At 38.6% G+C, this 72,089-nt stretch overlaps 1 protein-coding gene across 2 annotated transcripts; it reads left to right on the forward strand.

Annotated features, from left to right (window-relative positions):
- The first annotated feature begins 3,483 nt into the window (after positions 1-3,483).
- Positions 3,484-51,066, forward strand: ZDHHC21 (zDHHC palmitoyltransferase 21). 2 transcript variants are annotated; one of them, XM_082074977.1, is made up of 10 exons: positions 3,484-3,601; positions 6,604-6,700; positions 12,550-12,753; positions 13,592-13,690; positions 16,379-16,490; positions 18,068-18,206; positions 28,021-28,137; positions 40,360-40,412; positions 43,301-43,344; positions 43,882-44,021. In XM_082074977.1, exons 3-9 carry the CDS (start codon positions 12,600-12,602, stop codon positions 43,314-43,316), a joined length of 690 nt encoding a protein of 229 aa, XP_081931103.1. In that variant the 5' UTR covers positions 3,484-3,601; positions 6,604-6,700; positions 12,550-12,599; the 3' UTR covers positions 43,317-43,344; positions 43,882-44,021. The 2 variants fall into 2 exon arrangements, with proteins under 2 accessions (XP_081931103.1, XP_081931102.1); XM_082074976.1 differs by lacking the exon at positions 40,360-40,412 and having other exon boundaries at positions 43,882-51,066.
- The last annotated feature ends 21,023 nt before the right edge of the window (positions 51,067-72,089 follow it).

The following is a 72,089-nucleotide window of genomic DNA, read 5'->3' on the forward strand; positions in this document are numbered from 1 at the left end:
TAGGACATCTGCAGCTGGATATAATCTCAGCTGAGCTCCTCACACCACTGAAATGCCTTGGATGAAAATTAATTTTCTGATTTAAACTACGGCTTGGTCTAGCTTAGACCTCATGAAACCTATCTGGGCTGGATGATCAGTAGATTTCACCATACCTAATACTGAGGCAGACAGATCGGAAAGCACACCTTGCCTTTGATTTTTCTGGCAACTAGGTCAGAGAGAAAATGTTGCCTGAGAGACATTTTTCCTTTAATATCTATTGCCTTATGCTTAGAATGTGACATTGTGACTCACAAAACTACTGGGCCAGGACAGGATTTGTTTCAGCACAGCATGTCATTAACACCGACCTCTGTCTACATGAGATGGATCTTCAAGACACAAAGAATTTTGCTCCCATTCTAGAGTGCACAAGTGTCTCTTATGTACACCAGCAATGTTTACAAGGAAGTGAGCAATACGACAGTGCTGCAGAAAAGAAGTGGCAGTAAGAAACTGTGGAGTTTAGAAGGACCCAGGACGGTGGGTACTGCTGAAAAGGCTGATCTCTCAACCCAGGAGATATCTGTGCACAGACAGCACCCCTTCTGCACATCAATCAAGTGAAACAATTGGGCTCAAAATGAACCCTGGAAAACAGTCTCATGAAGTAAGGGGCTTGTAAACAGTAAAAATCAGGAGAGACACAGTGCATACCGCTCTTTTGCATGTGCTCTCCATAACAGAGCATCAGCTGTTACTGCACATGGCTTGATTTTAGCATGCTGATTTAATATTTACAGAGTGCCAATAAAATTTATATGATGACAGCTGGTGGCTCCTGTGGTAATTTATAAACACCACCAACAACACAACACAGGCATCAGAAACTCCAAGAGGAATTCTATGCTATTGCGCAATACTCAGCATCGAAGAATGTGGATATTCTAATTTTGCAGACTTTTAATAATCTTTGTGTAATACATCCATGCTGGACAATATGTAAAGTCTGTATTATGGAAAGTTAATATTTCCCCTAGCTATGTTTTTTTTTTTCCCTTCAGAATAGAGTTTACCACAAAGACTGGTTATCTAATTGGATTGATACTTTGGCAAAAGTGTCAGGTGATTTCTATAGTCTGAGCCTTTGTAAGTTCAGTTGGGAAGACCAGAACATGATTGCCTATTTTTCTTCCTGCACTGTGCTTCCCCAAAATAAATACTAACAAATGGAAACTGCTGTGCGATGATTGAGCTGGATAGACTACTGCCCTTGTTCCACAACCTGTGTTTACTCTGCACATCCATGAGTAGAAAAGAGTAAAATATAATCTGTCTGACAAGATTACAGATCTAATGACTGGCCATTATCAGGGCACCACTACAGAAATACAAATACCTGATATTTGACTGGAAGACATCATCACTGACTGATTCTTTTTCATTCTGCAAGAAACCTTCATCAATCATACTGTCCCTCTTTGTTTATATTTCCATTTTATTTCCCAAATCTTTGGTTTCCTTTCCACTCCTTGTTTGTTTGTTTGTTTTTCATTTACATTCCTTCTTCAAATCTGTGGAAAGTTTTCACAAACCGCTTATTATGTCTTTTACATATAGACATAAATTAAGATGTGAAACTTGACATGGAATAGAGACAGAGGCTGTTTTTTATTACAACAACCTTTCCAGTGATTCTTTTCCCCATGTTTTTAATAGTACAATTAATATGTGTATTATTTTCAGTGTTACCTGTTCCTAGGGACATACATAAGTTGCTCTCAAGGCAGTGCTGTTTTCTGGTTTACCTGGTTTACATGCTTCATTCTCTTTCCAGACAATGTCCAGTTCCTGCTAAGAACATGTATTTTTAGGTCAGAGCAACCTTATCTGGAAACATTAACAATTACCCAGCATAAAAGAAGACTGTGGACACTGAAAAATAAAATCAGGATAAGGTCCATAAGTTGCAACAAAAGCCTGAAATCCACCTAAACACTAAACAGACTTTTTGGATACTCTCCTTTCAAAATAATCATGTTATAATTAAGTTTTAAGAAGAATGTTATCAGTAATAAGGAAGAATTTTCTGTATTGGTGGTAATCACCATATTACCCTTCATCTAGTTCGTTCATCATTGTGTAGGAAAAATGCTTCAGAGCAGGAGCCCATCAATTTACAGTGGGAACCATGCCACTCAGACAGATGGAGGTACCTTTAGGTAGCCAAACGATCATGTATGTACATCAGCCATGGGTGCTCAAGGCATGATTCCCAGCTGGGAACACGAAAATGCTGTCCATTACAAGCTGTCTGTGGCTCTTAGCCACTGCTAATCCCCTACGGGTCAGAATTCTCTTTTAAAAACAAAGATCGAATTCTGTGGCCTTATGAGGCCCCTCCGTGGTGCACAGCAGGGGACCTGAGCATCATGAAAATTTTGCAGCTGGCCCATGCCAGACAGAGGAGAGGGTAGGATGCAAAGTATAGAATTACAAGAGTTATTGATACACATGAGGTGTCCCATTCCAACCAGGGCACACTGAATGCGATTTTACACATGGTTCTCAGACCTTTGAAGTGCTCAGATACAAGATGATTTGACTGCTCACTACTTAACACACACATATTACTGTTTTGAAAAGCAAGTATAATACTATGGTGCCACCATTCATCTGCTTTCTTGATCTAGGTGTCCCTGGGGTTGGTACTGCTACATTTACTCATCTATAATGCCAGATAATGGGAGGGTTTCGCAGAGTTGTTGGAGAGGCTGAGATGCTAGTGTTACCTTAGTAGCCTAGGAGTATCCCTTCTCCTTTGTGGATGACTTTAAGATTCCAAGAAACAGGACGGTTTCTTTAAGGTGGGGGCTGTCCTTGCAGTGAGCTGGGGCCCTTTAGTTATGCTGACTTAGCCATGATTATGCAGTATACAAAGTAAAACACACTCCTCTTATGAAATAGATGATTTCAGACTATTAAGATACTTTATACAATTTCATACTATAAAGACTAATTGGTACAACAGTTGGGGAATGAGATTCTTCTAACAGGGGCCCAGAGACCGAGGCAGAGAACCTGTCTACAGTGCTGGTCAGGAGCTGCCAAGGGATACTGGAGGGATGGAGAGGAGGCGAGGGCTCGTCTTGACTAACGCCCGGGCTCGGGAAGGGGCCTGCGCCAGCGACCTCCAACACCGGCGAACCGCGGCCGCAGGCTGAGCCAGCATGGGCAGCCGGACTGCGGCACCTCCGGCGGACAGGCGGGACCGCCCTGCAGCGTGGCTCCCGCCGCTGGCGCAGGGAGGGCGGGGTGCAGAAACCAGTCACACCGCTCCGGCCGGTGAGCCTCACGGTGCGGGGTAACACACCCGGCTGCCAGGCGGAGCCCCCGGTTCAGCCGCGACGACAACGCGCTGGAGAACCGGTCCCCCCGCTCGGGCCCGCCCGATCCGCCACCGCACCCCCTGCGCGCATGCGCGGTTCCCACAGCGGAAGCGGAAGGCGCAGGGTTTGGGCGCGAACGGCGGAGGCGGCCCCCGCGGTTGCCATGGAGAGCAGGGGACAGGGGGCGCGTGACCGCGGCCCCTCCCTTCTCCTCGCGGCCTCGCCTGACGGTTGGTTCCGCCTCGTGCCGCGGGGAAGGGGCGGCGGGGGGAGGGGCGGGGGGGTGTGCGGGAGGAGCCCATGGAGCGCCCTCCGCTCGGCGCTGCCGGAGGGGTGTCGCGGCGCCAGGCCGCCGAGCCGGGGCCTGGAGGGAGAGGCCACTCCCGCCGGTCCGTTGTGTGGCGGTGGTACGGAGGGCGCCGGCGGCCCCTCGGGCGCGGTTGTTGGTGGTCCTGAGAAGGCTGTTCGGTGGTGGGGTTTGGGTAGAGTGCGCTGGGGCCTCCGTGTAACCAGTCTTGGACATGAGCTTTGCCTGTATTAAATCCGTGTGACCAGTGCTGGGTGTCTGTGCTATCCGTGTCAGCTTCAGCTTCAGGATTGCAGTTTTCTGCGTGGAGTGTGGAGGGAGGAACATCATTAGCAAACTTCATGAGCATCCTCTTATCCATGAGATAAAGCAATGCTTAGTCGTTTTTATGAAGCTCCACAATGCTGCTCTTTTTTTGCTAAATGATGAGGAGGGCATTTTCTGCTCTTGAGGAAGTGCATGGGTTTTGTTGGTCTTGTGCTCTGGCAACACAGCATGAGGAAATACAATGCCCCTTAACCTTTCTTAGCTTCACACTTTTCATTTTCCAGCCCCAGTAGTTAGTAAAATGAAATTGTACATCTTTACACATTTCACACTGAGGATCCAAACAGTAATGTGCTAAAGCCATGTATGTTGTCTGTGTAAAGGTGGCTGTTTGGTCAGCAATAGATGATAGTTTTCATGGATTTGTGATCAATGGCCGTACAACATGCATGCATTGGTATCGAGCCATGTCCCAGTCCAAGCCCATGTGTCATCTTTCATGAGTGCAGTAGATATTTAGAGGCACGCCTTGCAAGATCCTATCTGTAAAACAGAATTGGGTGGGAACATCTTGCCTACCTTAACCTGTCAACAGCCACCTAACAGCTCTGTAGTGCCACAGTTTCTACTAACAATCGTCTATTGTATAAACATGTTTCATGCCAGGTACGCAGGATTTTGTCATGGCAAAAATATGCTCCTGCTTGTATTAAATGGTTATTCAGATACTAGTTTTGTTGAACAGAAGAGCTGTAAAAGGCATAATGGTAATTATATTCTGACCCTTGATTACATCACGTAAGTGACTTCTTTAAAATGCAGTCAAAAGTAATTTAGCTGTTTGGTTCAAGTCCGCTTTGTTTCTTGTTGAAGTATATTTTTAATTTTATATCAGTAGCTTTTGGCAGTAATTCTTAAGATGTCAGGAGCGTCACAGATCTAGGGACGCAGCTGTTGATTGTTATGGCCTTGCTTTGGCTATCACAAATATTATAGCAAGTGTAGCTCTCATGTTACTACTCTCTGTTCCACTTTCTTAACTGCTTAGAATACAACCTTCTTAGAAAGTGGTGTTTTTCTTGCTTTAGAAGTGTATTTTATAGAGCATAGTATTGTTCAGTTTGTTTAGGGTCTTAAAATTGTGTTTTACAGTGAACAATTCTGTGAATTATTGATCTGTGCCATTCTGGACTTGTTTAAGCCAAAGTGAGGCAGAATGCATAGGATCTTGGTTTCTAGTTATATATGAATGCAATAGCCATAAAAGTGCAAGAAACAGGATGTTGCCAGAGCTGTTTTTCTTGCTTCTTAGGACGAAAAACAGACTAGTGCTTGTATTGACTTTATTTATGAAACATAATTTTCTAAGTATGTTTTGGGCGGGTCTTGATGCAAAATTTTATACTTTTTTTTTTTTTTTTTAAAGTTGGCATTCAAATGAACGTATTAAAACAATCTTCATGTTAACGTTTCTGGTCAGTGCAGAGCTTTCTTTTTTCTCGGAAGTGACTTTCTGACTGCCTGACTCATTATGTGGTCTCATTATTCAGAATGTCGCATCAGGACATATTGAAGGTGATTGCAGTGAAGAAATCCAGTAGTAAAAATATTTTTTGGAAAGGCAAGAACAGTTCTTGATTTTCGTAAGAAAAGCTCTGTCATATTTTGGCATATCTGAAGCTTTCCCCAGCCAGAGCTAATGTTTACTTTTAAACGCTTTGCGTTTGAGATGTTTATTTAGGAAAAAATGCTATAAATTAGGGTAAGAGGGAAGAAAACCACAAAACTTCCAACATTAGTGTTGTGTGGTTTATGTTAAAGGATTTTGTTGTGAAATTTTAAGGCATTGCATGTACGAATACTGAATATAGAAGGATATAAATACTTAATTGTTTCTTTTCAACTGATTTATTGTAAACCTGCTCGTAGACTTTTTTCCTCTACATATTGTAGTTATTATTCTTATCAGAAATGATGCATCCCAAAGAACAGATTAATTTATCTTCCTTTATTTTGACATTATATTTGAAAGAGTTAATATAGATTTTTTTAAAGTATGTTTAAAAATAAAAGACTGTAAGTCCACCTTGCCCGTGAGTTAAATTGGAATCTAATACTTTCTACCTAATCATCAGAATATGCATTTGTTAGGTTTTCTTTATTCCCCACACTCTTACATATTTATATATGGTACATGCAACAAGAATGAGAAGGGGAAAAGCTCACTTTACTGGAGGAAGTTAGTATATTAACATTGCCTATACAGTATTGCTGATAACAGTGTAATGGAAAATATAAAGCTTCATTTATCATAAAGGCATGGTGAAGAAAGTGTATCACAATCTAAATTAACTGAAATACACTGACAGTAGTACAGTTTACTATAGACCTTTCTCTGAACAGTCCCATCCTTTTAAATCTATATTAAAATTGTGAAATGGCCTAGAACTGAAATTCAAAAAATGCTAGTTAGAATCAGCATGTCAGTTCAGACATGAGAGGCAAAGGGTCTGGATATCTGTGTAAATAGCTTGAGAGGAAGCTCTACTCAGTGAGGTGAGGTATGAAGAACATAATAGAAAGTACTCTATTACATGCTGCCTTTCAAGCCAGTGATGATGGTTGTTTGAGTATCACACTCTTTTTGTTCTCTTTCAGGAAAAATACAGAAGATGATCATGAAAATCCTCTCTTTCTTGAGAATGGGGCCTTTTTATATGTAGTTCCAACTTAATTGTGGAACTTGCCATCAGAGGTATGGTTTGGGGGCTGTATTTGTGTTTGGTTTAGTTCTTTAATGATATAAGTAAATAATGTAGGCAAAAGTTAGTTATTGAGTTATAAAAATTTTGGATATGTTTCCATTCTAGGCACTCTTATTGTTTTCTCCAGAATCTCTCTCACTGCTTATTGCTCATGCATTATACTTTGAGAAACATGCATTATACACTGAGAAACAAGCAGTTCAGTACTTAAATCTCTCTGTTTTGTTGGTTGAGCTATTCTTTCCCCTTCTGAGGAAGGACTGTGAAGTCATGAAATCTCTGCTGCTCTGGTAAGATGGAAAACAGATGGATTTCTCAGTGGGCAGCAGTGTTTCTAACTGCCTCTGTTGTATTTTACCTTTGCGTTTCTGCCAGTCTGCATGGTTTCTCTTTCGAAAATCCATGCTGACTGCTCCCAGTCGCCTTCTTGTATCACAGTATCACAGTATGTTTGGGATTGGAAGGGACCTCAAAAGATCATCTAGTCCAATCCCCCTGCTGGAGCAGGAACACCTAGGTGAGGTCGCACAGGAACATGTCCAGGCGGGTTTTGAATGTCTCCAGAGAAGGAGACTCCACAACCTCCCTGGGCAGCCTGTTCCAGTGCTCTGTCACCCTCACTGAGAAGAAGTTTCTTCTCAAATTTAAGTGGAACCTCTTGTGTTCCAGCTTGATCCCATTACCCCTTGTCCTCTCATTGTTTGCCACCGAGAAGAGCCTGGCTCCATCCCCATGGCACTCACCCTTTATATATTTATAAACATTAATAAGGTCCCCCCTTAGTCTCCTCTTCTCCAAACTAAAGAGACCCAGCTCCCTCAGCCTTTCTTCATAAGGGAGATGCTCCACTCCCTTAATCATCTTGGTTGCCCTACGCTGGACCCTCTCCAGCAGTTCCCTGTCCTTCTGGAACTGAGGGGCCCAGAACTGGACACAATATTCCAGGTGTGGTCTCACCAGGGTGGAGTAGAGGGGAAGGAGGACCTCTCTCGATCTACTAACCACCCCCCTTCTAATACACCCCAGGATGCCATTGGCCTTCCTGGCCACAAGGGCACAGTGCTGGCTCATGGTCATCCTGTTGTCCACCAGGACCCCCAGGTCCCTTTCCCCTACACTGCTCTCTAATATGTAATCTCCCAACCTATACTGGAACCTGGGGTTGTTCCTGCCCAGATGCAGGACTCTACACTTGCCCTTGTTAAATTTCATTAGATTATTCCCCGCCCAACTCTCCAGCCTGTCCAGGTCCCGCTGGATGGCAGCACAGCCCTCCGGTGTGTCAGCCACTCCTCCCAGCTTGGTGTCATCAGCAAACTTGCTGATAGTACACTCAATTCCCTCGTCCAAATCGTTAATGAATATATTGAATAATATTGGCCCCAGCACTGACCCCTGGGGCACTCCACTAGATACTGGCCTCCAACTAGACTCCGCACCATTGACTACCACTCTCTGGCTTCTCTCCCTAAGCCAGTTTGCAACCCACCTCACTACTCTATTGTCTAGACCACACCTCCTCAACTTAGCTGTGAGGATGCTGTGGGAGACTGTGTCAAAGGCTTTACTGAAGTCAAGGTAGACCACATCCACCGCTCTGCCATCATCCATCCACCTTGTTACATTCTCATAAAAGGCTATGAGGTTGGTCAAGCATGACCTACCCTTGGTAAAGCCATGCTGACTGCCCCTAATAACCCTCTTATCCTTGATATGTCTTGAGATGGCACCAAGGACAAGCTGTTCCATTACTTTCCCAGGGACAGAGGTGAGGCTGACCGGTCTATAATTACCCGGGTCCTCCTTCTTGCCCTTTTTGAAGACTGGAGTGACATTTGCTTTCCTCCAATCCTCGGGCACCTCTCCCGTTTCCCAAGACTTGGCAAAGATGATGGAGAGCGGTCCAGCAATGACTTCAGCCAGCTCCCTCAGCACCCGCGGATGCATCCCATCTGGACCCATGGATTTATGAATGTCCAGACTATTTAATTGCTCCCTAACCCAGTCCTCATTGACTAAAGCAAACTCCTCCATTGACCTGGCTTCATCCGGGGTCTCAGGGGTACGGGGCTCCCCAGGACAGCCTCCGGCAGAGTAGACAGAGACAAAGAAGGCATTCAGTAACTCTGCCTTCTCTGTATCTTGTGCCACCAGGGCACCCACCCCATTCATCAGTGGGCCTACATTGCCTCTGGTATTAGTTTTATCTGCTATGTATTTGAAAAAGTTCTTTTTGCTGTCCTTGACCCCTCTCGCCAGCTGTAATTCTAAGGAGGCCTTGGCTATCCTAGCTGCCTTCCTACATCCTCTAACAGCAGTCTTATATTCCTCCCAAGTGGCCAGCCCCTGCTTCCATGACCTGTAAACTCTCCTCTTCTGCTTGAGCATACCCAACAGATCCCTATTCAACCACCTAGGCCTCCTGGCTCCCTTCCTTGACTTCCTACGTGTGGGGATGCTCTGATCCTGAGCGTGGAAGAAGCAATCTCTGAATGCCACCCAGCTATCTTGGGCCCCTTTTCCTTCAAGCAGTCTTGCCCATGGGATTTCCCCCAGCAATTGCTTGAAAAGGCCAAAGTTAGCCCTGCTGAAGTCCAGGGTTGCAATTCTACTTGCTATTCTGTTCCTGCCACACGAGATGCTTGTGTTTGGAAACAGTTTCCAGGATTATTTGCTCCACCTTCCCAGCGATCAGGGTGAGCCTAACAGGCCTGTAGTTGCCTAGATTTTCCTTCTTGCCCTTGAAAACATGGTTAACACTTACTTTCTTGAGTCCTCTGAAACCTCACCCATCAGTTTAAGACGTCCAAATATAATTGAGACTGGCCTCACAATGACAGGACCAGCTCTCTCAGAGCTCAGTAGTGGCATCTCATCAAGTCCCATGGAAGTGTTATGCCCAGTTTATTTAAAGTTTTCTTAATCTGATCCTCCCTCACTCAGAGAAAATCTTTCTTGCTCCAGACTTTCCCACTGGTCTCAGGGGCCTGGGATTCCAGAAAGCAGGTCGTACCTGTAAAGAGCAAGGTGAAGAAGGCAATTTGACTTTTTTGCATCCTTTCACCAGGTAATGTGTCCCATTCTGCAGCACACCCACATTTCCTCTAGCCTTCCTTACACTGCTTATGTACCTGTACAAGAGTTTCTTTTGACCTTCGTATCCCTCACCAGATTCAACTCCAGGTGGACTTTGGCTTTCCTAACCACATCCCAGTACACCCAAGTGGTGTTTCTTTATCAGATGTGGGCACAAACTTGATATGGCCCCACTTTACCTCTGTTTAATTGATTACAGGATCTCTATTGTCCTTGGCTTGAAAACCCTGACAAGCACTTCCTCACTCTATTATAGGTCACCACCTACCTCTCTCATCGTTCCTAGTCTAAGCCTTCTCTTAGCAGATTAAGCAGCCTGTTGGCAAAGGTGCTTTTACCCCACATAGTGTCAGGTGGATCTGGCTGATCCTCCCCCATGGTTCCTGATCATCAGGGAAGGTCCTATTGATGTAAAAGCTGAGTCCCAGCTTTTCATGCAAGCTATACAACCACTTGTTGGTCCGCAGGATCTGTCTACTCCTACTCAAGTCCTTACCCTTCACCAGCAGGATGAAGGAGACATCCCCTGCTTCCTAGGTCCTGGTCTTCATACTCCAAGCCAAGCAGTCATGCATGATATTCACCTTGCTTCCCTTGGCCATATTGGTGCTGCCTAGATGGAAGAGCAACTTGTGCAACCTGCTCTAGGTGAACCTGCTCTAGCAAGGGGGTTGGACTAGGTGATTTCGAGAGGTGCCTTCCAACCCCAGCCATTCTGTGATTCTGTGAAGAGCAGCTCAGGGTCGTGGTCTGAGGGCCACACTACTACCAGTCTCAGTAATGGCTGATCCATGGTATCCAGGACCCAAGCCCCTGGCAAGCAGCAAACCTGGCCAGGTGACAGATTGGGCTGGCAGAGCTGCCTCTGTCCCTGCAACAGGGAGTTTCCCACTACTGTTCCTTGCCCTGTCCTGCCACAGGACTTGGGCACAGCCAGTTTGGAGGCTTCACTGGACAGAGCCCCCTGTCTTTACCTGCTGCCAGGGTTCACAACCTGCTCTGTAGATCAGAGCTGCAAGCACAGCAGGAACTATTCTCATGGTACCAGCGCTCACAAGCTCCCATGCTCATCAAGCTCAGCATCTCCATGCCCAGCCTGATAAGCTAAGGCTCTGCCTGCATCTCCGCAGTGCTGTGGTGGTTCCTGTAGCTGCCGCGGGGAATCTGGTCCATGTCCATTAAGTACTGGCAGGTTCAAGAGTATAATACTACATCATTTATATGTCTAGAGACTGTATGTACTTGTGTAGTGTATTAGTAAAATGTATACAACAGACTGTGGTGTGTGCATGCTACTTGTAGTAAAATTAGAAAATAATAGTAAATATAGGCCTAAATAGTTTTTATGATCATTTTGAATTTGAAAACAGTTCTAAGAGCACAGTAGGTGTATTCAATATGCAACATGAGTTTATGAAACAAGTGTTATCAAATTTGTTGCGTTTTTAGGATAAAAATAAGCACTTAATACTCTGCTATACTTGAATGTGAATACTTGCAAAAGAAGACAGCAAACAAAGGGATTTTCATAAATAGTGCATAGGAGAAGTCTGGAAAAATGTCAGATAGCTTATTTGGGCCTGATTTTGATTAGAGATCCAGAAAAAGATGAAAACAAGACATTAATGAAACTTGTGAATAATATTAAGCAGAGAAATTGTTAGTGCAAATGAGGATAGACAAACATGAAACAAACAAGCAAAACCCCTGGAAACAGAGATGTCTGCCTCATAAACAAGATGAAACTTTTATGCAACAATTAGAAGCTGAAAGGAAGGAAATCTGTCTAAATTGGACAAGTTCCCTGAAGCCCAGAAACTGGGGAAATAATGAGTAGGAGAGTAGCTTGGGGTTTCTGTTTGTGTTGCAATACTAAGATATATATATGAAGGCAACCTGACAAAAAAAGTAACAGTAGTAATCCTTCCCTTGAAGGTTCTGCTGAGTAGTGCTTACAACCGTGCTGTGTTTTTATCAAGATAGTTTATGAAGCTCTGAAGTTTATACCATAGGACTTGGTGGGGTTTCTTCCGTCTAAAACAAAAAAGAAACCAGCACACTGAACTAGCAGAATTGAAACCTTGATTTTTTAAGCATGATTAATAGTGAGAAAACTTGATATTGTATGATTGTGTCTTAATGATCTACATGAAAGGTGTTAGGGTAGTGTGGTTACTTTCTCTATTGGTTTGCTATAAATGCCATGAATGCCATGCTCTTTAAGAAGGGAAAAGTGACAAATTAATAGGGAAGCTTGTGACCATTTTAGCATATAAGCTTTTAAAAAATAAACTTGAAATATAGTTGTGAGACTACGATAGGTATGTGGGATGAATCCTTGCATAATATGAATCATTCCCTGTATTGTTTGCTTTGCAACCTTTTTATTTTGGTAGGAGACTTATTTTCTTTAATGTTTCTATCCTTTGTTGCTGCCAGCTGGCTGATAATTGCTTGCTGTAGCTATTATTTAATGGTTTTCCTAGGAACTTATTTTACTTGCATCTTGATGATAAATGTTACTTTTTAGTGAGATATGACTAATGGATGAAATAATAAAATTTTTGTTTTCCTGGTGCTTGAACAGTGTATATGAAATGTTTGTAAGTTTTCATTCAGTTCCTGAAATCAGTAGCTGACAGGTGTTTGTTGTTGTTTTTTAATCTATTTGAATGTGTCTGGAATCCTGTAGGTTGCATGATGCTAGTTAATTTATTTTTTTTTCTCCGATTTATGTCTCTAGGGTAATCTTTTCTTCCTGGGTCGTGACAGATTATTACCTGTTTGTATTCAATGGGACGACGAATTCACTTTGTGGTCGACCCTCAGGGTTGGTGCTGCATGGGCCTGATTATCTTTGTCTGGCTGTACAATACAATCTTCATTCCAAAAGTGATCCTTTTTCCTCACTATGAAGAGGGACATATTTCACTTGTGGCAATTTTGTGTAAGTCAATTTAACTTAGTCCTTTTTCTACTAGTAAAGATAGTATCTGTGGGCAGGAATTAGCATGAATGAGAAAGGCCAGAAAATTAAGAATAAAATGAAGGTTAAAGAGGAAGGATAAAGGTGATAAGAGATATAAAGGAGATATAAGGGAGATAAGGGATAGGAGTACTGGGATGTGGCCTACATTTTTGTGTTCTGAGAAGCTGACCATTCATTTCAAAGGTGTTGTGGTAAAACTTGTTTGTAGGGAAACTGGGGAAAAGCATTAATATATCTTTCAGTTCCTATAGCTAGAACCTGTCGACATAATTTCAGACCTACAACTCTTAATTCTTGTCAGAATTTGGGAGGAATAATACTGATGGTTGACAAACTGGGTGTTATTAGTTTCATCGTACATCTCTAGATAAGTCAGCTGATATGAGTTAGGCTAATAGGTTTTGCTGGGGAGAATACTTGATTTATAACTAGACCCAATTTTAAAGTGAAGGTGGACCATTTGGAATGTCCTTTTACATAGAGGCTTTGAAGTGTAGAATGACTAGTACTTGTTTGATAAGACAAGGGAGGAACTTCTTCAATACAGTAGTAAAGTCATAGTGGCATCCTGCTGGTGCTATCAAAACAATGTTCACTCCTACTTTTTCCTCTGTCATCTTCAGACTGGGGAGCACTTAGTATTGTAGACTGTATCGCACCAGAAATATATCTGGAATTGAATGAGTAGGCTGAGTAATTTCCAACTCCATGCTGAGGCATCTATATTTTTGATGCAGTGTATAACAGATATTTTGTACACCTGAAAAGGCTAAAAAATGTTTTTTTTTTTTTCCAGGTTATTACTTCTGCTCATTGTTTTGTATAGCTTCATTACTAAGAGCCTCAGTAGCTGATCCGGGAAAGCTACCGGAAAACCCAAAGATTCCTATTACAGGTACATTCATTTGTTTCTGTATAATTGAATAAAAGTTATTTTAATGCCCTCAAAATAACTAGGAATAAATTTTATTTTGTGAGATTTGATGGAAACTATGAACTGTCTCTGCTGGAGTCTGTATTGTTAAAGAAATTAAAATTGGTATGTCACTGTCTTTAACCTGTAAATTTCTAGCACTTTCCCTTGTGTAGACTCAAAATTTCCTTTTCAGAACTTGTATTCCTTCAGAAGTTTAGTTATGTAGGAACTTCTGCTATGAAATTTTTCCATGGGAAGATTTATTTTTTTTTTTTTTACATTTGAGTCTTTCAAACATACTGCATATACCTCTAAGTTGATAATATTTAATAGAAAGTATTTAGAGATGATTACTCGTTACAATTCTACAGCTTTTTTTAAACTAAATTTATGAGATGTTGAAAAGGGTGGTAAAAGATACTCTTATGCTGGATTTTACCTGTGCATTTTTTACACATTTTTTTCAGTGTGTTATGTTAGTATTGGCTGTTAACCAAACAAATGTGATACTAATTTCAGTGTGTTGCTGTGAAGTAGCAATTCCCATATGGTGTTCAATGCTCCAGAAACTAGAGGAAATTTGAGACCTTAATAATTCTCCACAGAAAAAAACAATGTTTTTTGAACCATTTGATGCTATTAAGGTGCTTGTCTTATGCATAGAGCTTTTACATAGCAGTTTAGAATGATATAGGGCTATTAAACAGCATCAGTGTTGTCACATTAACGGAAAATACTTTTTGAATGTAGAAAATGTATCAAATGTAGTGAGGGTTGAATATTTTAGTCTTGTCTTGCAATGTGCTAGATGCCAGGAATAACAGTTTGCTCTCTCTTCCTGATGTTAGTGAGAATCTAGGGTGACGTGTTTGGAAACAGCATCTGTTTAGCCTCAGCACTGAAGTAACTATGTGCGCAAACTGGGCAGCAGATAGTAGGAAGGGATGTATCTCTCTGCATTTCAGATGTGAAACACTGATCATGGAAAATCTCATGTCAGTGTTCTTTCTGTTCCTGGTAACTGAGTCTTTGATCCAGTAAAACTAAAGGTGGCTCAGACTTGGGTTCTGCAGTCAGAGTTCTTGCTGCAGGAAGAACATGGGTTCTGAAACCTGAGCTGGAGAATGAAGGCACCTAGTACAGTTAAAATTATGTTTATGACTGAATGTTCATGTTCACCTGCAAAATACCATGGACCAGTACAAGTTCCCTTTGTGCACAAATGCTTCTTTCTCTTTTAAGAGATCCCTTTAAATAGCTCTTGAACCTGTTCATTCTCCATTAATTTCATACAGCAATGATACTTTATATGTATGTTTGAAGATGGAACACTTAGGCTTGACTGTGACATTTATATTATGGTTTGGTGTGGGCTAGATCAGGTTTTTTGTACTTTCTAAAGTAGCACTTCAGTTCTCTGGTATTCTATAGGTTGACAGGAAGATACATTTTTTGCGTGGTATAAATTGTATTAAAAAATCAGGTTGGGGTGTTTGTGAACTCTGCTAGTAGCTACCCTATTAGGGAGTGACACCTCTGTGACACTGGATTTATGGGAACAGATTGTATATCAGTTTCCATCTGGCATTATTACTAGTTTAATGATCTCAGATATTGGGCTTTTTTACTTCCAGTGTCCAAATGTTGTTTTGCAGCAAGAAAGATAAGATGAGAACTGCCTGCAGGTGGCTCAGAAGTACCAATTTTAACTTTATTTTGTTTACAAAAGGACAGTGCTTTACTGTTTAAAATTGTAAAATTTCAGAATGCCCTTTTTTTTTTTTTTTTGGTCCCCTGGGATTTAAAAAAAAAATTCTGTGTCAAAGAAATGTCTATTTCAGTAGAAACAACCAAAGTATTTAAGATTCTCAGTAGAATACATATGCTTTTGTGAATGGAAGTATGACAGTGTTAGTGTGAGTTTTTTGCATGTGAAGATGAACTTTCTGAATATGTAATTTGAATTCTCATTTTCAAAGGCTTCCTCTAATTTGGGTGGTGCAATTTGAGATAAATAATAGCTAAACTGTGCAATAATAGTTCCTGGTAGTTTCAGCTACTCGATATCTCTGGAAATGAACTTAAGGAGTCTCACACTGAGCATCCAAAAATAGTGTATATTTTAAAATACAAGCCTGTCTTTTATCTGTTCTTTGGTTGCCTTATGTGTAAAACTCCATTTTGTGAGATGCATGCCTTAAGATGCTTTGCGGTGGAAGATGTTCCTGGAGTGTTCATTGAGTATTTTATTTTAGTTAGCTAGCTTTGACAAATCTGAGTAGCAGTATTTCTTCAGGAGGTTTTGGATTGGCAGGGAGATTGTACAATGGTTCTGTCTAGCAGATGTGTTTTTTCACAGAAGACATGTAAGAAGATAATTGAATTGTATTCCTTGTTTGAGTGGCAGCTTTTGTGCCGTAGTAGTCACTCCTTAGAGATATATATAGGAGGGGAGAGGATTTTCAAGAAGAAAACTGGCACAGAATGGCAAGAATATCTTCCAGTTTATTTAAGGTGACAGTGGGAAAAACGTTTTTTAAATGCTGCCTACCCTTGTCAGGTCATATTAAGATTTTCTTAATCTTTGAATCACTAGCATATAGATTTTTCATAAGCATGCTGGACTGTGTTTAAATCTTTTTAAGATGTCTTTACATTTTCTCTTAGAACGAGAATATTGGGAATTATGCAACAAGTGCAATATGATGAGACCAAAGCGTTCTCACCATTGCAGTCGTTGCGGACATTGTGTGAGGAGGATGGATCACCACTGTCCTTGGTAAGACCAGGACATATGTTCTAACAATTTACTGTTGTTTGAATGAATAATTTCAAAATTTATGGTCTTGAGTATTGCTCATTTGTCATATTTCTTTCCAAGTAGTGCTTAATCATTAGGCATTTAGAGCAGGGTAAGAGCAGCTTTGAGAGTTTCTTACCTCTACAAGTAAAACTGACAGTAAGAAGTATTGTAGTGTAACATTTTATCATTGTCAAATTGTTACCTGCCATATAGTTTTGAAAGATTGATGTATTTTGTTTAAAGAATTGGAATTTTTAATCCTAAAACTGATCTCAACATAATTAGCATGTTGAAGATTTATTTCATTTATTCCGGTTTAGTTTCTGATGCAGGAAAATATATTTTTTGTAGGAAATCAAACAATATTTTTGTTTCTTGGGTTAAATAAACCTTTAAATTTCAGCATACAAGGGCATGCTCTTTATAATAATAAAAATAGATCATGGTTTAAGACAGTTTCTATTTTTTTACTTTACGGATTGGCCGTTCTGAGTAGAAATATTATTGACTTATACCACGCTCCAATTGTCATAGCCTCTCTGATTTTGTAGTGAAATTGCTTATTTTGATGTTTTCTAACTAGTTTCAGTCAAAACAAACTAATCTGGCTAAAATTCTCTATGTAAACTGATTGTAGCTTAAAATAAAAATAAACATTTCTGTCAGTAGTTCTGAGGTATGGTATCCTGCAAGATGGCAATGATGGCAAAGGACATCAGGTGATGTCACCATCAGATTGTGGTGACATCAGGATCCTCTTGTTTTGATTTAGCCATTTTTTAAATCACCGTTTTTGTCAATTGCTACTTCAAAAAATGGTGCCAGTATAGTACTTTTGTCGTTATGGCTTAGCTTGTTGCTGATGTCTGTGCCAATGCTTGTGTGAAATTGCAACCTGACCATTTTTGCATCAGTGTAACTTCTGTGAAGCAGACTAGACCTAGATTTAAAAAAATTTTAATCTCGTACTTGATATTTCTAGAATCCTTGTGATTCTTTTACTAGTATATGTTGGAGTATGCAGAAGATTTCTGAATGGAGATGCCTGTTCTGTCTTCTGTGTCTTAGGCTCCTTCCTTAGTCATACTTGTTTGTCATTGGGGTACCCTGTAATCACATTTATTTCAAACCATTAATTTGCATTTCTGGTTTTTGGACTGTACATAGTTCACAACCGGTGAAATCTTTTGAGTAGCAGAAGATAGTTCATATTACTATGAAATTTTGCAGATTTTTAAAAAATAGTTTTGTTACTTGAGTAGTACTTAAAAGTCTAGTAGTATCTTCACTATATGAAGATATGGGGAAATATATCTCCTTTTCTAAGCAGTGATCTCAGTAATGCAACCTATACTTGAGTGTAAGGAAACCACTCCATGGTAACTGCCATCTCTAACGTACAGACCGTCACTTTGACTAAGAATGGAGTGATTAGTCAGTAGTTCTTACATTTACTCCTTAAATAATCATAACTTCTCTTATTCACAATATCATAACTGCAGTGTTAAAGTCTTGATGTTTCTGTCTTTATGTATACAATTTGTTTTCTGCAGGATTAATAATTGTGTTGGTGAAGACAATCATTGGCTGTTTTTACAGCTTTGTTTCTACACTCAGATCCTTAGCTTGTATACACTGATACTTGATTTCTGTCATTACTACTACTTTTTGCCTCTGAAAAAAGAAAACTGGGTAAGAATCTGTTTTCTCTATGAAGTGTCTAAATAGCTAGTACTGCAATGTAATTTATTTTTGTGTATAGTTATTGCATGTTTCTGCTTGGTCAGTTGTTAGTAGTGAAAAGAGTTCATCTAGGTGTATGCTATCAAGCAAGCAAACTGATTTATGGTAAGTAACCAAGTATTGTTATAAAAGGGTATATGATTTCTGTGTCTTAAAAATACAACATTAGTTTTCTTGGAAATCTAGGAAAGGAGGACAGAAACAGGTTTCTTTAGAAGGGATTAGTGAATACTGGGAAGAAGCAATGTAACTACTTTAGGTGTATTCATATTTAATTTTACTTTCTCTGGAGTAGATTTATTCAGAGTATATATCTACCCTAAGTCCCTATTTAAAAATGCTGACATTACCAGAAAAAATGAGAAAAAATCATCCGATCATTCTTAAAGGAGAAAAATATACATGGGTTCTGAAGTATTATCTTGTGTTGCTTTGAAAAGATCACATGGGCTAAGGGAGAATTAAGCTCAATTTGTTTTATTTAGACTCTGTTCCTTTATCACATTCCAGCATCTTGGCATCAGCAAAAAGCAAGTGAACATGCATACAGAGAAAATGAACTTAAGAATTGGAGCAGAGTGAAAAATTACGGAATTTCTCATTATGAAATTGAAATTGAAAAGTATCTGTGTTTGGTGCTCATTTATGATGATTATCTCTAATGTTCAGAATATTCAAGAGGTATGCTTGAAAGCCGCTGGATGCTTGAAAGTACTAGAGCAGCAAAGCTGATACATTTTCTTTTGAATAAAATGTTACAAGATTTTGCTCGTAAAGAAACTTTAAACTTCTACCCAAAATCTGAAATGGCTGTTGTATTTTTACTAGATTATAACAAATACAAGCACACTAAAGAGAAAAACCTAGAAAACAAGTTTAAAACATATTCAAAATTAGATAACATTTCAGATGTCTTAAGTGAAGAGACTAAGACCATCCCAGAAACTTGTAGTGTACTCTACGTTTTGTTGAGATTTTTTCCAAGTACTGAAGTGCTGCAGATTTTTTTTTAACTGTATTTTGATGTGGCATCCCAGCATACTCTGTTGTGGTGACATAACACATGTCCTTCAAGGCAGCTTGAAATTGGCCTTTGATTATGGGTAAGGCAAGTCACATTTTCCATTTTGTTGAACAACTTAAGTTTATTGCATTATTTTGTATCCTAAATGGTATAAAATAATAATATTAAACTTCCTGAAAAATTCTCCGTCTGGAAAAGAATGGAGCATAGCCTTCCAAGCTTCTATTTGCTCCTATGTCAGTCTGAAGTAGATGTAATGTTCCCAAGAAAGCTTATGTGAAGATGATGTGTCAAAAGAGAGCTGAAAATGTAGGAACACTATATGTCCTCCTTCGATTGTCCAGAACTGATAAAAGTATTCTATTCGAGTTGGTATATGCCAAGTTTTTATCATATGGAATGTACCAAAGTTGAGGATTTTTGCAAATCTCTCAACATAATTTCTGTTCTAAAGGATTTTCATTTTAAATTTTTTTAATCTATAGAAATATTTCCATGTAAATGGTTTAAGGGACTCCAGAAATACGGAAAAACAAAGAATTTGCTGTCTACTTGGAGAATCTTTCCATAGACAATGTCCTGTAAACAGAGACAGACCTGTAAAATGCATCTCTTAAAATGGAGTACTCACATTTTTCACTTTGTTTCCAGTTTGTTGCAGATGGGCTTTTCGTATTTACCTTACAGGAGTTGTGAGATTTGGGGGAGCCATTTTGATTTGTTGTAGCTGTGTTCAAATTAAAAGGGATATGAAATTGCAGTCTTTCTCTGTTAGTGAAGAAATTTGTCAACTAAGAAAAATTTCTTACGGACGTTACATTTTAGAGCTTTGGAAAGTTAATATTTTTGAAAGATAACTAAGTGTAAATGTCTTTGCTTCTAGTTTCAGTAGCTTTTAAATTTTTTTTTTCATTTATAAACTAAGTTAGCTTACAACATTTCTTGACTGAGTAATCTTATTCTTTCTGTATTCTGAAGGCTTCCCACGCATAGGGTTTGCAGGTTTCAAGTGCAAGCGCTTCTCTGTGCTGTTGAATGGAATATTGGATTGAGTATTGCAGTGCTTCTAGAAGGAGCGTTATTTTCCAGAGATAAAGTCTTTGTAGTAAATGTGTTGGTGGTGCTTCTCTAATAGTGTAATTTAATGGTAGAATATTTTCTTTTTATTGTGAGAGTCCCCTGAGTGCTCTTAGTTAGTAAGTACATTGTGTTTTTAAAAAAAGAACCCAAGTTCTGTTTGTTAGAGAGCCAAAGTATTTGCTTGGAGATGGTCTGTACATGGTCTGTTTACTTCATACAGTTTGTAGCCTCTGAAGGGGTAATAATAGTTGTTAATAATAACAGCTGAAAAATGAATATGTATAAAACTTTGGTCTTGATGGTTTAACGAGGTTAAGACTTTCAGAGAGAAGCCTACTTTTAATACCTACCTTTCAGAAGATGTGACAGGTTAGCAAGCAGAATATTAATACCTGTGCAGTAATTATTTTAACCCAGTTTAATGTAGTTGCCTGCAGAGTGGATCAGGTTTGCATGTTTGTCTGGCTGAATTTACACAAAGATGTGGAAGAAATTGAGTACTTTGTTCTGTTTGGTTTAGTTTTGTTTTCTTTTAGCTGTGAGTTTTTTTTGCTTTATGAGTTTGCGTATGTGGACACTTCAAATGACACTTTTGAAAAAACAGGATCAGTGTTACAGTATATAACATTGTGCCCTCAGAGAGATAAAATGTTTACACTGTATAGAAAAACTTAGTAGACACAGCAGATCTGGTCTGTTTAGACCTTTGTTAAGTCTAGTGTTACACTAAACAGTATTTAGCTTTCTCAGTTTTTCAGCTGCAGGATTGGGGTGCACACAGTGAAGTACAGAAAGTTAATAATAATTTATTTGGGCATCTAGTCAATATATCTACCTGTAAGATGACATCAGAGCCCTATAAAACTGATTTTTTTGAGTGTTGGTCATTATTCTTTTAGTCTTTGTAGATTAATTGGAGCTGAAGTACCACAGCGTTCCAGGGACCTCAGTACTTTCTGCCTTTCATGGAAGCACTGTTCTTTGTCAAAATTTTGGCTGTAACCAAGAGCTTATATTTTCTGAATTGACAGAGACTAGTGTTAAGCACAGATTCAAAAAAACGTTGTTGTTGTTGTTGTTGTTGTTTTTTCTAAACAGCCATTGGTAATTAGCTTACTTCCTGCTCATTAAAATACTTTTGAATTTTTTGGTGTTGTGCCTTCATCTTAATTTTTATTCTTTGGATATAAAATAGTACACAACACAGAAGCTGTAGAATTAAAATTGCTTTTAATGCTTTTGTGAAATACTCATTTTTTCACAGTCCTGATTAATGCATTATGAAGGTGGGATCACTATATGCATGTTAATATATCCTGAATGAAAACTTGCGGTTTTATTTTTAAAGAGTTAAGTAAGAAAAGCCCAAGTGTACTAAGGTAAGGTCATAGCTTTAAGGCTGTTGGAGGGAGCCATTTCCATATAGATGCAATCTTTCAGCTTCAGGTTTTATAGCAGAAAATTGCTGCATAGTATTCTTGGCTCTTGTAATCTGTACACTGTTAGAAACATGGATTGTGGTTATTGCCCCGGTTGTCCAGCAGGAGGAGTACCATTACTGCTAGAAATGAAGGAAATTATAAATACATTTTGTATGTGAGATCCTAGCAGAAGAAAAATCTATAATTTGAATTAAACAGCTTATGAATTCCTCTGCAAGCTTTGATGATTTTCAGAGGCTAAGACTGGAGCATTCTGAATTTTGCATCTTAATTAAATAACATCAAGGTCAGGAAGCTGAATCCTTTGGGAAGTATTCAGTCTTGGGGACAGTGAGATCAGAAGAGTGACTCCATGACTACGTAGTTGCTCTCTATGTGGCTGTGGTGGCACAGATTCTAGACACAGCATGCCAAGTAGCAGCAAAAATAAATGTTTTGGCAGTATATTTTGTGTGATTCATAGAAGGTTCTTAATCTTTTCAGCAAAAGCTTTGCTGATAAATTTTGTTTGCTAGAGATGTTGCTGTAATAGAATGATTGTCACTTGAAAAAACACTGACATGTAAAACCCTAAACCTTTTTGCTCTAGTTTACTTTTATTTTGTTCTCAGTTATGTGGTTATCCATTGTATATTATGAAAATACTGTTACTTAATTTTTTAAGTATTTTGAACTGTATGGGTAGAAAGGGGAGGAAACATAAAGGAGGAAGCATTGTGGCAATATCAGCCTGCTCCATCTTGGGACTCAGCTTTCCTAATTCCAAACAAAAGGTGTTGGAAAATGTTAATCAGGCTTTGTGAGGAGATTATTTACAGTAATATTTATTTCAATAATATGTATTAACTAATATTATTTAAAATCTGGAAATATGTATAATCCAGTGTACATTTATATTGTAAAGAGAATGTATAGGAAACCTTTTTTCTTATGGTCACAAAATGACCTACAAGGATGTGTGAGTTTAAAAAGGATAAAATACATCAAAATTTTCCTTTTCAGGGTTATGCAAAACCGACCTAACCCTTTCCTCCCTTATAATTGTAAGGAGAGTATATGAATAATGAATTAAGTTTAGAAAGTAGGTACATGGTCTGAAAAAAAAATTAAAAAAAATATATATATGTATTTAGGAACAACTGAGAGGATAGCATTTTTTTAAAACTTAATATCCTGATAGTGTCATTTTATATGAAAATTGTATGGCATTTTCTTAAATTCTGTTCTAGTCTGAAATGATTTCGGAATTACTGCTTTGGCTTGAACTCTATGTAGACAATAATTTTTGGAATCAGAGAGCTATTTCCATTTTCACTTGAAACGAAATCAGTAATGAATCAGACTGGAAAATTACTCATTTAGTAGAATTGAAGTAGTCCTGAATCAAAAAGTGCTTTACATAAACATCTGTTGTTATTAATAATAAATATCTCTACAAAAGAGCTTATTAGAATGCAGCTTGTGTTCTGTGAAATAATTGCTCCTTTTTTTTTTTTTTTTAACATTAGTGAATTTTCTCCCTTGTCTATCTCCTTCCTCTTTCTTACTGCAAAACCTCATCTGGATTTTTTTTTTTTTTTTTTAATTTATTTATTTTACAGTCTGGCTTTGTTCTGTGTTCTATACTGGTTTTCTGCCAGGTTGATAGACTGACTTCATCATGAGACTGGGACAGACATCCTGGGCATTTACGACTGAAAATATAAAAGCATGTGTTACCATGAGATATCCCTTCCCCAAGAGAAAGATCAAGTATCTTAATATATTTTGTCAGTATATTAATTTCTGTGTAGATAATATTTCAGTAAAGAATCAAGATTAAATAAATGAATCTTAGATTGTAAATTAAAATTTAAGAAAGTTGTTTTTCACTTTGTCTCTTCTGGAACAGACAGAATAGTCCTGTGTTGATCCTGCTGAAAGCTCTTTTTTAAAGGAATGCTGTAAACCCTTGAAAATGACAACCCAAAACTGCAAATGACAGGGACTCATTAAATGTTTTTATGTTTTTGTTGCTGTTTTTGTCAGCAAGGTAAAAAGGAAGTTGAATTTGTAAGCAGTCGTCATATCATTGATTATGATCTTGAGCTGAACCCGTCATTGGCTTTTGACGGCTGTCCTTTATGATAGCATAAAGCTATAATAGCTCTTTTCCTGGTCAGTGGTAGCCTTCATTGCAGGTATCATCCATAGCAGTTGATGCTCACAAATGAAGACATGGCATATGTTCTGCAGTGGGGTTGAGGAAGTCTTGTGTGAAATTGTCATGGAGACTGACTTTCTGTGGAATGTTTTAGTGTTGCCTGTTAAGATAAAGATGCCAGATCGCATGGCTTGTAGTCTGTTCCTAAATATCCAATTGTAATCCAATTCCTAAACAGACCTACACTTTGTTTCTTATTTTGTGACATGTTTCTATTGTACACATGTCTGTCAATATTTGTAAGCAGCCAAGAATCCTTACAGTTTGATTGGATGGCTAAAAGTAGTGACTAAAGGGAACTTAAAAACTCTTAGAACAGTCAACAGCCTGGGTGGAGGGCATGTCTGAACTGGGTAGGAAATGCTGACTAGAAAAACAATGGGATCAGCCTGTGTGAACTGAAATTTTGACAAAGCAGTCAGGCTGTGATGTTGACAAAAAAGAGAAAAGGGGGCTATCAGAAGGGCAGCGCACACATTGTTAAGAGTGTGCATTTAACATCTGTGTTGAGGCCACAAGTGTCAGCCTGGCCCAACGTGGAAAAAAACTGCTATGGCATAAAACCCTATTGTGCCATGAGAGAGCATTCACACATTGGTGATGCTAACTTAGTGCGTTTATGCATTGTGGCTCAGTCTGTGTAGTTCCTTTTCTCAGCACAGATAGTGTGATTTCGGAGCTTGGGGGGCAGGCTGTCTCAGTACTCCCCATTCACTGAGACTGGCAAGTCCTAGATGGTGTATGAACATTGAGGATCTTTTCAAAATACATTGAAAGAGGCATTAACTTCATAATTATTGGCTGGTCTTGGGGGTTGATTTATTATAGCTTTGATTTGTTTTCTTAACTGGCAGAAATAGAATTTCACAGGATCATTTTGGTTGGAAGAGACCGTTGAGATCCATCGACGTGGATTGTCGAGTCCAACCATAACCTAACTCTAGCACTAAACCATGTACCTAAGAACCTTGTCTAAACGCCTTTTAAACACCTCCAGGGTTGGTGACTCCACCACTTTCCTGGGCAGCCTGTTCCAATGCCTGACAACCCTTTCTGTGAAGAATTTTTTCCTAATATCAAATCTGAACCTCCCCTGGCACAACTTGAGGCCATTTCCTCTTGTCCTATCACTTGCTATTCGGGAGAAGAGACCAACACCCTCCATGCTACAACCTCCTTCCAGGTAGTTGCAGACAGCGATAATGTCTCCCCTCAGCCTCCTTTTCTCCAGGCTAAACAGACCCAGCTTCCCAAGATGCTCCTCATCAGACTCCTCATCAGACTTGCTTCGTCACCCTCCTCTCCACTCTCTCTAGCACTTCAGTGTCCCAAAACTGAACACAGGATTCAAGGTGCGGCCTCAGCAGCACCCAGTACAGTGGCACAATCACTTCCCTAGTCCTGCTGGCCACACTATTCCTGATACAAACCAGGATGCTGTTGGCCTTTTTGGCCACCTGGGCACACTGCTGGCTCATGTTCAGCTGGCTGTCAGTCAACACCCCCAGGTCCTTTTCCTCCAGGCAGCTTTCCAGACACTCTCCCCAAACCTGTAGTGCTGCCTGGGGTTGTTGTGACCCAAGTGCAATGTTTTTATCAATTCTAAGAAGGAATAATAAAAACAAATTGGCTTGAGCTTCTGTGTAAAGAAACAACATCCTCGGTGTATCACCATCATCATAATTATTATTATTGTTTTTACTGTGATTTAAATGAATTTTTTTTACTGAATTTTTTTTCTATTTTCATGGAGTCACATGTTTCTATTTGAATGCAGAATTGTGAAAGTTCTGTTATTAAGATCTGATTACTGAAAGATGCTATTCCTGCATATCTTGGTTTTCTATAGAAAAGTGCTGTTTTGTCTGTACAGATTGCTAGGTGGGTGCCCAGTATTGATGCCCAGGCCATCATTGCCTCAGAGACTTTGTTTCCCCTAGGGTTGTGTAATGGCTGGAGAAAGCATTGGTGGTATCACCTCTTCTCACTAGTAATTCAGCAACCCCCAATCTTTTGCAGTAGATGCTTTCATTTTTTGGGGAAGGAAGGGAGGAAATAAAGGAAGCAGGGAGGAAAGGAGTTAGGAAAGGAGTAGTATTCCTAGGTCTTTACTTCAGTGTGAAAGGTCTTTCCTTTTCTGTACTTGGAGTTTTTACATGAGTTAGAAGGGCCAAGTGCAAAATGCAACCTGCTTTATTTATGCTAGGATTTTCTGTTGTCATGTGTAGAGTGATGTCTCTTTTTCCTGCTGAATATTATGCAGGAGAGAAGGAACTCTTTTAATTAGAGTGTTGGGAGAATGCTCAGAGCTGTGTTATTAACCTTTTTCTAATGAGAGTGTGATGCTAAATCCACAATGTGACTTCACTGTTGGCAATCTTCTCCTACATTTCACTGTTTTCTGTTAATTTTAGTTTGACTACGCTAAAACATTTCTGATATAATAAAACAACATATATATGAAAAGAAGGTATTTTACAGCTAATAGAGCTTGTGTCTTACCTTGCTTTTCTTTAAAGCTTTGGTGGGCTTGTGGAAAGGGGAATAAAGGTTACTATGAATACTTTTATTTTGAGTTGATTTAACTTTGAATTAACTTGTTAACTAAGTAAGAAGGGTTAAAAAAAAAAGTGGAAACTAAAAATGTATTTTCTACAAGTAAGAAAGGCCAATACTAACAAGAGCTGGCTTAACAGTTCAGAAAAGACTGCTGGGATTCGGTTTTTGTTTTAGGTGGTTAACTAGTGATTTTTGCTTGTTCCTTAAGTATCAACGTTCTTCACAGCTTTAGGAGCCAGTATAAACTTTTTTTCTGGGCTTATATTTTGGACTTTCACGGAGATAATTTAAATATAAAATTAGACTACTTTATTAAATATAATTTACTTTGCAGTATTCCTGAATCTAAGAATTCCTCTTCCTTAAGTCCTACTGGTTGAACATAAAGAAGCAGCATGGTGTTTTTGTTTTGTTTTCATTTTGTGTGTGTGTGTTTTGTTTGTTTGGTGTGTGTATTATTTTTTTTTTTTTGTCATTCAGTTCACTTTTATGTTCTGGTTGTGATTTAAAGTTTACTTGAAAGGTTTTAATAGTTTCCTGCTGTCATCTGGCTTCTCTAAGTGAAAAAGCAGATGTGTCATTCAAAAGACATCCTTGAGAACATAATCGTAACTTATAAATAAGAGATTGGGTGAGCTATCTCATTATCAAAGGGTGGGATGGAGTGTGAACTTGCAGTACATCTACAGTAACCACTGTGTACAATTGTTTTGCTGTGATAAAAATAAGGTGGTTTATCTTTTGAAAAAGATCTATAAAACTCTCTTAAGCTTTTCATATTTTCTGCTAGGTGATACCAGGCTTTCCAGAGCAGCTGATACAGTAAATTCATAGTCTCCTGTACCCTGAGGCAACTTGGTTGTGCACCCATTTCCAAAGTTACAATAATCCGTTTAAGCCCAAAATTTAAAAGGTGAAGATAAGTTTATGTTGGATAAAGGATAACGTTACAGTGAGACCAATCCAATACAGATACTTGGATTTTGATCTGGAGTCAAGCTAGGAATGTTATTATTTTTATTACAAAAGAGGTGATGTTAAAATTAAATTTGCTGTGTCTGGGAGCTTAGATGTAGGAGTCTTATAAATCAGACTGTTTAACAGGATGGTTTTCATGTTATGGAGCTTGTGTGTAGCAATCTGGCACAGTTTGAGATGGAAAATTCAGAAATAACCTATTTCAGCTCGATATATTCCCATACCTTAAATACCTGAAAGAGGATTTTTAACAGTCTGGCAAAAATCCCCAACTGTTTACATGTATAAATAAAAGATTATCGATTTATAATTTTGGCATATAAATGTATAAATGGTTTTGCAATGCTCAGAAATCCACTCTTTGCCTTTAGCTGTAAGTCTTCAGGAACAACTCTTATCTAGTATTTCCATTTGATTCAAATACTTGAATTAATTTCTAAGTGCTAAAGTCTCTCTCTTCTTTCTGTGTTGTTCTAGGATGTTTTTGTATTTAGACATGAACTTGCTCTCCTAAGAGTATCTGCCTTCATGGGTCTAATAATATTAGGTGGAATAAGTGGACTCTTTTACACTCAGTTAATGGGTATTTTCACCGTAAGTATCTAATTTTAGAAGTATTTATTAGTTTTATTTTGAATAAAATTGATAAAAGCAGATTGCATTTATGGGAAGAATAAGAAATGCACTATGAGGCATCTACATGGTATGTGCTCTGTCAAAACTCTTGTCTCTGTGGAAGTCTCCAATAAGCCTTCTAAAAAACAAGTGTCTAATAATTCACCTATCAAGGCAGTTTCCTGATTTGTATTAGTAAAATAAAGCCATACATTGTTCTGGAATTGTGCAGTGTATAAGGTACGTATTTGTGGGTTTTGATTTTTGTTTTTATTTTAAGCTCTTCTGTGCCCTGGTCTCAATTATACTTTGTGACAGTGAGACTCACTGATAAATCATACTTCCTGAGAACACAGACTTTTTGTAAAGTATTTTAATAAATATGGTTACATTCATATATCTCAGTTACTAAACTGTGGAATGGGATCATGTGCAATTTACAGTCCAAATGCATATTCTGTATTTAAAGGCACAGAAAAAAAAAAACTGCATGGAAAGATTTTCCAGTTAAATGAATTTGGTAATGTAATAAATATCTGCAAGAAACAAGCTTTTGTTGCTCTAATATCCTGTTCTGGACATTAGAAGTTAACCACTTCCAGTGAATTCTTTAAAGTTATATTGAGAATCCATAGAAGCATTCAAAGTACTGAACAGTGTTGAACAGAGAGAGTATATTAGTTGGATCTGTACATGTCTGAAAGGGTGTATGATCTGGTCTGCAAAATGTTTCTTTACATATAGTAATATACAAGATGACAGCATCTTTGTGACTACAACTGACTGAGATCTGTCTGAGATTTCATTTTGGAATTACAAGGGTTTACACAGTATTAATCTTTGTAGATGCAGAATGGAAAACCTCCTAGCTGTATTATGCAATTCCTTTGTATAGAATAAAGGACAAAAATTGCTGTATAGTTTTTACTTCTGTTAGATAAAGCAATAATATTGGCCATCGTTTTTATTGTATTACCTTTACATAAATTTAGTGCCTTCTGGTCTTTGCGTGGCTATGGCTATGCTGTGTATTATTTTGCCATCCTCCAGCTGCTCTTCTGTCAATCCCCAGGTCTACAGATATAACTTTGTGCCCCTTTACAATGTGCTTGATTTCTGGTCCAGCATCTTGCTGACAGGTTCTCACCTCCCTGTTTAAATGCTGGCACACAGCCTTTGCATCTGTGTCTTCTAGAGCTGAGTTTTTTTCCTAATCTAATACTATGCCTTGCTGGGTATCTAGCTGAAGTGGTGCAGACGTCTGAATTCTGCTCACCCTCACTCCCAGTAGTGGGAGAGATGGAAACTCAGGAAGCCTTAGAGTACAGATGCTGAAACACGGATGTCATTTTAGTCTCTGTTAAATGGATATATGAGAATGAACGAAAAGCCATGCAATTGATACTACACTGAAATACAGAAATGATACATTCAGATACTATGAAATAAAAACTCTCAGACTGAACCTGATTCTGTCAGATACACGTGAAACTTGGGCCATTTCTGTTCAGACACAGGCTACCAACTCTGCTGCCTCTGCAGCAGGTGTGAATTCCCAGTGTGTTTTTTCACCGTTCTGAGCCTTAACACTGTCAGGCTGCTACCACCACTGCTAACTCTTATAAAGTGCTGTAAAGCTCCTTTATTCTGTGTCATTTGTATAGTATACTCTGACGTACATCCCATTGCATTTACTGAGCTGGCCACTACCCTGGAACAGATGTAACCTAATAGCATTTTCAAGTTCAGCCTCCTTTTATGTACTTGAATCATAATTCTGTGGATCACTGAGTTGCAGTGTGCCTGGATACCCCCTTTTGTCCTGTTTGCCAAACTTTGTGAAACAAACACAACACAGTGATTATGATAGAATCATAGAATGGTTTGGGTTGGAAGAGAACTTAAAGATCATCTAGTTCCAACCCCTCTACTATGGGCAGGGACACCTTCCAGACCCCGTTGCTCAAAGCCTCACCCAACCTGGCCCTGAACACTTCCAGGGATGGGGCAGCCAAAGTTTCCCTGGGCAGCCTATTCCAGTGCCTCCCACCCTCATGGTGAAGAATTTCTTGCTTATATCTAGTCTAAATCTGCCCTCTTTCAGTTTACAGCCATTACCGCTTGTTCTGTCACTACATGCTCTTGTAAAAAGTCCCTCCCCAGTTTGTAGGTCCCCTTTAGGTACAAGAAGGCTGCTGTAAGATCTCCCCAGAGCCTTCTCCAGACTGAACAACCCCAAGTCACTCGGCCTGTCCTCAGAGGAGAGGTGCTCCCTCTCATAATCTTTGTGGCCCTCCTCTGGACTTTCTCTGACAGGTGCATGTCCTTCTTATGTTGGGGGCCTCAGAGCTCAGCATGGTACTCCAGGTAGTGTCTCACAAGAGCAGAGTAGAGGGGGAGAGTCACCTCCCTTGACCTGCTGGTCAGGCTTCTTTTGATGCAGCCCAGGATACAGTTGCCTTTCTGAGCTCTAAGTACACAATGCTGCATTGTGTTTGAGCTTCTCATCAATCAACACCCCCAAGTCCTTCTTCTCAGGGCTACTCTCAATCCATTCTCTGCCCATTCTGTGTTTGTGCTTGGGGTTGCCCTTACCCATGTACAGAACCTTGCACTTTGCCTTATTGAGATTCATGAGGTTCACACAGGCCTACCTCTCAAGCCTGTCAAGATAATTCCTTCCCTCCAGCATGTCAACTATACTACATAGCCTGGTGTTTTTGGCGAAGTTGTTGAAGTTACAATCCATACCACTGTCCATGTGGACAACAAAAATGTTGATTGTGGACGCGGATGGACTATGAGAGGCAGATTCTGGAAAGTACAGACCTTCTGCATTAGGGCCTCTCATTGCACCCTACCTGTAACAGAGGGGCTACTGTGCTTGCATCATGTAGACAAGATTTTAGGTTTGGGATTCCTGGTTGGGATTACTGTGGAAGTAGAAATCCATTACTGGGATCTCCAAACTCTCAATTCATTCACACCACGTGAATGGTATTGCATTGCCTCATTGAAGAACATAGGTCATCTGATCCATCCCCCGCTCAAAACATTTCCATATCAGCAGCACAATCATCTGCTTCCTTTTCATTCCTTTCTTCATGAGTATAGAATTGGCAAGAATAAACAATACAGTCATTTTTAGGAAATCTGCTTGGGAACAACTAGTCAGAATTCAAACAAACAAAGCCAAATCTGTTTGGTGAGGTTTTGCTTAGTCTGCAAGTTGTGTCAGAAGATCTTTCTGTACAAATGGCTTTTGATTGTCAGCATCGTAGTGTGGGGATTTGTTTCCTCTGTAAGCAGTTACTAACAGCTTTGGCTAGCTGATGGAAAAGGCAGAGGAGAGGGCAGCAGGTGAGTGAGTAGTTTCTCTGCAGGCTTGCCAAAGACATGCCTGTCATGCATAGAATTGGGGAACAGAGAGGCTGGGTATACCCACCCACAGTGCTGAGCACACAGTGTGGAAGACATTCAAGTCCTTTAGAAGCTATGAACCGTGATCACTAAGAGACAGTGATGTTCCTACTGTGTTCTGTGCTGGAGTTACTGTTCAGCGTTTAACCTTCCTGTATAAACTAAGCAAATAGTATCTGAAATGAGTTCTGTTTAAAATAATGAATTAATCATGAAATTAAGCTTAGCTTAGTAGAAGGTAGAGATCAGAAGTTATTTAACAGAAGAATACAATCACTGAAGTGTAATAGTGCAGACTATTAATTTAAAAGAAACACAAACAGGCATGGATATGCACAGTTAAAGCATTCATGTTATATTAATTGCTGCATAGATGTTCTTGAGAGCATTAATTTCAGTATTTGCTAAATCTGCTCAGAGACATGTGCAAGAGAGGTGGACGAAAGTGTCAGCCTTGTGAAAAAGGTGAAGCAGGGCATCTCTTACTTGTGCTTGTACAAGAAGACAGATAATAAATGCTTTCCTAGTTTGTGCTCCATGCCTGTGTTTGCAGTTTAACATCAAGCCAAGATCAGTTCCACAGCTTCTTGGTAAAAGTTATTTTTAAATAATAGAGACAATCAGCATTGCATCTCCGTGATCTAAACTTTGAATTATACATACTGTTGCTAAATGACTCCATTAAGTTTGGGTTTGTTTGCATTTAACGTTATTTACCTTTATTTCAAATGCTGCCAAAATGGTATTTTTTGGAAAGAAAAGTAAACTCAAAGTTTATCAAACTTTGACTCTTTTATATTAATAGCGAAACTTCCTGATTCTCTATCAGGTAAATTTGGTTGATTGTCATTATATAATATAATTTTCCAGAAACCAAGCCAATAGCTTCTGTTTCATCTAAGTAATATAAAGCTAAGGCTACCTTTTTTCCCAGGAATGTTGGATGTGTATATTAAAAGAAACTCCAGTCCTCAGTTTTTCAGTATCTTCTATGTAGACTGTATGTTTTCTGCTTACCGTCAGTCTCACAGAAGCAACGTTGGATAATGAGACCACAGAGTTGGTCATCCTCCTTTAGCGTCATCAGTAGTGAGGAACTGGGACCTGAAATGGCAGCTTCATGCCTCATTGTTTATGGTTGATTTCCGCAATGGAGTGGCCCTGCTCAAATGTAAAATGATTGACATACAGTATGCATTGTGAAGTGTGATATGTACCCCAGGTCAGAACACCGGTGCTGATTCTTCATATTTACAACAGCTTATCCTTTTGCCACTGCAGCAAGACAGACAAGTTGAATGTATGGAATTAACCCCGCATTAAGCTGCCTTTGTATATAGCATTTTTATAAGCAGAGTTGCTGTTTTCTAGAATTGAAGTGATGGCTTGACAAGCCATAAGAATAAGCAGAAGTTTTTTTTAATAGGATTTTAAGGGGAAATACTGACATTTTTTCTTCTTTGATAATTTTTTTCAGAAGTTAAAAAATGTTTTCCAACTGAACATGTAATAGAAAGCATATATCTGACAATCTCCAGCGTGTTTTTCTGGCAAAGTGCTGTAGCTAAAACAGGAAAGCAAAGCAGCACGTTATGAACCGCAGGTGAAATATTCTGCCATGTGTGCTGTCTCTTTCCAGCATTCAGTGGTGTTGTGCAGTTGACTGATTTTCTGTGCCTGTCATTGCATAATGCTCATTGGTTATAAAAGTAGATCCATTATGTAAAAGTTCTTTACGAAAAAACTTCATGTAGTCTGCTGTTATCCTGTTACATGTGTGTTCAACAGATGCTAAGATGCTTGGAAAAAATGTGCTCTTTGGTAAAAATGAAAACTTTGTAACTTGTGCACTCAAATTTGGCTCTTGCACAGACAATATTCTTAAGGCTGTGCTGCTTGAGAAGGAGATTAATAGACCAAGTTACCTAACAGGCAGTAATTTCTCTGAGTACATTTACTACTTCTCTTGTCGTGTTATCACTGTTAGGGTATCATTAGCGCAGGACTATCCCTATCTCATCTGGAGGTCCAGGAAGCCAAATAACAAGGGAAGTGACTTCCTACAACGAGAGGAGAACAGCTGGTTGGCAAAAACTGTCCTTAGAGGAACTTTTGACATGAATTGTTCTGATGAAGAGGGGGGCAGCTGAGGTGGCCTCTGTATATGAGATTAGTGCTTTCTCCCTAGAAACTAGCATATGTGAGACACACTTCTAGCAGAAGGGGCACATGGCTCTCTTCATTCTCCTTCTTCAATTGCTTTCACCAAGCTCTGTTTGCCTTTACTGTCATCATTATCCTGAATTTTAACACTTCTTCCAGCATGTACCTGAAATCTCTCTTGGGGAACTTTTATTTAGATCCTTTGGAAACAGAGGTATCTAAATTCTCTCTAATGCAGAAGTCTCTGAAATAGGGAGAAAATTAGGATGCTAATTTAGGAACTCTATGATTCTCAGAAGATGCTCTTCATAAAATCTCAGCAACAATTATTCTTCTTACTTACAATTTTAATGTTTCTAGAGAACTGTGTGGAAGAAATCAGTTTCACCCGTGAAGAGAGTGCTATCTGATGTAATTTCCAAAATGATCATGCATTTATATCGAAGGCCTGCATTTCTTTCATTCTTGGTGCTTGCTTCTTCATTCTGCTATTCCCTGTAATTGCTTGTAGCGCAAATTTGAATTTTATCTTCCTGACCTGGAAATGAGGCTGTAATTCTTATATTCTCAGGCAGCATGATGTTTTTTAATGACACTGCTTGACAAGTAAAACATGCTTAGCATGAAACTGTAAGTAAAAGACAGAACAACAACAAAGAAGTTTTTGTCAGTTGCATCCTAGAAGAACTAAATGTTCTCCTACTGAGAATAACATCTTATTAATATACTTATTTATTTACTTATCTATCATTTACATATGTATGTATGTATCTATCTATCTCTCTATTTTAAATTTTTGATACCCCTTACTTCAGATTACTTCTAGATGCTTGTACTCCTGCAAGCAATTGTTCCTCCTTTGCCTCAGCCTCTACAGGATAACAAGATAGCTCTAGTGTAGACACTTTCAAACTCCATGAAGGTAGAGAGGTATTTATTTATATGGTGGCTTGTTGTAATAGTAAAAATATTATTTATAGATAAATTATGTTTGTGTGAGATAGGTAGTTACAGTTTAGAAAGTTGTTGAATTTTGCACAAAAAAAATCCTAAACATCTGCTTTCTTGTGCAACTACTGCCTATGCCTATTTATGACATTGCACTGCAATGGCAAATGCAGGGTTATCTGGGAAAGAACGCTTTGCACTTAACATAGAAGAAGATCTTGAGGCAGACGTATCTGCATTACTCAATTTTGTTTCCAATTACTTTTTTCTGTAGTTATCCTCACATCAAATAATTTAATTGGAAGCTAAATAAAATCGCATCAAGAAACTTTCTTGTTTTCTCAAGACATATTTTCTTGACATGTGCTTTTTAAGAATTCCTCTTTCGTGTGACATTTTTATATGTAGCAGGTGCTTGTTTTCCTTAAAAATGCATACTAGCCTATTTATTCAGAAGAAGAGGCATAAGTTCACCTAGGGAAAAAAAAAAAAGTATATTCTGTCAAGTACAGATTGTTTCTGATTTATGATTGTAGGAGGTAAAGAGCTGCAGCTCAGGCTCTTTTAAAAAGGTGAAACTATCAGGATGTGTGTGTGTTTATTAGCATGAGACCAAATCTGGCATTTGGATTTCGCTCACTTGCCTTCCATTTTTGCTTTAAGAAAATACTTCTGCATGTCTTTTCACATCACTTCAACAGTAAAATGATGTTAAAAAACAGTTTTTCTGTTTATATAGTAGGATTCTGTCACTGATTGTGTTTGATCTTCAAGGCATTACTGTAGAACAAGTAATAAATAACATGGTATGCTTTTTTAAACAATGATTTGTCTGATTATTTTTATATTTCTTCATCTCTAGTGAGGTTTTAAATTGCACCAAGTGCTACTAAGAAGTATTGAGTTTGCTGACCATTTTTAAGGTGGATACCTTTTTCATATATGAGTTTTCTTCCTCTCAAGATCTGTGTTGTTCTTTATTTTGCTGGCTGCCACCTGTCTGAAGCAATCAGCCACTTCTTTCCCTTCCTCTCTACAAAAGGAAAATCCTGTCTTCCCATGGATGGTGGAAGGTAACAGGATAATCAGTTCAGCAGTGATCCTCTGATGTCATTGTGGGAGCCCTGTAAAAGCAGATTATCTGTGACCCAGATAAAATAATTAGAAATTACTTGGACACTTACAAATAACTGATCTACTAATCTCATTTCCAAAGTTAAAAAAGGCCTGTCTCTCAACATAACACTACCAGATGTTTCAGTTAAACAGCATCCTTTGCAGACACTAATCTGAACCCTAATTTTAAAGGATTACCTTTGATTGTTTTTTATTTCAAATACTAAACAGTTTCTGTTTTCATTTTTCCATATGTTCAAACAAGGTGTTTATATGGAATTAATGAAATTTTCTTCATTTTTCCACTATAGTCCATCAAATATGATTTTATGTGATTTTTGTGTGTTAGTATTGTAGAGAAAAACTTTTCATTTCAATTATTTAGTAACTAACTTGTTTCTCTGGGAAAGAACTATGTAATGGTTGGGCTTTTATGAATTCAGTAGCTACCATGTGGCCTTTGTACAAGTTAGTGAATGTATTATCATAAACTAAGTGGACAGTGACTTTATTAATTTAATTAATGCTACCAGGGTTTCCTGTTAATTAACTGTTTGAATGGTGTACAATGATATGCCAATATCTTGGTGCATGAGTACTGTGTGTGCGCGATAGAGGAGAAATTTCCCTTCATTTGCTTTGGGGAAGGTGGAAGGATGGAAAGGAAGACAGTTTAACAGCTGATGTTCAACAGTCTGGTGCAAAAAATGATGTCTACCACATAAATTTGTCATCTTGGAAGCATTTTAAAAGGTTGATATTTGTTAGGTACTGTGTTTTATTATTGTGGCTGTGTTTCTTCTTTTCACCTTCAAGTAGTAAATGTATTTCAATAGCTATTTTTTGTTGTTCTTGCAAACAGATCCCTCTCCACATGAACATCGTGAAGTTACTAATTGATACATTTTAACTATTTTACTTAGTGGGGCCGTGGTAAAGGACATTATTCATTCTGCTCAGGGCTTCACTTCTTCACAAAAAGCCAAAAAGTTTCCTTTTAAGGAAACTGGGAAAATATGGAAATAATACAAATTAATTTTCTGATATATTTATCCCAAAGGAATATTTTCAAGCAGTTTAACTTCTTTAGTAGTATCATTTCATTAAATAGTATAATACAGAAATTAAATACAAACAATAAAAATACAGGTGAAAAAATTAAAATTCTTTGTGTAATCAGTAAGGCGAAATTTTACAAAGGCTGAAATGCAAAGTAATGAAAATAAAACTGCAGTTATTCTGTTAATAAAAGCAAAGGCTTTTTAATTATTTGCATATTTCGTAGTGTTGATCCGTTGCTTTTTTTTTATACGGTGTACTAGTGATCTAGTTATTTTTGTCTTTAAAAACAAGTATCTTGTAATTAAAAATATTTGTAATAATATCTTTAATCAGATAATCTATTAAATACTATTTTGATTAGTGAAATATTAAGGGCTTTTCCTGTGTTTTTTTTTTTTTTCTCCAAACATGGCAGAAATGTAATCAAGGAAATATTAATCCTCATAATGAAATTTAGCACAGAAGAAATTAGGATCGAGAGGGGAAATTAGGATTCCCAGGCAAACATATTCTTTACCTGGCTATAATAAGTGTAAGATACAAAGTAATTGTAGAGGAAAGCAAAAGGTACATGCACTATAAACTTGAATAGTAGTCTGAAATTGGTGATGTAACAGAAAATAAGTCCATTTTAACATTTTCCTGTCTGTATCTTCCCCAGTATTCTTATCCCTTCCCCTTTTCCTGTCTCTAATTTAATCCACCTGCAGGTAAATCTGTTAGAATACTGCATAAAGTCCTGTATGTTAAATTGTCAGAGATTAGTGATGCCCTGGTCTTTGAACGGGTTTTGTTAACTGTGTAGAGGCTTTTGTACCTTTACCTTATTTTTCTGAAGCAGACTAGTAACTTATTTAACATTTTTTGTGAATGCATCCTGACAGTCTTAAACATCTATTTACCATCAAACTACAATTTCAGTTTATTTTAAAAACCTCTTTCATGAGCTATTTAAAATGTAAGAATAAATTCAAGAGTAAAACACACTGAGTGGCAACAGATCACATCTGTTTTATTTAGATCACTGCAGTTTTAGGCGAAGTGGGAATACTTTTACTGGAATTAATTATTTTCAATAGTATTAGGGAAAAGTGTAAGTTATAAAATTTAATCAAAGAGATTTTATACTTTGCAGAGAGTCAAAAATATGCCAAAAATATCCCCTGTTCATCACTCAATGAGGAAGTCCTTTTACAACGCCATTATTTGCTAAATAGTAAGGAAGTACCTTTAACCAATTAAAAAGTAGTAACTATAATAATGATATTTGGGTGTTCTGGGGGCTGAGTACATTTTGTTTAAATGTTGCTTGTCAAATTTAAACATAGGATTGTTAAAATGACTTTTCTGTGAGGAAGGCCGACAGCTACTCTTCCTAAGCATTTTTTTTCTCAATATGTTTGTCTTAAGAAGGTATTTGTAAGTATCAAGAAAAATAGTAAGTTTTGTCACATGTCTGGCTGTTATGAGCTATCTGCACCTGTTATCCACACCATAGATTTGAAATAGACTGAAGAAAAGAGATCTGTTTATATCATCTTTGTAGAAGTGTTCCTAGTTTGTTATCAGAGATTTTCTTTTCATTGAACCATTTTCTCATATCTGACAAGTACATTGGAAATCTATTTAACTAAATATTTAAATAAATTAATCAGAGCACAGAGGAGTATAGGAGTATTCCCCAGATACAACATAGTGTAGCTTCAATTTTAATTTTGCACACAATTCTCTGATTAGGGATCTAAAGTTAAAACTGAACTAGTAATTTTCAGGCTGAACCTAATTGTAAGTGATAAAATTAGTCATATTATGTGAGAAGTCTAGGTTAAGAAAACAATGCTAAAAAGTGGCCAAATATAAACCCAAAATGTAATTAATGCCAAAAGGGAAAATTCTGAAATATGAAGTGTTCTTTCTGTGAGGTGTTCAGTATTTTAAATTCTTCAGTTGCTCAGCTGTCATTTACATACACACAATGAAAGGAGGTTAGGTAGAATGTATTGTTTGGGTAGAGGACATGTTGTCTTGCACTTTCAGATAAAAGCAATGGCTGCAAATTCAGGAAGGCTTGTAAGCTTTGTTTGTTTGTTTTCTCTTTCTGCTCTATCATACTTTCCTGCTGCTTCTTATATACTGAGTATGTGAAAATCTTCTATTAAGAAAATGTTGCATAATACTTACATTTCTTCCATTGGAAGTATAAGCTTAAAGACATGTATTGATTACATGTTACTTTAAGAAAACACAGAAGAAAAATTGAACCTGAGATTGTGGCTGCATGCTTTGGAGTTAGTCCTGTGAGTTACAAATTACAGCCACTCCTTGGGAAAACATGAATCAGTAACAGGAAAATATTCTTTCCATGTACTTCTTTCATGATAAATTAGCTCATGATGAATCCCATCCTATAGCACAGTTTGTTAAACAGTGCATGTCATATTAAAAAAAAAAAGAAAAAGTTTTTCAGGCAGTTTGTTATGCTAATCAAAAATATAGATGTGAAGGATATATTCCTATTAGAAGCTAATGCAGGTGCATTCATTTGCAAATGAATCTTAAGTTGGTCTGTAGAATTTGGCTGGTGCTCTTCTTTATGTCTCTCTGTCCATCTTGTAACAGTCCTAGCTGTGGCAGTAGCTTACTTCGCTTAGACAAGCTGCTCTTACAAACTCGTAGCAAGTCCTCAAAACAAACAAACATTCCTCATCCCCTCAGCAGGCTCTGAAACCTTTGCCCTTTTTCTCTTATTTTAAAGTGGTGTGTTGTTATTGATTGCTGTGTTTATTTCCTCTAATTTCTTTTGCCTTTCTCACTAAGGTATGATTTTATTTCCTAGTTGCTCTAAGATACTTATCAGCAGCTATGTATCCCTGAATAACGAGGTGCAGGAACAGTAGCTGTTTCCCATCTGGATAATGACTTTGGGGGTCCAGATGACCCATCTTGTGAAATTAATCAGTTGTGGCTTAGTTAATTTTGTCTTGTATACAATTGTAAATTTGGAGGCAGGGGGGGATGGTTTGGACATAGAGGTTACTAGATCTCAACTGAAATGCCATGTTTCCTCATATCAAGTTATTTTCAACTTTTGAATGAGTGCCAGTTCTCCAAAAGGTTTTAACATCAGCATTAGCTGTGCGTCTGGGAAAAAAAAAAAAAAATCTTAGTGGAGTTCTATTTGTATTAATAGTAATCCAAGCTGATAGTAGATGCAGACAGCCAAAGCCTCTTAGGCTGAACACAGTAATACCGATGTTGTAGCAAAACCTTGTTATACATCAAATGCATAATTAAAAGAGATGATATTCTGGTTGAAAGCCATTTGTGAGATGTGTTAATGAACAGAACACCTTGTCATTCAGAAGAATAGTGGTTATTCTGATCTTCCTGTCTCCAGAAGAAGAAAAATTCATCTGTCGGAGAAGAAAGCCTTAAATAACAGGCCAAAACTCAACCATGGCCCTCTCCCTTTCCTTCCTTTCCTGTCTCCAGAGGGGCTACCGAGTTTCCTGGGGTGCTGTGAAGTTTCACTTTCATGTGGAAAGGTAAATTGATTCACTCTCAAATGAAAGTACATTTCAGATGAACCCAGCTGTTTGGCAGCAGTGTTGGGGGAGGGAAGCTGTGAGGGGAATTTGGTTTTCTTAAGTTCAGTCACTAGCACTTCTAAGCAGCTAAACTTCAGAGAGATGTTTTCTCCCGCTCCCTCCAGCCCTAGTTCACAGCTTTTAAAAATGTGGCTATAAAGCTTTTTTTTAATTCTCAAAAAGTATCCCAGAAGCAAAGGATTCACTTGTCAGTCCCAATTCCGTTACTGTAAAGCAAAAGTACTCTAAAGTAGGTGTTAGCATTGTAATAGAAAAAAGAAGGAAGGAAGGGAGGATTTCCTTTGACTTCCTATCCAGCTAAAGTTCTTAGTATGTTTTAAAGGTGTGGAAGCTTGGCAGTCTCTTCTTACAGTAATTTTCAGCAGTTCCTGTTTTAGTGCTTTCACTTAGTTTGCTTATTTAATTTGAGAGAGAAGCAGACCCTGAAGAGCATCTTTTAGGTCCTCTTAGCATACCCTGATAACAATTTAAAAGAAATACAGCCCCCAGTTCCCAACCTGGGAATTTCTCAAAAAATCTTGAATACAGTATTTTAGGGAACAGTACAAATGTATGAATGAATAAAAAATGTGGAGAAACAGCAAAAAGCCATATTTTAGGTATTATTTTGGTATGTTACTTCTGCATGCAAAGCTGTTTTAAGGCTCCTTTTGTGAAATGATGGCATAAATCTTTGATAGCTAGAAATCAATTACAGTCTGGACTAGCATGCTTGTGTTGTACAAAAAAAGTTGTTAGCAATTATTGCTTTCACACATACCAATATTGTTTTTTGCTGTCAGGTAGGTGGCTTTGGGTCGACCACAGGATAATTCATAGAGCTGAGATATTTTTGTAGTTACAGAAGGAGCTATAGCATCTCATGAAAATGCTGTTAGAACCTCACCAAAGTGTCACGGAAGTAGTATCTGTGTTTACTTAGTCCTTTTTATTCAGAAAGCTGTATGTGATTTTCTGTGGTCAGAAAAGGTGGTGTTTGTTCTGACAAGAGCTGGACAAAAAGCCAGCCCAAGGAAGCAGAATATCCTTTGGCTGTGCAGTCAGGTCCTGCCCTAGTGAGGAGAACCGCTTGTGTCTCGTCATGTTTTCCTGCCACCTGTGCAGGTGAACAGGAATAATCTAGACAGGCCCATACAGTGGAGCGGAGAAGCAGTTTATCTGTGAGAATCAAAACAACAGACAGTATTAACAGTCTACTGCCTCCAGTCCTGTCCTCTCTCACTATTGAGTGGTTCTTCAAATCCACCTAATGATGGGGCCAGAATAGTTTATGTAGTCTGCTGTGGGCATGTTGTCCGTGCACAAAAAGGGATGAACTTGTGCATCCAGTTGGGTTGGCGTAGAGAAGGGGAGACTTCTCTCCTTCTCCATAGTGCACCTGGAATTCAGTTGGGTAGATTGTGGGCAGAATTAAGATTTTTGCCATTTAGCATGTGGTAAGAGATCCTGTTCCAAAATTCATCAGAGCAGGAAGCGGATTTAGAAGGACAAAATTTGGCAGGGGGAGCTGATGCCACCCACGTCTGGTGAAGCAGGGAAGCAGCTTCCTGTACATTATTTCCCACTCACATTTCACCCTTCGCCTTCAAAGCTTTACGAAAGATGGTGGCAGAATCCCAGCAGTGCCTGCACTGAATTGGATGCACTGATGGCAGGGACAATCAAGGAACACAGTGTGGTTTTATTCCTAGGTAGTATTTCCAGATGATAATGAAGTCGCAGCCTAATTAAACCACAGCCCTTGTGTCTGTGTGTAGCTGGGACAATAGAGGCGAGCTCTCGGTTTCATTCAAACGCTAGTGTATTCTGACAGGTGCATTATGTGTATGCCTAAATCAATGAACAGTAAAGGGAAATATCAAGCTGCTATGAAAAGGAGATGGAACCATGAGAAATATTTCAATTATTGTATTGTGGACCTCATGATTGATTTTTGGACATAATGAACTATGAATGTGCACTGAAAACACTAATACTGCTGGAGTTGAAACTGAAGTGATACTCAAAAGGCAAACTTTCTTATTAAATAATCAGTGCAAAAGTGAGAACAAAGTAGTATTGTTGGTAGTTTTAAAAGTTTTATTTGGAGATGATCTAAGCTTAAATTGATAATTATAAAACTTTCTGACTCAATTAATTCTGTTCAGAAAAGTATGAATTTAATTTACTGTTAGCTGCAGGTTACCTTCACTCTGCAAATTACTTAGTTTTTGTTACATTTTAACAGAATAATTTTTATATTGGGTATTTACCTGTAGAGAGTATGGAAACTGATGGTGTATTCCTAGTGGTGCTGTTTGCATTACAATACTCATAAAGATAACTATTTTAAAACTTCTTAATAGGCCATGCTTTTCAAAATACATCTGTTAATAGTTGCATTTTACTAAATTTTCCTATAGTTATCTCAGTGGACTACTCCAAGTCTGCAATGGATGCTTGTGAAAAGTATGTCAAAAGTGTGCTTTACATACATTAATTCTAAATATCCCATGAATTAATTGTAATATCTGACTTAATTTTAGCTGTAGTAATGTTGTAAGTTCTTGTTGACAGTCTGTGGCATGTGGTGTTGTAGTAAAACTATGCAGTCTAGTTTCACATTATGTTTGTAAAGATCATTTAACAGACTGAGTAAATTTGTGCATATAGTCTCACAGCTGTTTAAAAGTAATATGGTGTATAAGTAATATGTAATCTACTGGACTAATGCCAAAGCAGTCTACACTAAGCATTGATTCCCTGCTTTCTTTAGTTGGTTTCATGATGACATATTAACAGTTAAGAATGAAAATAAATGCTTTTAATTGTGTTTTCTTCAACAGGACACTACAAGTATAGAAAAAATGTCAAACTGTTGTGAAGACATGTAAGTGCTGTAAAATTTCTCCATTTATTTGCTGAAAAGATAAAGGGGTAGCTCTTTTTTTAATTGTGTGAGAGAGAAAAGAAACTGAAGGCACTTTGTTAAGATTATTTTGCATGATACTGTGCCCTGTATTTGCTATGTCTAGCAGCAGCTCACTAATCTTTTAATATTGGTTGTACACAAAGTAGTCTCATGTTATTCCCTTTCCCTCCCTACCCAAAGCCAGTGGAACTTTATTTTCTTTCGAAAGTACAGATCAAAAGACACTTTCTGCTGTGTCTTGACATACTTTTCATTGATTCTGAGGTTCTCCTCTGCTTCAAAAGTTCTCTTCGGTTGATTTACAACACAAATAGTTTCTGTTCTCCGAAGTTAAGTCTCAGCTGCGTGCCATAATGAAAGAAAAGCTGTATTTGTGATGCTGGGACACAATTCATCAGAGTTCAGTGTTGGATCCCCAGCCACCCTGCATTGTTCTAGCTGAGTGAAGTGCACCGTGGGCATGCTGTCTTTCACTAATAATGCTGTCTTCTGTAGATCGAGGCCACGAAAGCCATGGCAGCAGACCTTCTCAGAAGTTTTTGGCACTCACTGGAAGATCCTGTGGTTTATTCCTTTCAGGCAGAGGCAACCACTGCGAGTTCCCTACCACTTTGCCAATCACGTCTAAACAGATGGATGGTGGGCACAGATGGGTCCTCCATGCTGGAAATGCATTACAGGTTTTATGATAATAGGACTATGACAGCCTTCAAGTCAATTAAAATCCACACACCAATTGCAGGCATCACAACGTGCCCCAGGCTTTATTTTAATGGTGGTCTTGATTCTGTTCTGAGATTAATACAAGTTGTATGTTTAACTTTAGGTGTATTTTCTTTCAGATTAGTTTTCCAAAGGGATTTCTTTAATCTGTGAGGTTCATATCAAAACCAAATGACTGGAATGCAGTGTTACTGCATTTATTTGATACTGGCTCTTTTGATTTTTTTTTTTTTTTTTTGGTAGAAAACACTGAATTTTTATATCTATTGTTATCTTTCTCACCAAGTGTCTTATTCTGCCTTGATTTTTTTTTTTTATTGTTTTCATCAGTAGGTCTATTTACATAATATTAATGTCTTTTTTTCTGCTACATATGTTTAAAATTCTGTGATACTGCCTTTTATTTATGATATGCAATAGTAATCCTGCAGCACCACACTATGAAAGGTAACATTTCAGTCCAAGGGAGACTTCTTTCTAAACCTTTCTCAGAGAGGTTTTTATAAATATCTGTAAATTTAGGTGTTTATGTATAGAAGTTTTGCAACCTACAGCTATCTTTCTGCATAGATAAGATCTTAGTGAAAAATATTCATGTCTTTGTGTTGATAAGAGAGGTGAAATATTCCAGGGTAAAACATGCAGATAGAAAGCATGTTTTCCCTATATCCAAAGGATGTCTTTGCAATAATTCAACAAAGAAGTTGTATGGTATGCAAATACTAGAATGATTACTTTTTAAAAATGCAGGTTTAATTAGTTGGCTTAATGTATCATAAATAAAAGTATATTGTTAATAAAGTTATAAATTTTATATTTAGTTTTGTTTAGTCATGATTAGCTGAGATTGGTCTAAGTGTTTGTATATTGGAAATATGTGTGAAAATATTTTAAAATATTTATACATAAATATAGATATTTGCTACAAACATATATAGTAAAGTATATTAACTGTTTTGATAGGGTAGTATGTTGATATGCGATAGCTTGTTCTGGGCCCTTTAATTATTGAAGTAGTTAACCAAAGTAACCATCCTTAAGATTGCCTCTGGTGAAATGATGATGAGTCCCAAAGTACAGGCTTAGTTTTGCTGTATTTAGAAAAACTGTGTCATTTATTATAGTCTTCTGTATCTATACATATATCACCAAAATATTATTTTTGAAATCTCTGTGGATTTTTATGAGAAATTCACAGCTTTGTTGTTTTCAGTTGTCTGCTTCCTTTGTTTTCTAGTTCAACAGTACTAGGATCCATCTGAAATGACAGTCATGCAACAGGATAATAAGGCAGCACAGAATCAGGATGCAGGATGTAATATACACAGGTTGTGTATGGAGACAGCAATTGTTTGTTTGTGAACAGTTCATTCAAAAAGAAGGGCTAGATTTGTCATGAGTGGTATTCATAACAAATATTTAGATCAGCCCTTTTAAAATCTTAACACAGTCACTACCAATGTTCGGTGTCCCTTTACTGAATTAACAGATTTTGATGATCCATTGAATGTTCCAGAAGTTGCATGTTAAAAATCACTCAAGTTTTAAACTTTTGTAAACTTCTAATATTTGAACCAACTTCATTTTCCTTCTGCTTTTAAAAATAGATGCAATATTTTATTCATTTAAATTTCAAGACTAATATGTAAACTTTTTTTCCACATCATTTTTAGGTGTGAATTTAGACTTTAAGGTGATATTGGCAGCAATGTTTAAACAAAAGGAAGCTTGAGGAAAGTGAATGGAAAGGCTGGAGCAGTGCTTGAAATTAAAAAGAATGTGCATATACATTATAAAGTAATGGCTGTATTCTCTCTTTTTTTTTTTTTTAAGGAATTCCACTACAAAAGTGTCTCTGAAACACACAGGGCAACAATAGCAGTTTTGTTTTATGAGCAAAAAATGGCAACTTTATAAAGTTTTTGATGCCAATCAATTATTTTAGTTAGCAAATCATACAATTCTGAAGCTAATTGAGAAAGAAGATCAAAATTTAACTGTTCTTGATACATTTACTGTGGGGGCATATAATTATTCTTTCTGGTTTTAGTATCATTTTTTCAGCTAATTTAACAATGCACGAAGAACGGAATCTGCTCGACAGTAGGAACCTTAGTTATAAACAGTGTATTTAATTTTTGTACATGATATACAGTGAAGTAATGAGACCATTAAATTTTGCCAGCTTTGTCAGGATAAAAATCCACCAGCAGCCCAGATACCATATTGTGTGCTATATTCCTGCATTCTTAAACTAAAGAAGGTACCAAACATCAGAAACCAACGCTGATATGGCACAGATCGGGCTTGAACATGCTCTGAAGGACCTATAGACTGTAGGTGCAAATGCCCACGGTGTATCCCACATGTGGGTGGGTGGTTGTCCTCCACGGGGATGCTCCTTCACGCTCCACACCCCCTCTGTCGGCCCTCTTACGTTGTGATGCAGTGGGAACTGTGAGGAAGAACTGTGTGGTTTGGGTGTTGTAATTGGTGGTTGTAATTGATAGATCAAAAATCTGTAAATTCTAAGGTGCTCACTCAAATGACCAAAAGAAGAACCTTGAGACTGAAGTATCAGGTATCCAGCTAAGCAGATGATGTACATCAAAGTCTTGCCTGATTCGCAAATGAAAGTGGTAGTTTCATAGACTCATATTTTCTCAAATGTGTTTGTATTGTTGCATTTTTTTGGTAAATATATTTTTTCTCAGTCTCCCATTCATCCTTAACATTAGGAATCAATGTGTAATATGATTAAGGCAGCTAGTTTATTTTTTATCTAGTTTCTGATTATATGGAGACGGGAAGGGAGAATTTGGAGAAGCTTCATTTTTAGGAGACACCAAGCTTTATTCTTTGAATGACAGGCCTTTAAAAGTGTAAAAGTAACAAAAATGTTTTAATTTTTTTTAGCCAATAACCTTACCATGTTTATTAGAGTAAAGTTTCTGAAACTGATTCTTAGAAGGGTTTTTTCCAGCAGGAAAAGATCAGGTAGTCTTTTGTGATATAATTTGAAATCCTTCAAACCTTGAAATCCTTTGAACTGAACCTTTGAAATCTCACTTATTTCTCTCCATCTGCCTTTCATGATTTTTTTATTTTAGTTGACACTGCATTCTGAAGACTAGTTAGTCGTTTGTCATTGTTATTCATTTAAATAAATCTCATAGACAGTATTGGTGTATTTCATCCTAATGTAACATCAGAACTATACATGCTTTATTGAGGACATCGGATATTAGCTATGAACTTAACAATACTTGATTTCCTGAGGGTGACAAAGAGATGTCAAAACACTAATGAAAAGCCATCTGAAAACATTTGAAAATAACTGGTAGGACTCAACAATGCCACTTTGCTGTCTTCCATATTATCAGAGATTTGAGATTTCATTTGAAAAATCTTGATGTCTAAAATAAAAGATGCAGCATCAAATAGTATTTACCAACCTATCCTCTGATCTGTTCATTTGAAGGACAGGTTCCATCAAACAGCTGGTAGAGTAGTTGAAATACACAATGATGTTCAGTCGTGAGGAGGATTCATGAGTAAGAAACTATCTAAGAACTGGTAGGATAGAATCTGATCTAGGCAGCTTGCTCCTTGTATTGAACCTGAAGTGGGATAATGTGAAGGGAGGATTAATAAAAGCAGAGCGAAAATGGAGATGATAGGGCCAAAAGAATTGTTTTGATTCATTACCAAAGTTTACCAAATGAAGTGAGGTTGCAGTTAAATATACATGCTGTCATTATATTATGCTTTTCAATGTTCATCTTACAGCTGTCCACTTTTATTTAGTAAATTATACTTTTCAGAAATTAAGAATTCATACTTTGTTTCGTGCTATAGCGTGCCAGTGTATACCAATGTAAGACAGATGTGTATAAATACCACAAGCTCAGTATATAAACTTCTCAGGGCCTGTCCCTTCTCAGTCAGACCATATCCCTCTGAAAGGGTTTTGCTTGTCTGCCCTCAATATACATTGCTGTTAATTGTGCCTGACAGCCACTTTGTAGATCTCTTTTAGCTCTTAACTAGTTTGGATGAGTAGTGGGCACACGGTGTGCTTTTTCAAGGCATGGTAGGCCTCAATTTATTATCTTCCCGCTGCATCAGGTTAGTGGACAGGTAGGAGGTAGAGGTTCATTTTGTCACCCTTTGAGATTATCCATTGATGTCCCTTAGATTTTGTGTGTGCTAACTAGTGTTAATTCTTGAAGGACCTTTGAAACATCTCTAGAAGCTTACTTTGCACTTTGTTTTAGGCAGATGACTTGCTTAAGTTTAGCTTAGTGTTCCTGCAAGTAGTTGATTCTTGGCATTAATGACATGATGAATTTTTGTATTCGAAAAAGGGAGAGTTAAATTTAAAAATAAGCTGTTGGTAACTCAGAGGCTGAAGCTGCAGGTAGTGTCTCCCATAAAATCAGGATGATAATGACTTCTCATTCAGCTCTGGGTCGTTTGTCCAAAATATTTGCTATTTGACATTCAGTATTTCAGTAAAATGTCTACATAGTAGGGAAGGTCACTGCAGAGTGCAAATGAGCATTTCCTTGACCTAGGAAGAATTCTGCTTGTGAGCATTTACCATTGTGATCATGTAAAGATCGGACCTTTCTTGAGTGTACTTGAGCCTCATTTACCCAGACAAAATCACTTCTGTTGTCATGAATTCTCTCCCATAGCAAAGTTACAGCCTTTAATGAGTTCTGTTCCTTCCTCTGCTTACTTTCAACTTCTATGGTTCTTTTTCTGTCTTTCCATTGAGCACACATCAGCATAAAATATTCTGGCCAGCAGTCAAATTAATATCATCTTGGCCAGAATAGGCACTGTGGTAGCCTGGGAAGGTGTGGAGCTTTTGGAGTATTGCTGTGATTAAAAAAATATAAATTAAAAAAGAAAATTGAGATTCTCTGGTTCCATTTGGGTTTGGGTTGAGAGCAAGCTGTCAATTGCTTAAGAAATTTGAAATCTGTTATGGATTCTGTACACTGAAATACACAGAAAGAAGTTGTCACACCTTTTGATGGGTTTTGAACAAGTACTGCCTTTTTTACTGTAATAAAGCACACCTGGAGCTTCTTGTAACCTTAAACATTATTTGTATGTAATGAAAGTTGCTTTTACTTTGTTGTTGCCTGAGTCAGTATCTCCTGGTCTAAGACAGTACATGCAATGTTCTGCTGCTGCCACAGGTACATTTAGCAGCTGGACATCCATGGCTCTGGTGTCAAAAAATAACTTTTTAAAATTGGTCTGGTCATGAGACTTGAGTTCTCACATACTCAGAATTTTAAGAATAAACCTGATCTTCTGTGGTTCAGTCCTTATTAACAGACATAACTGTTTTAAAATGTGTGTTCTGAGCTGTTCTTCAGATGCTCCTGATAATTAGTTTTTACCCATTAGTCTCTAAACACATGGTTAATGAAACACCATGATGAATCATGTTGCCATTCTCATTCAGAAAAATCCAGGATGATTCAGGATAATTCAGATAATTCACAGTCACATTATCATGTTCAGGGTAAAATAATTCATGATATTGATATGGGGATTTAGATATAGATGCAATCTTTTGCTTTACAGTCATTAGGAAATTATCAATATGTAAAGTACAATGCTAGAAATATTTGTCTATGCAAATTATTAAAAATGTACTTATTTGAAAATATACAGGCATTGCAAAGGATTATTTCAGTGCTATTTAAAGTTATTTAAAACAGATGAAATGTGACAAATTCCCGCTTGGTATGCTGTTTATATCAAAATGTAATTACAATTGTCACTGCCACACAGTATGTCGGGTGCCTCATTATCATGTTGACTATTTTATACATGTGGTATGTAAGGTTAATAGTTTTAATAGTTAAGAGTGCAGAAAACATACTGGGAATTGTCTCCTGCATTTGCAAAAATAAATTTAATTAGGTCTCTTACACTAATAAGTCAAATCTCATTCTAAATTAGTCAAAATGTCAAGACGTCAAAACTGTTCAAGTGATGGCAAGTGACGCTTTTGGGAAGAATTGGGACTTCTAAATACAGTGTCCATAATTGCACGACATACTGCCTGATCAAGGATTCAGAAAGCATTGTTCTTCAAAAGATTTTTGTACTACTTCTCAGTGGCTGAGCATTTGCAGGTACTTGTATCTGTGAGGTCTGTTAGGCCGAGGACTTCACGTCTGCTGAAGTTGCTCAATGGCATCTTGTGTCGGCCTTGCCAAACTATGGCAGATTGATCAGTCAGCTGTTGCAACAAGGGCCATCTAAGCACTGCCTGTATAACTGTAAGAATAATTTAGATTTACAGTAGAATATGTGCTTTTTGAGTCAGCAAATCCAAAACTTAAATTGTAATTAATGTGAGTTTCTGTGTGAATAAATATTTCTATGCACATTCACAAGACTGATATACTGTAGATAACGGTCTAGTGTATAGAGAGAAAATCATCACTCTTTCTCCTTAACAGCTTCAATCTAAGTGCCACATAGCCAAATAATACTGATTTTTGTAAATTAGCATTCTGAATTTTGTAGTTCACACATGGGGATGCAATTGAGTTTTACTAATTTGTTCTTTGTTTGATCTTGACTGTTTTCAGACAATGTTAAATAATGTTCATACTAGACTTGTTGAAAATTAAAAAGTCTAACACTGGTTACGCCTGACTGGGTAATGTATGAGGTGAATGGCTGAATAATATCAAACCAGGAAAATTTACTCTGGTATTCTTTTAATTAAGTCTAAAAGTGCAAGAGTATGTCCAACTGAAAAACAATGTATTGTCTTTTATTTCTTTTTATTCATGTAATACTTCCGGTTTTGCTTTTCAGATTTATTTAAATTATGTAATTTTTAAAATTCCTATTGAGATTTCTTCTGCACTGTATTTTTTACAAAACTTATTTTTAAATTAAAAAAACACAAAGTTTCTTTTTCTCCGTTGGATTTAATTGACATTGGTTTAAAGTTGTGTAAACACTTTGCTAATACTTTCCAGATCATTTTTTAGATTTTCCTATTTCTTTTATAAATTACTGTCAATACACAGTATTTTTTATTGTGACAAGATTAAGCTCTAGTGCCAAATGATAATTTTGGAAAACTGAACTGTGAAAAACCACTGAATAGTTAGTGAGGTACTTATTGTCTAAGCCTTGGTTTTTGTGTTTGTTGTTTTTTGTTTGTTTGGTTGTTTGTTTGTTGTTTTTTTTTTTTGTTTGGTTGGTTTTGTTTGTTTGCTTGTTTGTTTTTGAGAGAAAAAATGAGTGTTAGTGGCAGCACCAAAAACTTTCTCTGGTAGGCGTATTCATTGGTATAACACTACTAGTTATTGTGTTGGTTAAATTTCTTGCCTAAATCATTAATCTATGTGTATGCAGCTATACTGATGCCTTAACCCTCCTTCGCTCCCTTTCCCAGTTCTTCTCCCCACCCTCCCCCCTTTTTTTGTTTTTACTTTCTGCTCTTGTTATATAAGGTAAAAACAATCACATCTCCAGACTGTGCTGATCGGGGGTACAAGCACAGGAGACCCTGGCACAAGAGACCCAGGCATCTTCTTGCGTATTTATGCCAAGACACAGTTCACAGTTCTGTGTAACTGCTATCAGAGTAGAACCTTCTTTTTGTAGGTATAAACTAAAACTTGTATAAATTGACATTTTTCAAATTGCAACAATAGAGATTTAAAAAAAACCCCGAACAACTTCTGGCTTGTATGTTTTTATACATAGCTCATAGTCATTCTTGGAACACTTTTAAAGAGAGGTAAATGGCTCTGAATCAGCAACAGTTCTGTTTGTGTACATGTGAATTTTTGTCAGAATTTGAAGCAGAGAGGTTACACACGCTTTGGTCTCTTTCAAATGAGATACTGGATTCAGACATGTAAAAAGAAGTGCAGAAGTATTAGTGGCCACAGAAAAATGTAGGAGAGAGGAATAAAATAGAAGTTGCTGGGTGCGGTGTCAGCAGTGGTCTCAGCTGTAAAACTGAAGATTTTAGACACCTGGAAAGATCCACTGCAGGAATAGTGAGCCAGAGAAAAAAAGCCAGTGGCTGTGCCTGCAAGGAAACAATTAAAATAGCTGAAGTGCAGCACTTCATGAATAAGTGGTCACAAACTACATGATGACGGTTTGTGGCACAAGGCTTGTGTCTTCTGTTTCAACCCAAGAACCGGATTCTGGTAATAACAGGAATAAAAATGCTGATCCTCCCACAACAGCATAAAACCAGCCTGTGAAATTCTGTGCTTGGTGTGTATTCCAGAAAAAGCTGTCCTGCCTGCTGCAACAATTTTGGTTTCTCCGGTATGAAGTTTCAATGGGCCTCTTTTCCACACATAATAATTTCAAATCTGGTTGATCCCTGCTGCGAAATTTATTTAGTTTAGTATTTACAAATTAGATACAACTGACATGAGTGTGTGCCTTCTTTTTGATGTGTGGAAATAGATATTTATTCCCTCTTGCCCATAAAAATAATTTTAATGTGTACACTGCGGTATTTTTAATGCCTAAAGCCTCTGGAAGTGTTCCTTGGTGTGTTTTGTCCTGTGATAAACTGAATGAAACAAAGTATTCAATGTTACTCTGAGTCTGTAAATTCATTTTAAGAGGCTGCTAGGTAGTGCAGATGAACAAATGCGTGCAAACACTGCTGTAGGCTGACCAATTATCCATATGAGCTGCAATTATGTTGGTGTGCAAGGGCAATTGGGGGGAAAATTGGACCCTGTGGACATCCAGCTGAGTAAACAGGCTTGAGGAAGCACGGAGGGTGTGCTAGTCTGAATAAAATACAACTGAGCTACAAAAAAGAAAAAAAAAAAGGCCAGAATTTTTATCAGTCACAGCACATTCTTTGTACGTCCTCTAGTTTCACAATATTTTTCTCATCAGACTTCCCCTCACAAAAACATTTCCTTTGCTGAAGGATTAGTTTAAGGTCAGACACATGCAGCAATAGGCTGTGTATGCAGTAAGCCTGTTTCAGCCTGTATTTCATTCTCACAGAGCTGAACGTAAAATAAAATGGACAGGTGCTGCTGAGGAATAACAACTTGTTCAAGCCTAATTAATAATTTATCCTCAAATATGACACGATCTTGCTGTTTAGGATATGCGTCACAACTTCACTTCTTTTATTGCATGAAGCTAGGATTTTCCTGTAGCTGCGGCCACAATCCCTGCTTCCACAGCCTGTTGGCTGCCCTTTGGGTGACAGGCTCCTCTTTTTGTCCAACTGGTGTCAGTGCAGACAGTGCAGTAATTTGAGCCCTGTGAAAGTGAAATTGGATAATTTGTTTTGGTGGCTGATGGATGCTAACACACTGGGCTAGACAAGTCTAGGACTCAGAAGATCTGCCTTCAGTTCTCTGCATGACCTCTGTTTGTCTCAGGTGGAGCTGCGATCCCCTACCCGAGTGCTGCCACAGGTGCTGCAGTGTCTTGTGACACAGAAGCCAAGGCCATGATCCCATACTGGATTCCCGGAGCTCCCAGGAAGACCAGAGCAATGGGTCCCCGTGGCCCTGAACTGCCTCTGCCTGAGGAGCTGCACACTTGCTTCCTTCCCTGCTGTGGGACATGGGTGATTGTTCTCCAGAGCCTTCAAATGATCCAGACCAAATGCAGCTGTGGTATGTGGGCAGGATACACCACCTACAGCAGCAGCCGTCACTACATCATGGCTATAGCAAGTGATTCTTCATATCTTTGAGCAGAGGATTGCAGTTAGAGCAGTCCTCTGGGGTGTTTAGTGTTCTTGCCAGCTCTGAGTAGTTCCAGCACATCTTGTGTGCCCGCGATTGCCATTCGCAGAGTCCCGACTCCCACAGTGTCTTCAATGGAGGCCTTAACTCCAGAATTCACTCCTGTAACTTCCTTTTCTAGGGACCAGGTAGCAGGTGTCTAGTGCATCCAGTGTCCATTTCCTTTTGCCTCTAGTCTTGCTCTATGCAGAGAATTCAAAAAGTTGATCTATTTCATTGACTTTCTTTTTCTAACATTATTTCCAGTTACGACAGTTCACCAAATATCTACTGACAATAAAATAGTTTTGCTTTCTATCCTTGTGTTCCCAAGAGAAAGAAAGATCAGAAAATAAATTTCCTCCTTTTTCACACTCGATTAAAACATTAATGATTTCTCTTGTGAAGAGGAAGAGGTTTCGAGTGTATTTTAACAAGACAATGAGTAATAACACGACTCAGAAAATTTTACACTGCAGCTCTCTGGCAGCAGTATCTGATTTAAATAAACAAGGGAGAACCAATCAAAAAAATGTAAGCCTCAATGACACTCAGGGTCTTGAGGTAAAAATATGTCTTGCCTTAAGTTAAATGCAGGTAATATCTGCAAGTCTTTTTGCACGTATGTTAGTTTTCTACATGCTGTGGATAAGTAAGTTCAACTTACTATGCCGATGTTGATCACATCTCTAAGTCAAACTGTTTTGCTGGAAAATTCAGGATTGAAGAGTCTGACTAGAGAGTCTAACACTCATTTTGGCTGGGCCTGCTAAAGAGCAGGATTCCTCCACACTCTGAGTTGGGACTCAATATTCTGATGGATGTATAAATATCTTACTTAGAAGTATCATAACTGACGGACAGATAGCGACTCAAGTGTACCTTACTTACCAGTAGTAATATACAAGAGAAGCCACATGTGAGAGATTTCATCAGCTAAGCTAGTGCCAGTCATATTTCTCTCATGTGGCTTTTTGCTTTTCAAAATTTATTTTTTATCTAATCTTGGGCTGTAAAATTTATTACCTCTATACAGAAGCATAAAATTGCAAAATTATATTATAGGAAGACCTTTTTAAGGTCACTTTGGAAGTGCTGTTAATAAACAAAAATAACCCTATTCCAAAGAAAAATATCTCCTGTATTTTTGGCATGGGTAATCTTCTGAGTTACAGTTCTTGAGGTGTGACTATAGAAAGGAAAAAGTTGGTGAAGACAGTCTTCTGTCAGTCTTCATTATTCATGTCATCCCCTCTTTTTAGAATTGACAAATACCTGAATAACTGCACAAATATCTTTAATTGATCTTCTTCTATTTTGCTGTCTTTAAAACAAAGCTTTTGAAGCCTAGAAAAAGTTATTTTTAAATACTGTAATTGCAAAAAATATTTGAGTAAGTTTTCCCACCAGAAAGGGCCACAAAAATGATCAGAAGCCTGGAACACCTCTCCTGTGAGATGTTTGGGTTGTTCAGCCTGGAGAATAGAAGCTTCTCAGTACTTAAAAGGGACCTATAAGAAAAATGAGGACACACTTTTTAGCAGGGCCCATTGTGATAGGACAAGGGGTAATGGTCTTAAACTAAAGGAGGGGAGATTCAGGCTAGACATGAGGAAAAAATTTTTTCCAATGAGGATGGTGAAAAACAGGCACAGGTTGCCCAGAGGTGTGGTAGATGCCTCATCCCTGGAGACATTCAAGGCCAGGGGCCCTGAGCAACCTGATCTAGTTGAAGATCAGGTTGAAGGGGGTTGGACTAGATGAACTTTGAAGGTCCCTTCCAACCCAAACTGTTCTATGGTTCTGTGATCAGCTCTTTTTCTTCCAGTAGTTGCATACGTAGGAACATTTAAAGAGAGGAGGAGGGAATATCTTGTATTAAAAATTATGTAGGATTCTATATTTCTATCTCACATTCATAAAAAGTTTGATTAATGTACTATGATAGGTATTTGTTGCTGAGAAGTAATCTTTCTCCAAATACTCAATATATACTCCTTTACTGACAGAAATCTATCTTCTCTGTCCCATGCTCGTTAGTTGCATCATAGGTCTGTAAGGAGTTGTTATTCTTTGGAGATATAAGGAGATAAGTTAAAATGTGGAAGTCAGTCATAATACAGACAACTGGTTTTCTGAGATAACTGTAAAATTTTTACTCCCTCTCTTTCCATTTTTTTTTCCTTCCAAGAGTTCAGGCTGGTGGACCAATAACCTAGCCTGTATCTGTTCACATCAAAGTCTCACTTGCAGTGTCTTGCAGAACTTCTTTCTGGAAGTAACTCCTTATAGTCTTCACTCACCTGTCACAGCAGATGCATAAATACATTGTAAATTCAAGATCTTAACCAGGTTTATGAAAAATAGACAGTATAATTTCATTCAGCTCTTCTGCAGTCTCCTAGAAGAGGACTCTTGAAGGTGGCAAGAAACCAGAAATCTGTCACTTACCTTGGAAGCCTGGTCCTTTAGTTATAAACTGGCTTTTTCCATTTTTCCATTCCTGTGTAACCTCATCTAGGTGTTCCTGCTCCAGCGGAGGGATTGGACTAGGTGATCTTTTGAGGTCCTTTCCAATCCCTAACATTCTGTGATTCTGTCATTTCCAGTTTTTCAATGTGCTGTTTTGCAATTTGAAATTTTAAGCTTTTCCTTTGAACATATTGGACTTGTCCTGTTCTTTCTAACTGCAAGAATCTTAGAGCAGTCAGCATTTTCTTTACCTAAACTTTCTTGTAAAATATCATTAAGTTGCCTTTCAGCCATATATGTATTTGATATACTAAGTGAACATGCAGTCACCGTCTGGCTGAAGGACACTATTGAATAAGCAGTTTTATTGCCGTGTCATGGCATTTGAAGGAAAGTTACAAAAAGAGACATGATATTTCATGAAGAGCTGTATTGTGGTCATTGCCACACACAGAAGTAAAATAATCTTTTACTTAAGCTTTATCTGCTGACTATTCACTCAGTGATTGTATTAGTCTTTTTTGCTGCAACATTATTCTGGGATTTTGCCCACTACCTTTCTAAACTCAAGGTATGGTTCCCCAGACTTAACTGAATTCTTGGTTCCCGTGTGTGACTTTGCATTTAGCTTCTAACAAGGCAAATTCTTTTGAATTAGGTCCAGCTTTATTGCTGCTCAAAATCAGCAGGCCAGCAAACTTTTCGCAAACTTCTTGAAAATTATCTAGTGTGGCAGCATTCAAACTGCAATTAGGTATTAACATTTTTCTTAGTCGCTGATAAACCCTCTGCTCTTTGTCCCAGTGGGCAGCCCTTTGAGTCAGTCTCAAGGGACAGCAGATTTTGGAGGCCCAGCACCAGATTCCCTAGAAGCAGGGAAAAGTGAAGAGTGATACCAGTAGTTTTTGCTATTACAGACACCTTAGGGTGGCCGGGACAACAGTGTGGGGCCAGCAAGTTCAATGCAGAGTTTGTGGGATGCCACTCCCCCATCAGCAGCTGGAGGTCAGGCAGGGTAGTGAAGGCACCTGAAACAAGAGAAGTTGAGATGCCAGCATCACTCCTCCACGCTCCCATTCCTGCTCTGACTGAGGGTGACACCCGTGTTGACTGTGCAGTCCCAGCTCATCTCAGAAATGGATGCAAACCCTGTCATCAAGGCACCTGATAAACAGTGTGCAGGACTTGTGTCAAGCACTCTTTATTGCAAATCTTACTATCCGAGTTACTGCGTGCTGAATGCTTTTCAAATAATGTCCCTTCCCTTCCATTGTACTATGTGTGTCACAGAAGCCTGGATAATCCACTTCAGAAGAAGCAGCCATATCCCATAGGTCAGATAAGGTGCTTGGGCTGCCTAACATCCAGGAGTGCACAGATGACTAGAATTTGAAGTATGTGTATTTTTCAGCTCATGCTGATAAACTTTTTGGATACACAAAGGATGAATATATGGACCAAGGACAAAGATCATATAAGAAACTCTATTTAGTTTTCTGCATTTGAATTTAGATTAAAATGAATAAAAGAATAACAGATGAGCATGGTGTCCTGGTTTTGTTAAAAACAAGACCAATTCTCTTTAGTGGTTTTTCCTTTCAGCTAAATTCTTCTATGTAACTGCACTTCTCCGAACTTAGCTGCATATTTTTTTTCTCGGACACTGTGCTCAGTGCTTATAAGCTGACCAACAGAATGCAGAGGAAGCTCATGTTTAGATTTATTACTATGGTAAGCAAGGTTACCTGATAACGGGACACATTTGAAAGGAGGGGCGGACAGAACAGGTGACTAAAACTGACCAACTGAGTATTCCATCCCATAATCGTCATAGTCCCTATATAAGAGGGAGATCATGAGGGTCTCACTCCCTTCGACCATGGCCAGCATCTAGAGAAGACCCTGCCTGCCGTCCCTGCCATCCAAGGCCCAGGGCCCTGCATTCCCGAATGCAGTTTCCAGTTTGCTGCGAAGTCCTGTCCAGGACCTGCGGGTGCCTGCCCTGCAGGTGCTGGAGCCACACCAGCTCCAGCCACCATGGGAAGGGTTAAACGCTGTTTTACCCCGGGACATTCAAGATTGCCTCTGTATATTTTCTCTATTTATTAGTAGCATTAGTAAAGCCTTTTAATTTAAATTTTTCCAGCTTGCAAGGCTCTTTCTGACTTGAAGACTCTCTATCACCTTTTATGGTGGGAGGGATTAACAGGGAGCATCTGCCATGTTTTATTGTCACCTTGCTTTAAACCTTGACACATGCCTTAGGTGATCATGTTGAGATTTAGACTTATTTTGTTCTGAAACATTTGAGTTGTATATATATAGCTTTAAAATAGAAACTACTTGGAGGGAAATTGAAAATAGCTTTCTGCATCTGATCTGTCTACTCTGAACAGTTGCATATTCAGAGTATATTTCTACAAAATCATGGAGCATGTGTATAGGTGAGGAAGAATTCATCACTAACAACCTGGACCGGAAATTTTAATCTTATGTCTCTTCACTTACCAGTAATACAACATCTTCAGCAAACAGGGAGAGTAAGAATTCTTCTGGGCAAGCCTTTAAGGATCTTCTGTTCAGCTTTGCTTCAAGGTATTAAATCCTGGCACTGAAAAATCAGGTTTGGGTTTCCCTGTCCTCCTAGCTTAATACTCGCAGAACACGACAGCTGAGAATTTATTTTTTCTTAGACTTGTCAAATGAACTTGCACCCTGATAACTCTCAAAAAATAGTCCTACAGTGGCAAATACAACAGGTGCTACCTTCATATCCTTGGGTAAGGAGGAACCACAGCAACATGTATGACCTGGGAAAGGAGATGCAATGCATTTTCCACCTGTCCAAGTGTTCTTTGTTTTGCATCTTGTAGAGTCTTGTAGAGGGATGAGGTGTGTTTTTTTAGTGCAATTTGTTTTCAAGTGGAAGATGTTACAGCACTGTCAGTCACAGCACACCAGGCAGGGACGGGTCTGTGGAGGGGACTATGAGTGGATGTGTGGCTCTGAGACTCCTTTTCCCTCCTGCTCACTCTTTCACACAAAGAGAGACATCTAGTACCATCCTCCATAACTCAGAGCAGAATCTCCTTGTAGATGGCAGAGGGCCTCGTAAAGTCAGGAGGGTAAAATTTGTCATCACCACAATGAGGCAGTTGAGACATGACACGTGGGTGGAGATGGGTCCCACACTGGTGACAGGGAGGAAGTGGCTCTGTATGCAATGGAAATAGTGCAGGTGGGAATTGTTTTCCCTGTAGGAAGCTTGGGCACTTTGCTTCCCAGGTGAGACACCTGAGCAGGAGTTTCTCTTTTCTCTAACAGACTCTGCAAACTCCTTCCTCTCAGGGCAAAGGACTCTTAAATTTTGTCACTTGAAACAAATGTTTGGTGTCAGATGAAACTCAAGCACTCCACATTCCTCTCATCTTCCAGTTAGGCAGCTGCTTGGCAGATATCAAAACGCAAGCAATAGTTGATAACTGAAAGGCTGTACAATCCTTTCTAAAAGAGCTTATTTTCTGCAAGATTCACATAAACCTGAAACTATGAAATCCTAACACATTTTTGCTGATGTTCCACTGAGCACCTAGATGGAGAAGTCCTACAGGGTCAGTTCATCAACCTCTAAAGCTTCTCAGGAGAAGACAAAGGAGAAGGAATGTGACCATGTGAGAATCATACACCTTTTTAATAAGAACTTAGAACTAACTTGGCATCTCAGAAGCAGTATCTGATTATCTGCTGCATGAGCACAGCTTTATTTCCAGTGCTCCAGTGTAAAGATACGTCTGAACCTCAGCAAGTGAATATGAGGAGATGCACACACTGAGCTAAATAAAGAATTTTTCAGGACATGGTTTATGACTCATCAATGAAATCAGAATGCTATGGAACATCTAGTTTTGTGCTGATTAGCTCTAGATGGAAAAGATAAACAACAGGCTTTTAAATTAGAAAATTACAGCTTAACTTGGACTTTTTTTACAAGAAAATGTTTGATTTTGAAGAATTTTTCAACACAATGTTTTCCATATTTTGCACTCGATACTGTTTCATTTCATTTTCTCACTCAAAGTGACTTTCTACTCAGTATTTTTTGAAATCTGAAGTTAGGCACACAGCTCTGCTGTTGGCAAATTAGTTCTGAATTTACTTTTTTGCAGCCGATGTACCTCCTGTTTCCAAAGCAATTATTTTCAACAGCACCGCAACCATGCTTATGTTATTTCAGTAAGCCTTTGACTATAACTAACGCTCCCTGTCTGATTATTAGTTAGTTCTGGTGCCATTTCATGGGCCATGGAAGTCAATATTTAGTGCCATGTAATAGGTTTGCCATGTTAACAGCAGGCCACAATGAAATACGTTCTAATTGCTTACATATAAAAACTATTTATAGGTGAAAACTGTGATGTTTTTGTCACTAAGTCTTCATTTTCAAGTACTCACATTTTTGGTGGAAGGAATTCATATTCATTCAGTTGTTTGTAAGGAAGAAAGCTACTGAAAATAATGTATCAGTATCCACTAACCTTTGAAATGATCCATTAATTTATGCAAGGAGTAAAATTTTATCTCTAATCCATCAATGTAAAGGAACATAATATAAAACTATTCAAGTATGAAATTTATTTCTATAAGGAAATCAGGTTATATTTAAAATTAAGAATAACCATAAAGGTGGTGAGATGTCCAAAACTGACAGGAATGTCATTATTTCAGACAAGGGCTAGATTAGGATCACAGTCCACTATTGCAAGTCAGGAAGCAAGTAACATGTATTATCTGCTGTAACAGGATTGCTTGAAATTACCTGCCTAAGCCCTAAGAACTGACAAAGAGATGTTTCAAAATGTGAAGTGTCTTGTCTGATTTTGATTTTGGTGTTCGAAACAAGAATTCTGACTATGCATTTAATCTGGAGGCAAATAGATTACCAAAAACTTTCTGTCTATGATACTGTCTCTTGTGCTGTTCCATGCTGAGGAAGCCGTATGCTCAGTTCCTGAATAGCGCAGCCTCTGTGACCATCTGCAGCAATAAAGACTTGCAGTGCTGAGAATAATGCTGAACACCTTTTAAAAGCCTCCTGTGCTCCTTGCCTTCCTGCAGCTTGGAAGTCATCTGGGTCATGCGCTAACATTTGTCACAAGGTGGTGCTGGGCCTGGCTCAGCATGGTGCTGAGTGCAGTCAGAAGTCTTGCCTAGTATCTGGAGGGGATTATGATTACTATCAACACTCTTGTGAGGATGTATTTTGCTGGAAGATGCTGTCAAGATCATGAGTCAGTCCAAGGAAGTTAACAGGAAATGGACCTGCTAGATCTTTCACACACGAGATTTTCTTGCTGCTCTGGCCTATTCTTCCCTTTCTCTCACCTCTCTTATATAATATAAGTGGATGAGATCAATTGCAGCGATGCAACAATGCCAAACACTACGCACAGCTTAACGGTTAAGCCTTAACCCCTGCCTCTGTAGTTTTCTCTTTGCAAACAAAACAGACTTTCAGACTGTCAGCTGCAGGAGGATGTGAAGAACACTAGGCCAGCCATGTCCTGGGTGCACCAAGCACAGCATTGCCAGCCAGGCAGGGAGGTGATTGTCCCGCTCTGCTCTGCACTGGTGCGGCCTCACCTGGAGCATTGTGTGCTAGTCTGGGCACCACAGGATAAAAAAGATATTAAGCTACTGGAGAGTGTCCAGAAAAGGGCTACGAAGTGGTGAATGGTTTGGAGAGGAAGCTGTATAAGGAGCAGCTAAAGTCACTTGGTTTGTTCAGCCTGGAGAAGAGGAGACTAAGGGGAGACCCCATCGCAGTCTACAGCTTCCTCGCAAGGGGAGGAGGAAGGGGAGGAGCCGATCTCTTCTCTTTAGTGACCAGTGACAGAAACTGAGGGAATGTCAGGAAGATGTGCCAGGGGAGGTTTAGGTTGGACATTGTGAAAAGGTTCTTCCCCCAGAGGGTGGTGGAGCACTGGAACAGGCTCCCCAGGGAGGTGTCACGGCCCCAAGCCTGACAGTGTTCAAGAAGAGACTGGACAACACCCTCAGACACACCGTGTGAACTGTGGGGTTGTCATATACAGGGACAGGAGTTGAACTCAATGATCCTTGTGGGACCCTTCCAACTTTTATAAACTTTTATAAAGCTTGTGGTGCTCTAGCAAAGGGGAGCAACCAGCTTTGTTCTCTTTGTTCTTGGTGCTCACACAGGTCCTGGCAGATAAGGCTGTTTCGCCAGGCCCTGAACTGGAGATGTCCTGTAAGGAAACTGCTTGCTCCACATCCGGTTACAAAAGTGCAGTATATTTGATTAAGCCTGTCTGTATGCCCCTCTCTTCAAAGCAAAGGTGAAAAGAATCCATTCCTTCTTGTAAGGAGATTGTTAACAAGCAGCATAATGACTTCCATTTATTACTGGGCTTCTTAGCACTGAATCTCAGGGGATACAATTCAGATTTCTATGATTCTCACATGGCTCATAGGGGATGAAATCCAATCCGCAAATGAGGTGGATGGAGTGTTACCCTGTACTGAACACCAGCGGCCACCCTCCTCATGAAACAGGGCACTTAGAGAATAAAGAACACTTGTGTGAGTCATGCAATTCTTAAATATCAAACAATTTTTTTCTCGAAAATGGCAAGTGTAACTTCACCTCTGTCTTTGAATCATGGTTTTACTTTAGGGAATTTTTTTAGAAATTAAAAAAGTCACATACTGCATTTCATAAACTTAAATAGAATGCTAGAATTTTAGCATTTTCATTTATTGTACATTGGTTCTATTATTGTGCATGAATTATTTAAATTGAAATAATGCAAATGAAGCATTTTCTGGGGCTGGTTTAGAATGTATAATTGAACTGTACCATTTTGGGCACGTCTCTACCACTGGCTGTCTCCTGCCCAACTTGCAAGTTATGATAGCACAGAAGATGCAGCAGTTCTGTGGACATATTACAGTTATGTCATTATTAGTTTTTTTCAAGTTAAATTGCCGTATTTGCCTCTGAAATTGATTGGTGTGTACTTTTAAAAACAGTAGTTTTCACTCAACTGTTTTGTCGTATCTTCTTTTCTAGTCAGCCCTCAGCACTTAAGACTTCAAAGAGTTACTTGCAAACAACAGTTCGTCATTGCTTTCTTTCCTGAATGTCATCAGTCTGGGAAATGGGTTTTTTGCCTTTTGGAAGCCAACTTGTCCACCCTCAGGTGGCACCTGCCACCATCTGTTTTCTGCTTGTCCCAAAAAGTGCTGTGCTCGGCCTTGAAAACTGCCAGGCACTGGTGATGGGAGCAAAAGGAGGAATATTGGAAAGAACTACCAGTCAGTTTCCATGTCAGCCTTCTTTGTCACTTTCAGTAAAGCTGCTGCTGCTGCTGCTCGTGTTTCCTCAGCCAGGACTGTTTGTGACAACTATGGAGCTCTGCACATCCCTGCAGGTACCTTGCCGTGTCTTGTGCACTTTGGAGCTCCAGAAGAGAGGAAGTATGTCTCTCCACAAGAAAGAAAGTGCTAAGGTGGAAGTGTCAGCTTATAAAATGCCCAGTAAAGGACTTGGTAAGAATGCTAGCTTTCATCACTTTGCTGGCAATCAGCAAAGATGTTTCTTGGGCAAAACCCACCATGGTTTAATAATTTCATTAAAAAAAACCAAACCAAACCAAACCAAAAACAAACAACACACAAAACTTATGTTTTCCCATTTACGAATGTAAAATGGGAAAAATGGAAAGGCTAAGCTAATAGCAATTGCTCCCTGCGACCGCTACTGCTGCATTATGAAGAAATCATCAAATTTATATTTTCCAGGGGATATAACTCAATGGAAAGCAGTCAGTTGTCAGGCTTCGTTAGCCAAGTACTTCTCCATTAACAGAAACAAAAAATCCTGGTGCCATAAAGGACCTCTCTGTATAAGTTTATGTGAATGGGTTCTGTAGGTGCCAATGACTTTGGCTGGAAAATATTTACCAGAAAACAGCAGGAGAAAGAGGAAAAGCACATGCTGAGGGGCAGTGTGTGAAAGGCTCCCAAGAGTTATTAGATTCTGGAGACCAGCAGTGCCTCTGGGCTCCCACAAAGGGCTGGGACAGGGCTGTGTGTGCACCTAGTGAAACAAGGAAGCTCTGGAGGGGATTTCCAAACCTACCTAAAAGCCTCTGGTGCATCAGTGCAATGTCCCATTTCTAATTGGCAGCTGGGGCTGGTCTCTCAGCTTCAGCCTGGCAGTGATGAGAGTGTGTGAGTGCGCACAGGTGTGTGTGTGAGAATGTGCGTGAACTGATCTGTGGTTAGCTCCCTGCTATTAATACCAACTTCTTGGCTCCACTAATGGCTGGCTTAATGAAAAGTTTCCTAGGAAATGTGAGCTGTGATCTGTGTCTGCCCACAGGCCTAGTGGCTGTTGTGGAAAGGGAATTGCCAACACTAGAAAGGTCTCTAGATGCTGGGGATAGCCTCAGGACACAGGGCTGTCTCTAGCCACTAGTTAAAAAAATGCTGCTCTAGACTTAAAATAATGAGAGGAGGTTTTCAGAATCAGTGGGGTATTTTTTTTTTCCTTACAAAGACAATCAAGGACTTTCCTAGTAGCAGATTAAAAAAACTCCAATATTTCAAGATCACCCCAAAATCTGAACATTGTTCTTGTTCTCTGTAATCACTTAGATCTACATTACTAGTTTGGGTCTCTCTCTGGCAGCCCTGTGTGTCCCCCAGAGCAGCATACTGTGAGTTCTCTATTTGAGCCTCTCTGTTAGTAGGTGTTCAGACCTTATGGAAAGAAATTAATTGATTCTTGAGGGCTTATTGTGAGTGGTGGTCTTCATTAGCTCCCTTTTGGATATGAAATGGGAATATCCCCCTGTGCAGAGTCAAAGGCTGAGCCAGCCTGGGCAAAATGATCCTCACAAAAACTAAAACCCCTGGGGAAAATTCAGGCTGGCGATTCTTTTCCTAATATGTTAGGAAGACAGGTAACTATAAACGGACGAAATGGCTTGTATCTGATTTCACTTACATAACAACCAGATTTTTGTTCTATTAGATTTTATATTTTGGTATCTTTTTTTGTTCCTTTGAAAACATGCAAAAAAAAAAAAAAGGGGGGGGGTCAGTCAGAGCAAATGTTTCATTCAAATTCACTTGAAAAATCCAACTCACTTGAGAAATTTAAGTTATTCCAGTTAAAACCTCCACCCTTCTACCAAAATGGAAGTTTGAATAACCTTGAAATGCATTGCTATCGTGTAATAACCAATACCATATGCTCTCCTCATAAAATTATCTTTTCCTGATAGGAAAAAAAAAAAATCTGAAAATTTTGTCCAATTACTTATTTCTCTGTGTTGTCTATGACTTTATCTTCAAGCAGTATAGGAAATGAGATCTCTTCCTGTGTATTACAGCATTTAAAAATCCCATCTGGAAACCAGACATGTCTGGGAGAAAGGCAGACCTCCCAGCAGGCAGGAGGAGGCATGGGAGCAGCACGTGTGCGGGAGGCATACACGGACCAGCGCTGCAGGCGTTGTTTTTCTGGGTGCCAGAAAACTCTCATTCTGCCCTCTGCTAATGCAAGAGGCAACAGGCAGCAGCAGAAGGGAGGATCCTTGTTGACTCTGTCTTTCCTGGCTGCATATGCATATATATGCTAATATATGCATATATGCTTTATATGCATATATAAAGCTAATATCCCTATGGTGGTTTTGCCTAGAGGAGATGTGTAGTCTTCTTGAAGCTTTGGGAGCTATGTTGCTCTGGGGTGGAACACCACTGCTGGTCACAGGGGGTTTGCTGCAAGATTGGATCTGCTGTGTGCTGGGCATCTGAGAGCAGCTTTAGATCTCTCAGCTAGCTGTAACGTGATAAAACTTTTATCCTCTTTTAAGCACAGTGAACTGGCTCATGATTACCTAAAGTGCGGGCTCCCACTCCCAGCCGTCACCATTCTGCTGGGGATTTGTGAATTGCACTGGTAAGGCAGATTAGTGACTGAAGCAGTTGGTCTCTTCACCTGTGATCAGATTTCAGTGGATGAGAAACTGCAGAAAATCCACCTGTTCACACTAGTCCCAGGTTTCCTTGCACTGGGAAGTATATTTGTTAGTTGGGGTTGGGGGTTATGTGTGAAAGTGACAAATAGCATCCTTCTTCTTCACCAAGGTTTAGCTCACACCTGCAGTTGGCTGCTGTGTGCAGTCCCATTGTGATGATGAGGCTGTTAGTGAAGGCCATGGGAGATATTCAGGCTGGGACTGTTTGGGATATTTGCCTGTATAATGCCTACAAACAACTGGATAAAAATCTGCTGCTGGTACTCTCTGTACCTTATAATGTTCATTTCAAAGCCAAGCTGTTTGACCAGAACATAAGGACTGAAGTAGAGTGAGTTAACACCTCCTGTGCACTGTAAGTATACTCAGCCATACCACAGCACCTGACTATAGGCAGATCTTTCAATAATAAAAATTTTCTCAGATTCCTATTTATCATTTTAACCTAGCTGAAATTAAAAAAAAAAAAAAGAAAGAAAAAAAAAAGAAAAAGGAAATATCCTCATCTATCATACAGAGCTCTTTCAGAAAAAGGGTTATTTAAATTTAGGGTACTGGGATATCCAGAGTCTCCATTAATTCTATGTCTGACTTCTTTAATGCTGGCCTCACCACTGTATTTAAAACAAGAAACTGAGGCAGCAAGCTGACCTCGATGGCACATGGGCAGAAGGGAAAACAGTTTTAATCTTTTGATGCACCTGGTGTTGCTAGAATGCTATTCTGTTGCTGGAGCTCTGGACTTGCTCAAGAAAGTAATTTTGTTAGGTGTTGTTACTGTTTCGGGACCTAATTAAATGGGCCATGGGTGCCAGCTCTAACAGCTGAAGGAGGTAGGTCCATGCCAGACAAACCTTCTGTCCATCCCACAGCATCCACGGGTACCCCCATTCATCAGTGGGAGCACTGCCCTGCTGTGGCACTAGCTACAGTGGGCTTTCAGCTGTGCGAGTGGTTCACTCTGGAGGTGACCTTCATAGAAGGGAAAAAGACTGGAGAGAGCAGAAAAAGAGGCAAATACACAAATGGGAAAGAAGAGCTGCAGCAATGAGGAATCCTGGTGGGGGCTGTGTGTGTCATACTGTAGTACCTCCATACGCCAGTAGTCCTGGATTCTTACTTATGGCTCATAGCAAACAGGCATAATGAGCCTGTCAATTGGAAAGAGTTTTCAATTATATAACACAGAGCAAATGTAGGAGACCATTAACTGAAAACACAAGTGGTATAGAGATGTGTGAAATATTTTCTTGTTTACAGTAATTAATTTAATGTGATATTTTAAAAAAGACAGTTTCTGAAATATGGAAGGTTTTTTTGCTAAGGAGCAACTTGTAGCTAAAGCATATATATTAATAGAATCTGCAATGCAGCAATAAAACCCATGTTGATCATTTCAGCCAGGACTAGCAAATCCTGTTCTTTAATGTGAGGCAGGGTTTATTGATTTGCTCTGTGTGCTTATATATGAACTTTTCCGCAGCTTAAATAAAGTCAGAATTATTTGTTCTTCTAAGCCAGCCCTTCCTTCAGGGAATCACAAATTTTCCATTAGGGAAAAACCCTTGCATGGAAAATCTTGTGGGAGGAATGCCTCCTCTCCCTGCTGGTAGTAGGTGCAACAGCCAGAGGACCTGTAGCTGTGGGGCAGGAGGGAGCGGTGACTGAAATAGTTCCCCAACAGCTCGCCTCCGCTTTCCCGGTTAGATCACCCAGAGCAGAAGAGATCATGAGCATCTGTGGGAAGGGAGGGGAGAAAAATGTGTGACGCTGAGATCCTAACCGTGCCCCCATCCCCACTCCTCCTGCTGACTTAACCAGCCTTCCTATTCCTTGTTAGAGGCTGATTGCAAAGAGTTAAACTGTTTCCACATGTCCAGTGCGAGAACAGAGTTTGTAGCCTTTGGCAACCCCTGCTGCATCCAGCTGCAGCCGCTACCTGTGTGTTCCCCACCTGTGCACGTGTGCGTGTGTGTGTGTTTGCATGCATGAGTGTGTAGGTGTGTGTACACACATGCATGTGCTCGTGACACCTGAACTGTGCCCCCACCGTGTCAGAGAAACGAATCTGTCCTTGTTAGGGGAGATTCAGAGCAGTTTCTTTCCCCTCCTCTCTTTCGCTCGGCACTCACCACGAACCATGTCAAACAATGTACAACTGAGAAGAATGCAAATAAACTTAAGTCTGCATAGCCCAGCAATGCAGCTAGCCGCCCACTTGCGAGATACTAAACTGGTGTACACATGATACACAAAGAACGCTGACTAGTTTCACCAATCCCTTCAGACAAAGAGAAAGAAAAAAAAAAGGAGGAAAAAAACCTGATCCTTGTCTTTATATCAGTGAGGTTGGAGTTCTTGCTAATAAAGGAGCTTTTCCCATGATGCAGTGTGATAAGGATTGGCCTACATGTAGCCCTGCAAGCCACTGCTGATGTTTTCTTGATTAGGTGTCTTATCTTCCATTGAGCTGCATCTGATGAAGGTTGCTGACAGCGTAATGGCAGGGAAAGCATCGGACAGCTCCATAAAATGGCAGCTATGCTATGACATGTCAGCCAGGACCTGGTGGATGGTAAGTTGGTGTGATAACTTTTTTTTTTCTCTTCCTGGAAGTTTTTTTTTTTTTTTTCCCTCCCTTTCTGAACTCCTCCTTCACTTCTGCAGTGCAGGTGTTGCAAAGTTCAGAGTGTGCGAAGTTTCCAGCTCCAGCTCAGTGACTGGGGAGCTGCTAAACATCACAGTCAGATAGATAGGGTTTCTCTGCTGTTGCAGTGGCATGGGCCTTCTTTTTAACACAGCATCCAGGACATCATGGGATTTTTCTTTCTTCTTTTTCTGCTTCTTCCTCCCTCTCTCTTACTTTCTTTTTTCCCCCCCCCACCATGAAATGCAAATTTTGCAGTGCTTGCCAGGCTAGATGGTGTGAGAAAGTGGAGATGGAAGCAGTCACGGGAAAAAAGAAAGCAGCCTTGTCATCGTCCTCTTGACTAATTGTTCTTGAGTTGGTCTTAAAAATAGAGCAATCTGCCTCTTTATTCTGTTTCCTCTGAATAATTATTTAGAAAGTGTATTGTATCATGTTGTGAGCAGCCTCCTAATCAGTATGCAATTGTCCACCACGCTTCCCCTTAATTTGGAGTCCTCCTCCCTTCCAATGAATGCAGTAACTGGAGCAACTACTGATTAATATGCCGCTTGTCATAATTAAATTTAGTTAATGAGGCTATGCATATTCAGACCAATTTTTCTTTGTTTGGACGAGCACGGCTTTTTTGTTCATATTTATACAGCTGCAAATGAAAGCGGGGAGGTGGAAAAAAAAAACTTACAGAGCTCAGGGAAGGGTGGACCCTGAGACAACTTTTTTAATGTTGCCAGGCAAAGGAGCCCAGAACTTCATTTAATCAAAACACTGGGGCCAGGAGCAAGTGCTTTGGGAAAGAAAAGCTTTTCTCCTCAGCAGGGCTACACAAAGTTTTCTCCATATACTGATTTTTGTTGCGTGTGGACAATAGTCTCTTGTATGCAATAGCCGTGCCATGAAAGAGACCTTCTGCTGGCTAGCATTCCATTATGAATATTAATTTCATTCTTGGTTTGCTCTGTCTGGTTGTGTATTTTTACCCTTTTCATTCCTTTATTGATTGCCTTTGCTTGTTTTTCTGGATAATCATTATGCTTACTGCATGGGCTGCTTTTTCACAATTAGTACAGTGCTGAGACAATAGGCACTTTATTCTTGGGCAGTGGGTCTGAGGAGCACCAGTGGAGAGCACGTCCCAGTGCCTGGACAGAAGGCAGATTTCTGATTGTAACTGCCTTCCTACACTGCTTTGCAAGGACTTCATTATCTTTCCAAAGGTGGATGTTGATATGTGCCTTCAGTGAGGGTATCATACCTGAAGGGAGTATTTAATTTAAATTGTGTTTGCTACTTGTGATTGTTTCTGTATGTTTTGAATGCAGGGAAGGAGAGTTTTTCTGTCTTTGCTACTTGTTGAACTACTGCGGTATGAACTTTCATGTTTTACTTTATAAAGAGCAGAGAAGGAAAGTAAATGATAAAAAGGTGTTTTCTGGTATTACGTTTAGATTCATGTCTATATCTTTAGCCAGACTTTTTATTTGTGTGTGCATTATTGAAAAGAGCTGTTAAATTGGCTGGCAAATGTTTAGACATGGGCACTATGAAATGTTTGCGTAGCAAATTTTTTAATAGTGCATGTATGAAAGTTTGTTTTGTTCAGGTTTTGAGGAGCATGTCTTATATTTAATAAATGTTTCTCTGAGGATAGCTTTCAGTAAGCTGGCATTGCTTCCAAAGGGAAAAGAAAAATCAATACTTTCACTGCATGCATTATTTTATCCTGAACTGTAATCTGTGAAATACAGGTAATGTAAATGTTCACTGTCATGAGTGTGTATTTCACGCACACTTTGGAAAGGCAGTTTATGAACACTTGATTGTTAAGTATAGGTGAAAATTAAAATATATTTTAGCTGTGCATTCTATTTTGCATTATATTTCTAATTTATAAAGTTGCAGTTGTAGAATTGAAGGTAAACCTATGTACAATGTGAATTGTTTTCTCTCAAAGAATGGGAAGTAACTTATGTTTCAATGCCACAGTGTGCAAAATATAACTACAGAGTTTATTGTGCAATTATTCATGGTAAATTCCTATCACGAATATGCAATATAAGTAAAATGTTAAGACTTCTCAGTGAAAAAATCAAGAAAGGCAGACTTCTTTATTTTTTTTGCTTTTGCTTTTCCTGAATGATTATAAACATTGAATTGCAAATGCCTTGTGAGGAACAGCAAACACTTTATTAAGATGGTTACTTATAGTTATAAAAAAGTTCATTAACAAACACTGTTACAACAGGCATCATTACAAAATCTGGTATTTTTTTCATTATAACTAAGCTATCTATTTTATTTTGCAGCACAGATGTTCAGCATCAAATTTAGTTTAAATATTCCTAAAATAATGGCTTTTATTCATTTTTTTATATATATATTTTTTTTAAGTAACTACTTTGAAAATATCACCTGGAAAACAACATTCTATCTTTCTGTTCAAATTAAGTGGAATGACTGTTTAATAAGTAAAGTCTGTGTTATCCACCTGTGGTATTGTAGTACTACTCTATGGTTTCCTATCTTACTGTTTATTCCATTCAGGTTATTTTACTTAGCTACAATAATAACAAACTCATTTGTTAGGGAAAAAAAAAAAACAACAAACCAAACCAGAAATTAACACACTCTCCATCTGTGTTCTCTTGAATATGGATATGTTTACTAAAATACAAGAGGGTAAAAGTTTTACTAAGAATGCAATAAACAACCAAGTGCAAACAAAAGTAAATTTGTTATATGTTAAATAACAGTCAATATATGAAAACTTATTAACTGATTATTATCTCAGTCTTTTAGATGGCTGTAATGTGACCATCTTAGTTGCACATTATCTTATTATTTTTGCATTTAACTTTGTGATGAGGGAAATAACATTCTTGTACTGTTCAGTACAGCTGGCAAATACTCTAGAATTTTTTTGTTGAAAAATCTTAATTTATAAAGTGATGAGGAATGATAATGAGGGTGATTGAGAGGATGATAGCCATAGAAACACTAGGTATTTTT

Source organism: Streptopelia decaocto, assembly GCF_964273445.1.
Source record: "Streptopelia decaocto genome assembly, chromosome: Z".
Taxonomy (NCBI): Eukaryota; Metazoa; Chordata; class Aves; order Columbiformes; family Columbidae; genus Streptopelia; species Streptopelia decaocto.

Bases quoted from the DNA above. Each gene is read 5' to 3' on its own strand.
- ZDHHC21 (XM_082074976.1), top strand. From the start codon at position 12,600: ATGGGACGACGAATTCACTTTGTGGTCGACCCTCAGGGTTGGTGCTGC. The intron at 12,754-13,591 runs GTAAGTCAATTT...TTTTTTTTCCAG, and splicing joins TTCACTTGTGGCAATTTTGT to GTTATTACTTCTGCTCATTG. The intron at 16,491-18,067 runs GTAAGACCAGGA...TGTTTTCTGCAG, and splicing joins ATGGATCACCACTGTCCTTG to GATTAATAATTGTGTTGGTG.